We start from the raw sequence: 72,089 nt of genomic DNA, 5'->3' as shown, positions 1-72,089 counted from the left end.
GACTATCCACATGATCAATGCCTTTCATCATCTTATACACCTCTATCAGGCCACCTCTCATCCTCCGTCGCTCCGAGGAGAAAAGGCCAAGTTCAATCAACCTGTTCTCATAAGGCATGCTCCCCAATTCAGGCAACATCCTTGTAAATCTCCTCTGCACCCTTTCTATATTTTCCACATCCTTTCTGTAGTGAAGCAACCAGAACTGAGCACAGTACTCCAAGTGGGGTCTGACCAGGGTCCTACATAGCTGTAATATTACCTCTCAGCTCTTAAGCTCAATCCCACAGTTGATGAAGGCCAATGCACCATATGCCTTTTTAACCACACAGCCAACCTGCACAGCAGCTTTGAGTGTCCTGTGGACTCGGATGCCAAGATCCCGCTGATCTTCCACACTGCCAATAGGCTTACCATTAGTACTGTATTCTGCCAGCATATTTGACCTACCAGAATGAACTACTTCACACTTATCTGGGTTGAACTCCATCTGCCACTTCTCAGCCCAATTTTGCATCCTATCGGTCCTTCTGAAACCTCTGACAGCCCTCCACACTATCCACAACACCCCCAACATCTGTGCCATCAGCAAATTTACTAACCCATCCCTCCACTTCCTCATCCAGGTCATTTATACAAATCACAAAGAGAAGGGGTTCCAGAACAGATCCCTGAGGCACTCCACTGGTCACCAACCTCCATGCAGAATATGACCCGTCTACAATCACTCTTTGCCTTCTGTGGGCAAGCCAATTCTGGATCCACAAAGCAAGGTCCCCTTGGATCCCATGCCTCCTTACTTTCTCAATACGCCTTGCATGGAGTATCTTATGAAATGCCTTGCTGAAATCCATATTCACTACATCTACTGTTCCACCTTCATCAATATGTTTAGTCACATCCTCAAAAAATTTAATTAGGCTCATAAGGCACGACCTGTCTATAGCAAAGCCATGCTGACTATTCCTAATCATACTATGCCTCTCCAAATATTCATAAATCCTGCCTCTCAGGATCTTCTCCATCAACCTACCAACCACTGAAGTAAGACTCACTGGTCTATAATTTCCTGAGCTATCTCTACTCCCTTTCTTGAATTAGGGAACAACATCTGCAACCCTCCAATCCTTCGGAACCTCTCCCACCCCCATTGATGATGCGAAGATCATCGCCAGAGGCAGAGCAATCTCCTCCTTCACCTCCCACAGTAGCCTAGGGTATATCTTATCTGGTCCTGGCAACTTATCCAACTTGATGCTTTCGAAAAGCTGCAGCACATCCTCTCTCTCAATGTCTATATGCTTAAGCTTTCCAATCTGCTTTAAGTCATCCCTAAATTCGCCAAGGTCCTTTTCCATAGAGAATACTGAAGCAAGTATTCATTAAGTACCTCCGCTACCTCCTCCAGTTCCATACACACTTCTCCACTGTCACACTTGATTGGTGTTATTCTCTCACATATTTTCCTCTTGCTCTTTACATACTTGTAGAATGCCTAGGGGTTTTCATTTATCCCGCTCACCAAGGCCTTCTCATAGCCCCTTCTGGCTCTCCTAATTTCATTCTTAAGCTCCCTCCTGCTAGCCTTATAATCTTCTAGATCTCAATCATTATCTAGTTTTTTAAAACCTATTATATTCTACTCTATTCACAACTTTTTGTTCATGTTAATTTTCATCTTTCTTTTTCAACTCTCATACTGCGTATCACATGTGTTTTAAAATTCTTAAACTACATTCTTTTACTTACCTTCTTGCATCTCCTGAGCCCAATCTGTAGGGCATGAGGTCTTTGCCACAGCCGCTTGATAAATTGTTGATCAAACACAGGATGTCTAAATGCTGTTTCGTTTGAGGTACCAGAGCAGAATGGTCCCCTCAAAGGATGAGGTACCTTGCAGCCCAATCGCTCCAGATGAGATTACTTGTTCAAAATGAGATTAGCTCTTTCAGGAATGGTGAAGATTTTCATTCGATTGAGATGGGGAGTAGACTAGGGTGGGATCGCTGAAGTAAAAACTCCAACAATTTAAGATCATTAATTAAGAATAATTTTAAATTCCTCACTGTAATCATTTCTGAGGGCCCTGTGTATAAGTCAAATTACAAAGAAAACATGGCAGCGCCTCTTCTTAGGTGTTGATGACAATTCGATATGACATCTATAACTTTGACAAACTTCTATAGATGTGTGGTGGGGAGTATATTGACTGGCTGTTTCACAGCCTGGTATGGAAACGTTCATGCCCATGTACAGAAAATCTTACAAAAAATAATGGATAGGCCCAGTCCATCATAGGTAAAGCCCTCCCCATCATTGAGCACATCTAAGTGGAGCATTGTTTCAGGAAAGCATCATCCATCATCAGGGAACCCCACCACCCAGGTCATGTTTCTTTCTTGCTGCTGCCATCAGGAAGAAGGTCCAGGGGCCTCAGGACACCATCGGGTTCAGGAAGTTATTACCCCTCAGCCATCAGGCTCCTGAACCATTGGGGATAACTTCACTTGCTCCATCACTGAACTGTTCTCACATACCATAGATTCACTTTCAAGGATTCAGTATCTCATGTTCTCAATATTTAATACTTAACTTTTAGGAAAAGTCCTCAATGATACCTTTAGAAATAAAGGCTTTTATAAACAGTACTTTTCATGTCACTGGCATATCCAAAATACATTTCCAGCATTTCTAGGGTGATGAGGGAATCAGATCATCATAGTGAAGTGGGATCCAGATGAAGGGTTTCGGCCTGAAATATTGACTGTTTTATTAATTTCAGAAGATTGTGTCTGACCTATTGAGTCCCCCCTGCATTTTGTGCGTGTTACTCTGGATTTCCAGCATCTGCAGAATTTCTTGTGTTCATGAACAAAATTTCCTGCCTGCTTTTCCAACATTGTTTGTCCACATTCCAGACAAGCAGGTAGCTGACCCCCTCATAGAACACCAAGTGTTTCTAAATAATGTAAGATTTCAGAATTTCACGATAGGACTAAGTATGAAAAAAGGGAGAAAAAAATTAGAAATAGCATAGAAATCTGTTTGTAAAATCACTCAAGCTGAGAAAAGGAAGCTCGGAATTATACAAGAAAGTCAGGTCTGAACTTATTTGAAATTTTAACTTTAATCTTTAAATGTACTCCGGTGAAATAGAAACCAAAACTTCGTTTCTTTTGGCTCTTCATTAGAGATTCCATGTGCTACTCCAGTCAGTGTCCCATCTGAAAAGGCAGCAATTAATATTCTCTCCAAACAGAGAGGAAGAAATGTCCATGTTAAATGCTGTTTACATTTATTTCATAGAATTTAAAACCAAAGTAAGAGAAGCAAAGTTCCATGTGCTGTAATGGAAATATTAAAGTCACAAAGAGGCTTCACATAAGGACTTGGGGCTAAAAATGAACATTATGTAAATGAGTCCACACATAGTGGTTTTTTTCTCTCACTGTTTACATGCACTGTTACAACAGCAGCGGCCATAAAGGACACAGCGTGAATAGCTGTCAAGCTATTTGACTGAAATGTCTGTTAATTCACAAGCGTTACACACAGGAAATTCAGGTGATTAGATATTTAAGATAATTCACAAAACACAACACATACACTTTAATTTGAATTATCTCTGTTTAGTTTCTCAATAAGTTTAGTAAGCGTTAATGTCAAAGGTATGGGGAATAATGAACCCAGCAAAGCACATACTAAATGTTTTCTTTGTTCTAATATAGTGTTGAACACAGGTTTGAACTCCAGGGTTAAGGCCACCAGTAAATTGTCCTAAGATGTAATCAGATCTTGACCTTTGAGGGGCCCACTTCCAGTAGAAAGACTTCAGAGGAACTAGATGTCCTGTGTTCCGACTGGGAACACGCTGAATAGAAGCTCTGTTTGGGCTCAGATTAGACTTCTGGTTGGCTTTCTACTTAGAGTATTCACAAGGGTTTTCATCTACCTTCTTCCAACCCTGCAGGTGGTCTCAGCAACATCGCTGACTCTCACCAGAACACACAAACAGCTTGGAATTCCCAGCAGGTATAGAGAGCCGGCACAACAGAGGTTATTGCTTTTGAACCATCTGTCCATGATAGCAACCCAATTACTTAACCCTCTTACATTATTCCCAGATTCAAATAGCTTTCATCAGGAGCAGTTACCTCCCTATAATGTAACTGCAGCAGTTCCCCCTCACACTTAAAGTTATTTAGTATCAATGCTTGATTCCATACACTTCCAAAGATGCTATTGCTGGAAACTTGCATTTTACTTTTAAGCCCCCATTAAAACCTTCAAAGCTTCCAATCAAAGAAGACTTTTTTTTTCCTATAGTTCTGCAGAAATTTGGCAACAAGCAAGATTTTGCAGATGTCTCCTAATTACTAATAGTAGCTTGGAGAAGTACATTTTCCAGCTGCAGAATTTTAATGGGGCTCATTCAGTCTAAGACATCATTCAGTTCTGTGAATAAGCAATAATTATGATGCCCATTCTAAAATAAAAAAAATCTCCAAATCTATTCAGAGCCCCTGGCCATTAGATTTGTGGCTTACTGCTCCGTTTGGGTGAAATGTTTTGGCATTTGGTTCTCATTCATTTGATCTACTGCAGTCTGCTTCAACTCATTACGCTTTGACTAAAATCCAAAAAAAAACTTTCTTCAAGCAACTATGTTTATTTCTTTGAATGACCTGTTCACTCTGATTGTGTTGTCCCCAGGATAACTCACAGAGGGAAGAACACCCAGTCAGTAACTCCTGAGGCATCTGAGAGCATCCAATTCCCCACTAGCAGGCTTGTGAATTTCTTTGTGGCATTTAACATCTGAAGCAACTTTGTTCGCTTCGCAAAACAGGTTCAATACATGCCACTAAATAGATTCAAAACTTTCTATATTTAATCTTAGTGCTCAGAAACATCTGCATCAGTGTGATGTATCTGTCAGGGTTTTAATAAATTTTCTGCAATGCAAGCTAAGTTTTACTGAGAAATCCCAGAAGCTACTCATTTCTTTTATACCCAACTCTGTTGGTAATATATTTAAAAATAAATATCTGCAAGACCTTCTATTTGGACGCATGCTACAAATTTTGCAAGAATATTTATTTTACAAATTCCTCCATTTACGTTGATGGAGAAAAGAAAAGACAAACATTTGCAGACACAAGAAAATCTGGAGATGCTGGAAATTTAAAGCAACACACACACACAAAATAGTGGAGTGCCGCAGGTCAGGCAGCACCTATGGAAAAGAGTAAACAGTCAGTGTTTCAGGCAGAGACCTTCCATCAAGCACTTGTAGAGAGCCTTTTAGCTCACTCAAAGGTAACGCACGATCTAATTTTTAATATGTGGTCAGTATTGCAATGCAGCAGCCAATCTATGCTGCTGTTAACAGCATGGGATAACGACAAACATACAGTGTGTATAACACTGAGTTCTTCCCAAATGGCTGGGCATATCTATAGCAGATCGTGGTCATCAGTGAAAATGTCACGTTCATTCAAAATGTGACACTTACAGCATTAATCCACTTTTTGTGCTCAAAACCCTAGACTAACTGGGTGCAAAGCAAAGTCTGCTTTCAAACAGGGCCATCACCATATCCTTAAATGAGAGCACAAAATGCTGGCAGAACTCAGCAGGCCAAACAGCATCTATGGGAGGAGGTAGTGACGACATTTCGGCCCGAAACGTCATTACTACCTCCTCCCATCAATGCTGTCTGGCCTGCTGAGTTCTGCCAGCATTTTGTGTTTCTATTTATTTCAAGCATCTGCAGATTCACTTGTGTTGTCCTTAAATGAGATATGCCTGATAATTCCAAAGGAAATGTTCGTGAAAAGTAGATAAAATCCTGACAGGCAATATATTGGGATTCTAATGAGAATGGATGTGTGCTTGAGGACTGGGAGTGGGAAGTGGTCATTTTGTTTGATAAAAATCTGGAAATTGCTTCTGTAAAGAGTGGTAATGAACAAGTTAGGGTCTTTGCAGCCATCCATGTTATCATCATAGTTACAGATAACAGCTTTTTATTCAAGGTTTTTTTTAACTAATTCAGTTCAAATATCCTGCTGCAATAGGATTCAAGCTCAAATTACATCAATACTCTTGCTTTCTGTTCTACACTTTCCCTACCCCTAGCTTGAGAGAATGTCCGCCAGTGATGTCGTGGAATCAGCCGTACACTGAAAGGCGAACGGCCCTGAGTTTGAATGCGGCCAACCCCCTGCGTGCTTTCTATCCAAGCTGGGTTGAACATCAAGCTAGCAACTTGGCCTTGTAAAAACAGTCAAATGCTACAGAAAATGCAAAAATGTCACCTGATACGTCAATAAGGAGCAACAATAGCAAATTGTGAGAAACAGGACTGATCAAATTCCATCACACATATTGCTTGGGTGTAACTGATAACTATGAAAATGGACAAGGGAGAGCCAGGGGATGTAGTGTACCTGGACTTCCAGAAAGCTTTTGATAAAGTCCACATAGGAGATTAGTAGGCAAAACTAGGGCACATGGTATTGGGGGCAGAGTACTGACATGGATTGAAAATTGGCTGGCTGACAGGAAACAAAGAGTAGCGATTAACGGGTCCCTTTCGGAATGGCAGGCTGTGACCAGTGGGGTACCGCAAGGTTCAGTGCTGGGACCGCAGCTGTTTACAATATACATTAATGATTTAGATGAAAGGATTAAAAGTAACATTAGCAAATTTGCCAATGACACAAAGCTGGGTGGCAGTGTGAAATGTCAGGAGGATGTTATGAGAATGCAGGGTAACTTGGACAGGTTGGGTGAGTGGGCAAATGTATGGCAGATGCAGTTTAATGTGGATAAATATGAGGTTATCCACTTTGGTGGCAAGAACAGGAAGGCAGATTACTATCTAAATGGAGTCAAGTTAGGAAAAGGGGAAGTACAACAAGATCTAGGTGTTCTTGTACATCAGTCAATGAAAGCAAGCATGCAGGTACAGCAGGCAGTGAAGAAAGCTAATGGCATGCTGGCCTTTATAATAAGAGGAATTGAGTATAGGAGTAAAGAGGTCCTTCTGCAGCTGTACAGGGCCCTGGTGAGACCCCACCTGGAGCATTGTGTGCAGTTTTGTTCTCCAAATTTGAGGAAGGACATTCTTGCTATTGAGGGAGTGCAGCGTAGGTTCACAAGGTTAATTCCTGGAATGGCGGAACTGTCATATGTTGAAAGATTGGAGCAACTGGGCTTGTATACACTGGAATTTAGAAGGTTGAGAGGGGATCTGATTGAAACATATAAGATTATTAAGGGATTGGACACGCTGGATGCAGGAAGCATGTTCCCACTGATGGGTGAGTCCAGAACCAGAGGCCACAGTTTAAGAATAAGGGGTAGGCCGTTTAGAACAGAGATGCGGAAAAACTTTTTCACCCAGAGGGTGGTGGATTTGTGGAATGATCTGCCCCAGAAGGCAGTGAAGGCCAAGTCTCTGGATGCATTCAAGAGAGAGTTAGATAGAGCTCTTACAGATAGCGGGGTCAAGGGATATGGGGAGAGGGCAGGAACGGGGTACTGATTGTGTATGATCAGCTGTGATCACAGTGAATGGTGGTGCCAGCTAGAAGGGCTGAATGGCCTACTCCTGCACCTACTGTCTATTGTCTATTGTCTAAAATGGCTCCAACGTCTCTATAGCAAAACAAGTACTGTGCTATAGATGACTCTAAACACTGGCAGGAGAACATAAACTGAGCAGATCGTGACGCTAGTCGGCATGCAACAGTACCCAGAAGCCAATACCTTCAACACCAGTCAATATGTTCTCTTAATCCCACAAAGATGAAAATGCTTTCACTCAGGAGGAAGGACCCATCAATAGCCTTAGTTAAAAGGATTATCGGTTAGTTTTAGATTAATTGCTGATTGATTTATATATAATAGACATTTCTATAATTCTGCAAGTGTCTGGTACTTTTTGCTGTTCTTTAAAATGTGTTTACCTCCACAGGAAGTGGTGTACCAGGGATTTTGTTTGGTTTCAAAGCTTATGCACAGACTAGCCTTCCCAAACCTGGGTACATTGATTGCAGTCTTTCTGTGATGTGGTACGAATGGGAGAATGAGCATTTCCAATGCCTTGTAATAGGCAGGAAACTTTTCAACATCATAGTAGTCTGCTGTACATTGAGCAATCTCACCAATATGAAGGCATTGACCTTGTCTTAGCTATAAGGGGAGTTGCTACACTGCAGGAGGGTGAGAGAGAGAGAGAGAGAGAGAGAGAGAGAGAGGGTGACGGAGAGCTTGGGATGAATGTAATTGACATCTGACTGAGAATTAGTTAAAAACAAACCAAGATTATTGTTCATTGACGGCCTCAAATCATACCTTCCTCCTATTAGAGAAATAGAGCACTACAACACAGAATCAGGCCCTTCAGCCCATTTGGTCTGTGATGAACAATTATTCCACTTAGTCCCATTAACTAACTAACCAACTAGCAGGAGTATTCAAGGACAATTTCAATCTCTCACTGCTGCGGGAGGAAGTTCCCATTTGCTTCAAAAAGGCAACAATTATACCAGTGCCTAAGAAGAATAATGTGAGCTGCCTTAATGACTATCGCCCGGTAGCACTCACATCCAGTGATGAAATGCTTTGAGAGGTTGGTCATGACTAGACTGAACTCCTGTCTCAGCAAGGACCTGGACCCATTGCAATTTGCCTATCGTCACAATAGGTCAAAGGCAGACACAATCTCAATGGCTCTCCACACAGCTTTAGACCACCTGGACAACACAAATACCTACGTCAGGATGCTGTTCATCGACTGTAGCTCAGCATTTAATACCATCATTCCCACAATCCTGATTGAGAAGTTGCAGAACCTGGGCATCTGTACCTCCCTCTGCAATTGGATCCTCGACTTCCTTTCCGGAAGACCACAATCTGTGCGTATTGGTAATAACATATCCTCCTCGCTGATGATCAACAATGGTGTACCTCAGGGGTGTGAGCTTAACCCACTGCTCTACTCTCTCTATACACATGACTGTGTGGCTAGGCATAGCTCAAATACCATTTATAAATCTGCTGACGATACAACCATTGTTGGTAGAATGTCAGGTGGTAACGAGAGGGTGTACAGGAGTGAGATATGCCAAATAGTGGAATGGTGCTGCAGCAACAACCTGGCACTCAACGTCAGTCAGACAGAAGAGCTGATTGTGGAGTTCAGGAAGGGTAAGACAAAGGAACACATACCAATCCTCATAGGGGGGTCAGAAGTTGAGAAAGTGAGCAGCTTCAAGTTCCTGGGTGTCAAGATCTCTGAGAATCTAACCTGGTCCCAACATACTAATGCAGTTATAAAGAAGGGAAGCCAGCGGCTGTACTTTATTAGGAGTTTGAAGAGATTTGGTATGTCAACAAACACACTCAAAAACTTCTATAGTTGTACAGTGGAGAGCATTCTGACAGGCTGCATCACTGTTTGGTATGGGGGAGCTACTGCACAGGACTGAAAGAAGCTGCAGAAGGTTGTAAATCTAGTCAGCTCCATCTTGGGCACTAGCCTACAAAGTATCCAGGACATCTTTAGGGAGCGGTGTCTCAGAAAGGTAGAGTCCATTATTAAGGACCTCCAGCACCCGGAGCATGCCCTTTTCTTACTGTTACCGTCAGGTAGGAGGTACAGAAGCCTGAAGGCACACACTCAGCGATTCAGGAACAGCTTCTTCCCCTCTGCCATCCGATTCCTAAATGGACATTAAAGCTTTGGACGCTACCTCACTTTTTTTAATATACAGTATTCCTGTTTTTGCACACTTAAAAAATCTATTCAATATATGTAATTCATTTATTTGTTTATTTATTATTAAGTTTTTTTTTCTCTCTCTCGGTCTGCTAGATTATTTATTGCATTGAACTGCTACTGCTAAGTTAACAAATTGCACGTCACATGCCGGTGATAATAAAACTGATTCTGATTCTGACCTGCTGCTGGAATATATCTCTCCAAAACTCTCTCATCAATGTACTTATCCAAACATCCCTTAAATTTTGAAATCGAACCTGCTTCCACCACCTCTGCTAGCAGCTCGTCCACATTTGCATCACCATCTGAGTGAAAAAGTTTTCCCTCATGTTCCCCTTAAATATTTCACCTTTCACTCTTAACCCATGACCCATTCTAGAATCACCCAAAGCACACTTTTTTAGATATTTACAAATTAGAGATTTCCTGCATTCTCAACTTCATACATTTTGTAAATGTCCAGATAAGAATCTAATCGATACAATTTTCACTCTGAAACCTTTTCATAATGGATCTTTTTCTAATATTTATAGTATGTTGTTGGCAATGAGAAAGATTCCATTAGACAAAATTAAAAACCTCTGGGAACAAGACCTACAGATTTCAAGTGTGAGATACTTGGAATTAAATTGTTAAAATTGTTCACATCTCTTCATTATGTGCACGTCACTCTCTTTTACAATTTAAAGTGGTTCATAGAGCCTTTATGACTAAAGATAAGCTCCCTCGTTTTTACTCAGATTTTTCTCCATACTGTAATAGGTGTAATGTCGAAGAGGCCTCTCTAATTCATATGTTATGGTCCTGTCCACAGCTTGATAAATTTTGGAAAGAAGTATTTCAAACTTTCTCGGAGCTTTTCAAAGTAAACTTTAAACCCAACCCTCTGACTGCCTTGTTTGGCATTGTTGGAGAAAATGATTGTATTCTTAAGCCGAACTATTTGCATATTTTGGCTTTTATTTCTCTTTTAGCCAGAAGAGTTTTGTTGCTTAAATGGAAAGATGCCACTTCGCCTGCTCATGCTCATTGGTTGATTGATGTTATGTCATGTTTAAATCTAGAGAAGATTAGTTGTTCTATTTCTGTACCTAGACAAGATTTTTTCACATTATGGGGATCTTCTTGGAATTACTTTCATAATCTTTGACTTGTTCAGCAATGATGATGGCTATTATATGTTTGAATTTACGACTATATGTCCAGGATCTTTTTTTCTTTTCTTTTAACCAAACAGCTGTTTTTTATTTTCTCTTTTTTCTTTTTTTTTTGTTATGGGATTTTGATTTTGTTTTAGATTAGAATAAAATATACCATTTCAATATTACATTTAATTTACTATACACAGGGACAGGGCATTTTAACTTTATTTCTGTTTTCATAATATCATAATGTATTTTGTATTCGTCTATGCAAGTAACCAATAAAAATGTTGAAAAAGAAAGGTATCTTTCTTGAAGGTGAGCAGAACTGCACATAATGCTCCATATTTGACTTCACCAATTATACATTCATACATTACACAATCTTATATAGTGTTATTGAAAATTGCAGAGCAATACACAAAACACTGGAGGAACTCAGCAGGTCAAGCAGCATCTATGGAGTTGAATGAACAGTTGACATTTTGGGCCGAGGTCCTTTATCAGGGACTGGAAAGAAAGGGGGCAAAAGCTGAATAAAAGGGTGGGGGTGGAGGGAGGTGCACAAGCTGGCAGATGATAGTTGAATCCAGGTGAGGGAGGGGAGGCAGGAGGGTGGGAGAGGGGGTTTAAAAGGAAAAATTGTGATTAGCTGAGCAGTGATAGATGATACGGGCAGAAAGCTGAGGAAGATTGAATATGATAATGGGGGACAATAGACCATGGAATGAAGGGAAGGATGTGGAGGACCAGAGGCAGAAAGGTGAAGGTGATGGGCAGGTCATCAGAGTGGGGAGGGGGTGGAGAGGGGTTAACAAAGCCACAGGGATAGGGGGAGAGAGAACAGAGGAGAATGTTCATTGATGTTGATGCTAAATTGGGAGATAACCCAGGTGGATTATGTGGTTGGATGAACTCAGTAGGTCGGGTTGCATCCGTTGACTGCTCATTTCCAGGGATACTGCCTGACCTGCTGAGTTCCTCCAGCTTGTTTGTATGTGTTGATTTGATCACAGCATCTGCAGTGTACTTTGTGGACTATGTGGTTGGATGAACTTAGCAGGTCGGGCAGCATCCGTTGAAATGAACAGTCAATGGCCCGAAACAATGACTGCTCATTTCAACGGATGCTGCCCGACCTGCTGAGTTCATCCAGCTTGTTTGTACATGTTGATTTGACCACAGCATCTGCAGTGTCCTTTCTGGATTATGTGATTACTCCTTCAATCTGCATTTGGCTTTACAGTCAAGGATTCCTTGATAAGGCGCTGTGATGACTCTTTGCTGCTTCAACAGAGCTATAAAGTTGAAGTGTATAGTTGGTTCCTTAAGATTGTAGTAGTTGTGTGGGGCTGTGGGGGTGATTAGTAGGGATAAGTTCCCACTACCTATTAAATGGTCCCAAATAGCCTCTGAGAACCAAATCCAGTTCCCAGCCTGCACATGAGACTTACCTCCTAAGCCCGACTGAGCCATTTCTACTGACAGGAGAATGGGCAAAGGTTCAGGCAGATGGGGCTCATCACCCATGGTTGGCAGTTCCTCTGATCTTAAACCTCCGTTGTCTTGTGGTTATACCTAGTTACAGAGAAGGCTTCAGGAGTAAACCCCTAGGAAAACAACAGAGCTGGAGTCCCTAAGGCAGTCCTTCGTTGAGTTCAATGCTGATTGGCAACTCCTGGGACACTGCTGGTGGGAAACTGTATTGGACTTTCCCATTCCTTTGGTTTCAGCCGCGGCGCGTTGAGGGAGAGCATACTGTATGGGCAACAGCTTGCTCTCCAGATCTTACTGCTCCAGCTTGTGTACTGTCTGGTGTATCATGCAGACAACTAGGACACAACATCCATGGTCGGCCTCAACCAATGGAGGGCCTCCAAACAGTTGAAGTTCAAAACTGTGGGTGGAATATGTGGCACCGTGACACATTGATATGGCTGAGAGAGCTGCTACTTTCGAACTCTGGTGACCCCAAGTTCAAAGATAATCTCCGGTACAGTCTGTATGCCTCTTTTCTGTGGGACAACAAGGATTTCCTCTGTCTCTCTATTTTTCTCCAATATCCTCAGCATGAGGATTAATAGGTCAATTTCGTGCTTCTGGAATGTAACCGAATGGTTGGAATTTGGGGAAATGTCAAGAAAATCACAGACTCACTTTCAAGGATACTAAAACTTGTGTTCTCAGAATTATTATTTTTTTTATTTGCACAATTTGTCCTCTTTTGCACATTGGTTGTTTGTCAATTTTTATTTATGTATGATGTATTCATACTTAGATAATATATTTACTATGACTTGGGTAATAAGATGGAACTAGTTTAGAATAGTGTAAATATTTATAATTGGCACAAGCTCGGTGGGTCTCCAACACTCAAAATCCATGCGGTAGCCTTGGAGTCTTTCTCAGCTGATCCTGCTTTCATAATTCACCAATACCGTAGTGGCCGTCAGTGGAGGGAAGGCTCGTGTTTGGTTGAAGAATGCACAAAACAGATGAGCAACACCGGCTGCTGTTGCGAAAGCTGACACTGACAGAATGACAGAGAGATTGGGGATGCACCCATCAGAAGGGACGGTGGGGGCTAGGAAGAACTTGAATGGGAAGAGGACAGTGCACAAGAGTGCCATTATCTTCAATTGTCCCAGTCCCACTGATTTTGACACTCATTAACAATGACACGCACTCTTTCCTTTTCGTATATGTCGACGTAGCTGTTCCAAAAGTAAAGAAGATTATGGTGGATGGGTACTTTTGTAACTTTTGTCAACATTAAGTTAATTCCTGCTGCTGACTGGTTATGCGATGTAATTGTACTGTATATTAGTTGCAGCTTTTATCTACTCGGCTAAGGAAGTAATACACATCTGTCTTCAGGAGATTATTCTGCTTTTATACTGCATTGATTCCCATGTAACTGTGCGTGTTGTTTGTTCTGCTCCAAGTCAATACATTCCACATGAAAGGGAGTTTTGACATGCAGAATTACATTGGAGACAAAGCAACTGCTATTAAGTTAAGTGAAAGGATGTTGCAGGTTTTCAATCTCAAACAGACTAACACTGCATTTATAAAATTTTCAGATGAATGGATTCATTTTGAAGAGCAGGTACATGTACCAACATGATAAGAACCAAAAATGTTGAATTTCAGTAAGATTCTAGGAACAAAGTTGTATAAGTTTTGAAATAAATTCTGTCATTAAATGTTGCAAGTGAACACAGAATTAAAGGGATTAGTAATCACTTCACCCAGGTTTCCAATGGGGAAATGCATGATTGATCAGTGTGGAGACCCATTTCCAATCTGTGCAGTAATTCAGACCACTACTCAACTCATCACATCCCTACTAATTAGACCAGCTGGTGTCTGAAATGAGTCCTTATTCATTGAAATATTCTATTTTACTATGCAGCTCCACTGTTCTCTGCATGTCTGCCTTATTTGGACTGTGTAATGAGTAACTCCTGTTGGCATTCAGAAATTGGCCTGAGAAGCTCTGAGGTTTGGTGGAAGTGGCAAATGTCCTGAAGATAACTTAAACACTTGCCTCTTCTTAAAGTGGCAGAACAGGCTTCAGCAGGCCTACCCCCCACTCCAAATTCATATGCACATATATAAAAGGTCACATGGCATGCTCCAAACTGCAGGCATGCTTACCCTGGCCAAAAATAATCACAAAACCAACATTTAAAACCAATAATTTACTTTGATAGAGCTTGGCTGCCCAACTTAGACCACGAGACCATAAAACATAGGAGCAGAATTAGGCCACTCAGCCCATCACACCTATTCTGCTATCTCATTATGGTTGATTTATCAGTCCTCTCAACCCATTCTCCTGCCTTCTCCCCGTAACCTTTGGCATCCTGACTAACCAAGAACTCATCAACCTCTGCTTTAAGTATACTCAAAGACTTGGATTCCACAGCCATCCGTGACAATGAATTTCACAGATTCACTACTCAGGCTACACAAATCTTTACATCTCTGCTCTAAATGGAACTCCCTCCTTCCTGAGGCTGTGGAAGCATCCTCCTCACATCTATTCCATCTAGGCCTTTCAAAATTAGATAGGTCTCAATGAGATCCACCCCCCACGCCTCATTCTTCTAAACTCCAGTGAGTACAGGCCCTAATCTACCAAGCACTCCACAAATGTTAACCTTTTCATTCTGAAATCATTCTCATGAACCTCCTCTGGACCCACTCCAATGCCAGTACATCCTTTTCTACTGGCCAAAATCTACTCACAATACTCAATATGCTGTCTGACCAATGTCTTATAAAAATTGCTCTTATATTCTAGTCCTCTTGAAATGGATGCTAACATTGCATTTACCTTTCTAACCACTGACTCAACCTGAAAGTTAACCTTTAGGGAATGCACAAGGATTCCCAAGTCCCTTTGCACCTTTGATTTAAGAATTTTCTCTCTGTTTAGAAAATAGTTTACGCCTTTATTCTCTCTACCAAAATGCACAATCGAACACTTCCCTACATTATATTTTTTGCCCATTCTCCCAAACTGTCCAAGTCCTTCTGCAGGCTCCCTGCTACCTGCCCCTCCACCTACCTTTGTACCATCTGCAAACTTGGCCACAAAGCCATTGTATGCCGTCCAAATCATTGCTATATGATGTGAAAAGAAGTGGTCTCAACATTGATCCCTGCAGAACACCACTTGTCACTGGCAGCCAAACAAAATAGACCCTTTCTTCTGACACTTTGTCTCTTGCCAGTCAGCTTCTATCTTTACTGTAATACCAAAGATTCTTGGAATGCTAAGCAGCTTCATGTGTGGGAGCTTGTCAAAGGCCTTCTGAAAATCCATGTAAGCAACGTCCACTGACTCTCCTTTGTCTAACCTGCCTGTTATTTCCTCAAAGAATTTCAACAGATTTGTCAGACAAGATTTCCCCTTAAGGAAACTATGCTGTCTTTGGCCTATTTTATCATGCACCTTCAGAAACTCTTAAAACCTTGTCCTTAATAATATAACATATAACAACTACAGCACGGAAACAGGCCATCTCAGCCTTTCTAGTCCGTGCCGAATGTGCTGAATGGATTCCAACATCTTCCTAACTACTAAAGTCAGGCTAACTGGACTATAATTTCCTTTTTTTCTGCTTCAGTCCCTTCTTAAGTAGTGAAGTGACATTTGCAATTTTTCAGTCCTCTGAAACCATTTCAGATTCTAGTGATCCTTGAAAGATCATTACTAATGCCTCCATATCTCTTTAGCTACCTCTTTCATAACCCTGGGGTGTGGTCCAACTGGTCCAGGTGACCTTCAGGCCTTCAGACCTTTGACAGACAGACAGACAGACATACTTTATTGATCCAGAGGGAAATTGGGTTTTCAGTCTCCCAAACATCTTTTCCATAGTAATAGCAATACATTCACATCTGCCATGACACTTCTGAATTTCTGGCATACTGCTAGTGTCTTCCACAGTGAAGACTGACACAAAGTACTTATTAAGCTTCTCTTCCATTTCTTTGACCCCATTACTACCTCTCCAGCATCATTTCCCAGCATTCCAATACCATCTGTCGCCTGTATTTTTACTATTTTTGATCCGGAAAGAAAGCTTTTAGTAAGCTTATAATGATAATTACCCATAGGAAGAACTTGACTGATGATAACTCTTTTTTCATTTTTCAGAACTTGAGGATTCCTGGCAGGACCAGCACTTATTGCTTTTCCCTCAGTACTTTTGGCGAAGCTATTCTAGAATTTACCCCACAACTTTGAAGAAAAGGGAATGTACTTCCAAGTTAGACTTCTGTATGTCTTGGAGGGGGCCTTACAGGTGGTAGTACTTCATGCATCTCTTGCTCTTGTTTTGTTTTGTCATAAGAGTCATGGGTTTAGGTGTTACTGCTGGAATCATCTGGAAAAATAACCACAAAGTGTTTAATTTTTTAGCTTTATTTTTATTTAGAGGTACGGCATGGTAACAGGCTCTTCAAGCCTAACAAGTCTATGCTACCCTATTACACCCATGTGACCAATTAGTCTACCAACCGGTACGTCTTTGGACGGTGGGAGGAAACCAGAGCATGCAGAGGAAATCCATGCAGTCATGGGAAGAAGTACAGACTCCTTACAGACAGCAGCAAGAACTGAACCCGGGTCTCTGGCACTGTAATAGCTTTATACTAACGGCTATAATACTGTGCCACCCCGTTTGTGGAAGGTACATACTTCAGCCAAGGTGCGCATGGTGGAGGGAGTAAATGTTAAGGGTGGTGCATGGGGTACCAGCCAAACAGCTGGATAGTGTGGAGCACCTCCAGTGTTGTTGAAACTGCACTCATCCAGGAATGTAAAGATTATTCCATCATACATCTGACTTGTAACTTGGAGATGGTGGAAAGCCTTTAAAGTGTCAGGAAGAAGGCTCCTGGCCACAGACGACTCTGATCTGATGTCGTAGTCACAGTATTTACTGCATGTCATTGGTAGGCTAGTCAGTGGAGATCTGCGTTATGTTGATGGTGGGAGACTCAGTGTTGGTAATGCCATTGAATGCCAAGGGAATGTGGTTAAATTTTCCCTTGGAGGTGGTCATTGTCTGGCACCTTGTGTGTAAAGGTTACTTGCTAGCGATCGACCTATAGATAGATTTAGACTACACTTTTCTCCATACAGACAAAGGCCGCTTCATTTGTAGAAGCCTCACAGATAGAATGTCATCCATAAACATTGCCACTCTGACCTTCCTATGGAAGGTACTCTAAGTCATTGATAGAGCAGTGGAAGATTATTGGCACTCATACACTGTTCTGAGGAGCTCCTGTCTTCAGGTTTAGGTGTTTGATCTCCTATAACAGTAGATGTATTTGTTTTATGACAATTCAGTTTCAGCCACTGGAGTGTTTTTCCTTTTAAAACCCATTGGTTTCAGATTTATTATGACCTTTAAGAGCACATTTGGTCAACTGCTGCCTTGATGTCAAGGGCAATTGCCATCACGCTTTCTTTGGTTTGCGCTTGTTTCATGGTTCTAATGAAGCCTTTTCCTTCTGCTTTGCCTGTCCACCTCTGGGTTTGGCAGATTGCAGAGCTTTTAATATCCTCTGCTGCAGCTCCACCTGATTGACACCACATTTCAAGGTACACTTTTCCCAGCATGCCCTGTCACGTTGATAGATGCAAATCTCCCACTTAAGGGGCACTTGCTATTTCCAGTGCCTCTTTCAACTGATTCAAGGGATATCCTGAAGATATGAAAGTTGTGATTATAAATGTAATTCTTCCTTATCTTTTATTACCACGTCATATCTTTGTGAGTCAAAGCATAGTATGATTGTTGGCAGATGGCGCAGAAGAAAAATAGAAGTTGTCAGGTGCCAAGCTGATGATACAGATATCAGGCATTTTTCAAGGTTCAATTACACAGAGAATACTGATCCTGCAATTCTTACTCTATGATTGCTACAATTACCAGACAGAGAACAAAAGGCCATAAGGTTATCTTTGATCAATGGTGTGCACTTAAGCTGAAAACATATGAGTGAAGCTCTCTCTTTACCATATTATTTATATCACTAGAAATTTGTTTTGCTTAACAAGGCAGGTTGTTAGCATTGAGTGACGTAATGCATTTTTGGTGTCTCCCAGCTCAGGTGTAGATCAAGCAGATACTGAATAAGATACTCTTTATTCTGCTTTTGAGCCAAATTTGGAATAAAACTGAGTTCCCCATTCTGTGTTAATGAAACACATAATTACAAATCTGCCTAATTTATTCCGGAATTGTGATCTTAAAAGTCTGCCAGACATTTCTATTGATCGATTTCAATTTACCTTGCCAACCTCAGCTGCCATTGCCAAGGGCAATGCGCAGGAGTCAAACTCAACCTAAAAGGGGGAAATTAGCTATCATAGTGTGAGGTCAACTCAGTCCAGGTTAATGCTGCAGAGATCCCTCGGGACCTTTAGCACCTTTAGCTACTTGACCATTCCTTCTCTATGAGACGGAAGTGGGGATGTCTACTAATGATTCCATTGCACTCATTCCATTCCTGATGTCTCATATGATAAAGCAAGCCAATGATCTACACAGTAAAATGTGGAAAATATTCAGTCTTGGGCTGACAGCTGTCACGTTTTGTAACTCCAAAACATAAATCTAATTGAGAGAAAAACACGGGGAGACCAGAAGAATGTGTATGTTTTGTTTCTTTACTTTAAGCAAAGCGTGCTCTTATGATGTGGTGGCATAGTGATGTATGTCATTCACATACTTTTACATACAACCCATAATGATTTATTCAAATGAAGGAAAAATGCTTAATCAAACAATATCCTATTCAGGTCTAAATGTTTAATCACCGTGGAAGACTTCTTACTCTGTGATAACATCTTTCCTGACAAAAAGGCTCACTCCACTTGGCAGGTGAGACTTGGGGTTTGGGAAACTCTTTGGACCATTCCATCTCCATCTGTAGGTAGGCCTCAGCTGAGTCCACTTTGCTGAAGTGTTTTGCAAAGGTTTCTTCTATCCTGGGCAGAGGGCATTGTTCTACTTTCAGTACTGGGTTGATGGTGACCTTTTGATTTCACTTATGAAACCTAAAATGTTCTGCAATCAACAATGGTTTTGGTTCTAAAAGTTCCTGCATTACTTTCACAATATCAGCAAAGGTGATTTTAGCTGGTTTGGGTTGGAATGGTTAAACCTCTAAGCAAACTGTATGCCTTTAAATCCAATGCACTTAGCAAAAGTGGCACTTGGTTCTCATTAGCTATTTCACTTCAAAATTCAGCTCAAATTGCTCAGCATACAATACCCAGTTATCCCTTATGCAATTGAATGCGTCTATCGTTCTGATGCAACCAGCCATTTTGATTTTTTATATTTATGATTATTGACACCTGATGTGCTGCAGCTGCATGTTTTTCATAACTTGAATATCTCGCTGTATTTTCCCCCCCGAACATCTCGCTGTGCTTCAACAGATAGGTAGGCAACTCGGGTTCATTTAAAACATCCTCATCACCATGATTATGTTTTGTAATTCCAAAACATTAAAATAATTGAAAGAAAAACACCAGGAGATCGGGAGAACATGTGCGTTTCATTTCTTTACTTTAAGCGAGACGTGCTTTTATGCCTTGTTGGTGTAATGCCTTTGTAGGACAAATATGCTGGCAGAATACAGTACTAATGGCAAGACTCTTGGCAGTGTGGAGGATCAGAGGGATCTTGGGGTCCGAGTCCATAGGACGCTCAAAGCTGCTGTGCAGGTTGACTCTGTGGTTAAGAAGGTATTCGGTGTATTGGCCTTCATCAACCGTGGGATTGAGTTTGAGAGCCAAGAGGTAATATTACAGCTATATAGGGCCCTGATCAGACCCCACTTGGAGTACTGTGCTCAGTTCTGGTCACCTCACTACAGGGAGGATGTGGAAACTATAGAAAGCATGCAGAGGAGACTTAAAAGGATTTGCAAGGATTGGGGAGCATGCCTTATGAGAATAGGTTGAGTGAACTCGGCCTTTTCTCCTTGGAGCGACGGAGGATGAGAGATGCCCTGATAGAGGTGTATAAGATGATGAGACGCATTGATTGTGTGGATAGTCAGAGGCTTTTTCCCAGGGCTGAAATGGCTAACACGAGAGGGCACAGTTTTAAGTTGCTTGGAAGTAGGTACAGGGAAGATGTCAGGGGTAAGTTTTTTTATGCAGAGAGTGGTGAGTGCATGGAATAGGCTACCAGTGACAGTGGTGAAGGTGAATACAAAAGGGTCTTTTAAGAAGCTCCTAGACAGGTGCATGGAGCTTAGAAAAATAGAGGGCTATGGGTAACCTGAGGTAATTTCTAAAGTAAGTACATGTTCGGCACAGCATTGTGGGCTGAAGGGCCTGTATTGTGCTGCAGGTTTTCTATGTTTCTATGTAATGGTATATGCCATTCAGGTACTTTTATATATAACCCATAATGAATTATTTAAATACTAAATCAAACAACATATTTACAATATTATTCAATTATTACTGAAATACTAAATACACAACAATAATGGATTAGCAACAGGCAAGATTTGTACAAAGCCATAGTAATCTATCGCAATAATAAAGAATTAAGTCATATTCCCTCAACAATATTATTATTATAGCCTTATTATTACCAAAGCAGCCAAACCCCTGTCCTCAGCATTATGAACAATGTGGCAGACCAGGCAATGGAAGTAAACAAGTCCGTTAACTCACTTTGTAACAGCACAAACCTTCCACCAGCTACTAGGGATGTCGGAAGTGTGGTGGAGTATTCTTCACTTGTCTAGATGAATTCAAATCTAACAACTTTTTAAAGGTTCAATATCGTAGGGTATAAGCAAATCACTTATCTAACTCTCCTAGATCAATGCAAATCTTAACTCTTTCCATCCCAGGCAACCCAAATCAATGAACTATGAAATGCATTACAGCAAGTTGTCAAAAATTCTTCGACAGCACCTCCCAGTCAAGGGATCAGGGGAAACATAAGCATGAACTCTTCTCCAAGTCACAGCCTATTGACTCAAAACCTCCTTCTCAAGGCCACATGGGGATAGGCACTACAGCACTGCTCACAATAGTTCAATAATTAAATTGCAGGAGTGAAGTACCAAAACACAACTGTCATCCATGGAGCACGCCTAGCATGAGGCAACATCTATGGCAGAGAACAGAATGAGTGGATGAAAGCTGACTGTTCCCGGAACACAGAGCTGCTTACATTCCCACACATACTACCATCACTCCAGACATTCCATTGCTCTCCTCAGCAACTGTCTGAAAGTGAACTAGACTGTTTGCAACCTTGATGTCATATTTGACCCTGGGATGTGCTTCAGGCCACACATATTGCATCACTACAGCAGGCTGCTTCCACTATCAAGATATTGCCTGACTCCGCCTTCACCTCGGCTCATTAAGTTGCTCAATCCCTCGTTAGCATTGCTGTTACCGCGACGCGTCTAGAAGTAGCAAAGTTTCCAGCTCTCTCCTGACCCAGTCTTTTGCATTCCATCCTCAATAAATTTGAGTTCAATCATAACTGCCCCTAGTGGGTACTGACTCACACTGGCTTCCAAATAAGAACAACCCAGATTTAAAAAGCTCACCCATTTTTTTTGCAGCTACCTTCATGACATCACTACTCCTAATTGCTATGAAAGCTCAATTGCTACGTTACTGGCTAGTGATCCGAGAAGTCTGAACCAATGATTTGAGGATGTGAGTTCAACTCCCCTAAAGGCTGCTGGGACACTAAGTTCAGTCAAGTTAATTCATCTAAAAAAACAGTAACAGAGACCATAAAATCAACGGACTGCGATATAAATCTGTCTAGTTCACTTAGTTTCTTACCTGGTTCCAGTTTAGGTGTGACTCGAGACTCAAAGTAGTATAGCTACCTCTGAATGGACCAACAAGACAGTCAATTAAGATGGACACCAAATGCTATTCTTACCAACAGTGCCCACAACTTGTAAATGAATATAAAGAAAAACTCCTCCACTCCTACAAACATCAGGGATTGTTGTTTCATTACTGGCACTGTGAACATACCTAAGTTTAATTATTCCACCACTGGCAGTATGCCTCCAGCTAAGGCCTTGAATATTGCTTCCCTCCCTAAATCTCTTTTCCCCTTTATTAGTCACAATTTAAAACCTATAGGTATAAGCTTTATTTATTTATTTGTTTGTTTGTTTATTTATATTTTGAAGTGCAGGCCCTTCAAGATCACAAGCCCACACAGTCCAATTACACCCATGTGATAAAGTAACCAACTAACCCATCCATCTTTGGAGAGTGGGAGGAACCCAGAGCACCTAGAGGAAATCCACACAGTGGAGAGAACATACCAACTCCTTAGAGATAGCAGCGGGAATTGACTCCAGGTCACCATGCGCCCCGTTAGGTTGGGGGTGATGATACGGAACTGAGCTGCGTAGGAGCCCCTCATAGAGGGTGATGAATTCTCTGTGTGGGAGTACTGTGATGACCATCTCAATAGGGTTCAAGAGACTGCAGGAGCCAGACTCTGGAACAAACATTAAGTTGCTGGAGGAATTCAACATTGACCCTGAATCAGGACTGACAGTATAGAGCACTGATTCCCAATGTAGGGTCAGTTAATGATAGGGGCCTGTGGCATAAAAAGGGTCAGGAACCCCCACTCTAGGGGAAAGGGCAGCGGGTATAAAGAGATTAGAGGCTGGAGTGACATCAGGACTGGTAGGTAAGGAGTGAATCAGCTGAGATATGGGGATGATGGGTAGGTGGAGCCAGGTAGGGGAGGGTAGAGTTTAGAGACAGAGGCTGGTGGGTGATAGGTGGAAACAGATAAAGGGAAAAATGAGGCATTTGGAGCCAGGAGGATGGGTGGTAGGGTACAAACACAGGCAAGAAGATGATGCATAACAAGGTAAAGGAGAGATGGAACAGGGCAAGGGTAGGAGGGAATAACAAGGATAAATTCAAGAAGAAACCTAGATGGACATATGTGGGTGATGAACAGGTGGAGGAATGGAAACTATGAACAAAGGGAGAGAGAACCTAGAGGACAGGTCGAGTGGGAAAGACACAAACCAGGAGTGTGCCTGAAATTGTGAAGTTCAAGGTTCATAATATTGTTTGTGGTCTACCCAGGTCGAATATGAGGTAGTAAGGATATTCAAAGAGAAAGAGGATGCATTTTTGAAAGACTGACGAACTAAGAGGGAATTAATTTACTCATCTTTCAAAAAGAAGAGTAAAACCCATATTGAATTATGGGGTCAGATTGAGGGGCTGAACAGCCAATTCCTCTTTTTAGTACATCTTTGGCCAAATATTTGGTCATCTGCTTTAATCTATCCTTTGTGAGTCATTTTCAGATTTTCTTTGCTAACACTCCTTTTAAGTGCAATGCCATGTTTTTTTTGCATTTAAAAATAAAATGTAGATAACAGTCAATAGGATAACAACAGAGAGAAAAAAGTACTTAGCTGTGTTCTGCCAGCTACTCCTCTTAGACCAGAGGGAAGATTGACTGAGATTTTTAACCACACAATACAAACCCTTTTAATTATCAAATTCTCATCAAGGTAGAACATAATTGCTTAAAATAAGCAAAGCACCATTAAAAAGAGAACAAAGGTGAAAAGACCAAATAATTTATGCAACAATATCCTCAGAAAATTCGCAATTAAACGGTGCTGGCTAAATGAGTCATTTCAGACAACATGGAAGAAATGTCAATACAATTTAATGTCTCTGATTTCACATTGTGAAAAAAAGTTACTTTTACTAAAATGTTACATTCAAGCAGTTAGAAAAAGGAAACACTCACAGTAAATTTTGCAATGACATTTTTTTTGTATACACACACATTTACTCTTGTTGGTGCAGACATTATTCATCTTTAATCACACTCATTCAGACAGGTGTCAGCTCTGTTGAAAAGGCCTTTATGCAATTACATTGGAAATAGAAGAGTACGCTTTGTAATGTGTTGCTATGGTGATGAGTGTACAAAATAGGAAGAACCTTCTTGTCTTATGCCAACTTTATGTGTGCACTCTGCTGTGAATTGCATTCTCTTCAAACCATGCGGTGTTTTTGCAGATATGCAATAGGCAAACGGCAAGCAGAATTACCACATCAATTCAAAAAGCAGGACCCCAGAAAGTTCCCTGTAGAGCTTGAGGCCCACCCTGTCTTCAATGCCTTCTCTTAGCTATTATTCAATGAGAAATAGCTTTCATGAAATGTAACTAAAAATAGCTAATATTCCTGCCCCGGTGATTGAAAAGATGCATAACAATTTTTTTTTACATTGGTGGCATTGGTCAGACCTTGAAAGTTGTTTTTTTTCCATTTTTAATTGATTCACAAGGGAATAGGCATTTGCATTTGCCTAGATATTTAAACAATAACATACACCTAAACACTAGCCATCTATACTGCACTACCACTTTACTTCACAAGCAGAACATCTACATTACCTCATTGCCTAATGACAATATCCACTTTACTTACTGCACCATCCACTATTTTTCCCATCTTCCCCTGAAAGCTGTGACTCAGGTCGATAAATATAAGATGGTTTCCCAGTCTGTGGCCACAAACACCTATTATTCACATCATGCAATGCATCATGACTTGACACCACCCAGTGACCACAGTTAAACCCGCCAGCAGGGATTGCTGGCCAATGACTACTTCAAGAACCTAGGGTGATTGTTCATTCCCTTGCCGTTCCCCCCCCCTTTGATACTTTCCTACATCACCCTACCATTCCCTCTCTTCTCCTCCCACCCTCTAAGACAAACTAACTCCATACACGCCAGAAATCTAAACTAAAATTCCTATTGTTTGTACGGCTCAGTTCCCAAAATGGGCAGTGCATTTCCAACGGATGGAACCATCACTCACGTAAAATTTACATGCAGTGTGCACAGTCTCAAAAAAAAGCTCCATTTTTGATGATGTAGCAATGGATATATATTAGGTTTTCAAATTTCAGTGCTTATGTGGATTGACCATTACCACACATATTTGTGTGTTACCTAAATTGCCCTCAAGTGATCAACTAACACTTATGCTTTGATCTCACTGGCCTGATATTGTAACACATAAATAACAAGAATGGAGGATGCTTTAAAAAAATGGACTAGAAATTCTGATTAAGTAATTAATTCCATGTTGACGAGCTTGCACTGCATTCTACTGTGCTCTAATTTTAGACGTGTGTTGACCTGTTTATTTTAAATGGATTAGCATCTGCCTAAAAGTAATACATGCAGGAATGCAGTATAGCATATTAATCCTTCATTTGCAAAGAGTGCCAATCAGAATCAATGCCCTACAATATATAATATCTGAATGCTCCTATCTGAAGCTTGCTTCTCTCCCTTTCATCTATCTTCCTACTATACAGCAGGAAAGGTTGCTGACCCGTGAATCACAATGAGAACTATAGTTCCAATCATTTTTGTTCATTATGATTCATATAATTGAAGAAATCACATAGGCTGGATTAACTAGAGGAAGAAAAACATGTTCGGAGATTGATTAGCAAGCATTAAGCAATGCCCCCACCAAAGCACTGGAAATACCGAGTGAAATGCGGCCATGTGCTGGAATGTGCAACATGCAACCTGGTGAGCTGTAGGCTTGAGAAAGCAACCTCACTGCTTTCTTCCAGTGCTGGTGTAACTTATCAACTAGGTTCTGGTCCCTTCCCATTTCCGATTGGAAACGTCCCCACTCCTTCATTGCAGGTTTGCACTGTTTGCCTAACATGAGAATGGGTATGCCTTTAAAGTGTGTGATCGGCTCTTCCCAACATCCCCATTCCTGCTAAACAAGTGTGCAAATATTCCTCGACAGACCCTCCTTAATACAGAGCAGACATTTATGAATACTTGTCCATTTCAATGTGCAAATCATCATTGAACAATAAATATTCTTTAATCATTAAAAAAACATAAATAACAGATTCATATAAAAGCCATTTTCTGACCCACAGGTCAATTTTTCTCCTCCCTCTGTTAATAAAGATTGATCTTTAATGATTAAGTTGTATTTTGGCAGCTGACCTCCCTCTCCACAGTGTGCAGGGTTTTCCTGCCCTGACAACATGGACTCTCAAAGCAGAGTTGTTACTGCCACAAGACAGAGCCATCAACATTGTCCATCGTGCTGGCCCCAGTAGCAAAAATTTAGTGGAGTACGTCAAAGTTGCCTCAGCCCAAATCTGTACTCCTTATAACCTCCCCTCTCCCTCATGGTTGGCACTGGCATTTCAAATGTCCTGCTACCTGATTTAAAATATTACGTACAAATGTTCAAAGTCAATAAAAACAGAGAACAGTGTGGCTGCATGGTGATAAGTTATACTTCATGGAGGAGCCAATTAATGCCACTTATGATTCATTAGCAATTGTCATTGGTAACCATTGCTCAGAAATAGGCTCACAATCACAACATATGGATGTATATGAAAAAGATTGTTCTCTTCATATCACTGTAAGTACGTTATATGTAGACTGCAAAAGCCAAGTCATTTTAGCTTAGTTAAAAAAAAAGCTTTATATTCTTCAAGTTGAGTTTCTTCACAGTTTAAAAAATTCTTCATGTCAGGAATCGTGGAAACTGTTCTGTTCAAAGAGAAAAAAAAAAACAAGTTAAGCTATAAATCCTGTACTAATATTACAATATCAATTCACCCAAATTCAATCACACAACATTCCATACAAACCAAAGTAGTGATTTGTAATTTTGTTTCATTAAGTTATTACTTTCAATGCCAATTTTTATTAGTGTTTTTTGCTTTATCTATGAATGGACCTATATTGTTGATTATATCAGATCACTGTTGTTGTGTTCCATTCCTGTGTCTCTTTTTGTCCTTGCCACCAAAACACAATCATCTGCCATCATTGCACTGAACTAGGTCAGGTACATTTTCACCAAACTGAATAATGCTGAATTCATTTGCAAAGCAATCCTTGTGCAGTCTGATTATGGTAATGGTCGAGGTTTTAAAAAATAAAATAAATAATTTATTACTATCTTATTCAATAATCCTGAGCGTATAGTTGTGCACATCTCAAGGAATTTTATATAAGAGTAGCACAAGCAATAAAAGAAATAAGCACTGTATTCATGTTAAAAGGGGAATCTTTTTCTGTGGCAAACTCATTTACTTTCTGTAGATCAATGGAAGGAAGGCAAATGCCACAGAAATGCTCCATTGTGTTTAGCTTCTGCAATTATCTTGGTGCCCCACAGGGCAATGAACACTATTTGTTATTATAAGGGCATCAAAGGTTATGGGGAGAAGGTAGGAGAATGGGATTGTGAGAGATAATAAGTCAGCCATGATGGAATGACAGAGCAGTCGATGGGCTGAATGGCCTAATTCTGTTCTTATGTCTCATGGTCTTTATGTGAGTGTTGGCCATTAAATATAAAAGATGAGACACTGAAATGTAATTGTTGAGGGATTCTCCATCTCTATACCATCCTCAGAAATGTGTTGGTTAAACATTTCTGCATCACTTTAGCTAACTACTAGCTAACCCTTTCTTACTTTAGTAGCTCAACATACAATGGATAACCAAACTGTAAACTGTTTAATGATGTTTACAAAAAACCCAGCATTTTAAATGAAAATGCTGATTGCAAATATAATTAAATGTTCACCCTGTTGGGAATAAACCGTTTATTTTTTGAGTTTGGAAGCAGTGACCACGTGGGTGTTTCAGTGCTGGGGCTCCAGAATTTTTCAGTCTGCATCAATGATGTGGATAAAGGCAAACATTTGCTTGGTGGCAATGTGGCTTGTGGGGAAAATGCAGAGAGGGAGACATGGTCAGGCAAAGTCAATATGGTGTTAGAGATATAATGTTGGGGACTATGAGTCACCCAGTTTGGGAGAAACGTTAGAAAGTCAGAGGGTTTCATTTTAATGTTGTGAGGTTGAAATGTATTGGTTTCAAGCAGACACAAATCACTGATAATATGCAGGCTCAGTTATTGATCATAAACAGCCCATTGTCCTTCACTGCAAGGGGAAACTTTCTCTTGAAGAGCTGCTGCCTCATGAGTCCAGTGGCTTAGTTTTGTGCTGCTTGCTGCTAGTTGCACACTTACTGTGCGCGTTCCTCCTGGTGTTCCAGTTTCCTCTACAACCCAAAGATCAGTGTGTTGATAAATGATTTGACCGCTGTAAATTGCCCCTGATGTGCAGGTATGTATCTGGGAGGAACTTATGGGAATGTAGGGAAAATGAGATCAGAGTATTAATGTAAATGGATACTCCGTGTCTGATGTAGACACAGTGGAGAGAACATCCTGTTTCTATGTTGTATGAATCTATGATGGTGACTTTGAAATATATGCACAATTAACTGTTTCACATATTTGTTACTATCAGCTGCCTTTGCCTGAAATGAACGTACTTAAACAACAATGGTAAACCAATATAAGGGGAAAAGTTTTTACTTCAAGAATATAGAAGACTTTAAGATCCAGAACAACAGCATCATTTAGAATAAAACTCAGTAAGAGAAGCTCTGCAGTGACTATTTTAGCAAAGTGTTAAAAAAGCATTGTTCTACTACAAAGAACATTTTAATTTGACCTACAAGGTAAAACAGTTTATTTCAATATAACTTAGTAACGTCACAAATGCAGATTTGTTTCAGAACATGTGCTGTTCCAACCTTGAACTGTAACCAGTGGGATCCCTAATGTTCTAGGATAGCTGATGGGTGAATGGCAGTTATTTTTCCAGGAAGGTTCACTCGGGCAATAACAGGAAACACGCATCTTTTAATCACGGTTGTGTAAATCTCCATTTGCTATTTTCTCCTCCACACCCCCAACTCTCACCAGCACCAAGGATAATTGACAGTTAATATTACTTTAAAATTAGCCAGTTACTGATCCCCTCTACCTCAGCCTGTCATTAAAAACCTGCCAGCATGCCATTTCCAGAAAGAACTAGGTCGTAAAATCAGGAATGGAGGATTAATATCGTATTAACCTTCTAAGATTCTCCCTGCTCCAGCCAATGAAAAGAATACTGCAAATTTGATGCAGGAAATGTTATGCTTTTTATTGCTTCATCATTGTTTCTCTTCATAACTCACTGGCTGCCTGCCAACTTCATGACAGGACATTACCCCGAGAGTAAGTAAATCACTACAGAATGGCTGGTTCTGAGATTAATTTAAACCATTTGTTTATAATGCACAGCATAATCCAGCTTGTTTTCTCAGGATTACCTAAACTCACAGTGATGCCATTTCTAGTATAAATCACCAGTTATTTTGTTTTCAAATTATATCACTCTTGTCATAGCATTTGCAAATTGGAAATTCTGGTATTCAAGCACAAAGATACGTATTGTGACTATACTTTCTTCTACCCTGCAGTTCTGACTGAGGGTCTTGGACCTGAAGTATTAACTCTGTTTCCCTTTCCACTGATCTGCTGAGTGTTTCTAGTATTTGCTGTTTTTTTTTTAAATTTCAGATGTCAAGCAGATGCAGTCTTTTTTGTGTGTATAAAGTCACATATACTGGAATGTGAATTGCCATTACCCCTGAAAGCTTACAGTCCAGAAATGACAAGGATCGTATAGGTCATGTCTTAACCTGGGACTGGTGCTGGGCAGGGACTAAGGAGAGCTGCCAACCATCCCTGACTCTGCAGCGAGTTACAACCGCTGTAAAACATCTAAACTTCAGGAATAGGCCATTCAGCCCATTGTGCAAGCTCTACCATTCAATATGATCCCTTACTGCAGTACCACTATCTAGTACCAAAGTACTGAAAGGGTGGCACAGTACTGTAGAAGGTGGCATGGTGGTTGGTGTAACGCCTCACAGTACCAGCCACTGTGACTCAATTTTCACTATAAGGAGTTTGTCCATTCTCCCCGCGACAGCAAGGGTTTCATCTGGGTCCCCGGTTTCTCCCATATTGCAAAGGCATACGGGTTAGGATGAGTAAATTGTGGATTAGTCTGCGAAGAGCCCTCAAATTTCACCATGCTCCTGACAGCAACAGAGGTATGCCGGCCCTTGCAGGCTGCCCCCAGCACAATCCTCAGATTGTATTGGTCACTGGCGCAAATGACGTACTTGAATGCAGGTTTCGACATACAGGCGGACACGTAGCTAAAGCTGATCTTTAGAACTAACTCCGTTTCCCTTAAAGGCCAGAGGGAATACCAATCAGACGGTGAATTGCAGAGAAATAGCGGGCATCTGGAGACCACTATTGAGGGCTGGAGAAGAGATGCCCTCACTCAGGTTGATCCCAACACGACAGTTTCCTAAAGCCAACTAAAGAGCAGAGAAGTCCCAAACTTCCCTTAGGGAGATGAAATTTGGATATTCTGACTCCTCTTTGCCCCAACAGGTCAAAGAAATAAAATGAAAGTAACATATTTCTTCGGCCTCCTCTGACTGCCTGCTCCACCCGCTAAGTTGGAAGGCAGGAGCAGTTCAAATGCTTCCCAGCCTACCCCTCTGGCTAAAATAGTGATTAGGTCCAATGACAGCATCATCTATAAAAAAAGGGCCCCATCATTTAGGCCTCCTTCTCAATAGCTTAGGCAGGCAGGCAGGTTAAACGTGAAGCCTGTGGAACTGGTGGGGAATGTTGGCGGTTGAGTTTCACAAGGAGCTTTCATGGTTGACACACCTTGATAGGCAGGTTGTAAATTTTCTCCTGTAAATTTACTCTTTATACAGGTTTGAATTTTCAACTATGCACTCCGGTTTGTGAGAGCCTGCATTTTTTAAGCGAGGAGCATTGTCTGAAATATCCCCTGCAGTGATTTCAATGGGATTGCCGCTTTGCAGTGGGGTTTCTACCCAAAGTCAGTCAGAGGTGAGCAACACGCACACACTCAAAGTGCTAGAGAGGAACTCAGCAGGTCAGGCAGCATCAATGGAGAAGTTGATATTTTGGGCTGAGACCCTTCATCAGGACTGGAAAGGAAGGGGGAAGAAGCCAGAATAAGAAGGTTGGGGTGGGGGGGGGGGGGGAAGGACACTCAGAATTGAATGCTGCTAATAGTGTTGCACTAACCTCTACAGAGCCAATATTAAGATCAAATTAATTACCTAAACAGACCTTTTTTAAAAAAACTTTTTTTGATTACAGATCAGATGTTCATCTTTAGACAGTACTTAATGAAGACAATATATATAATATATATCCTCATTAAAGAAGATCTGTCCGGAAGTCAAGGCCTGAAGGCCAGGGCCCCAAGACTATGACTCTCCACGAGTCTGCTGGGGAAGTTGAAAGCCTAATGATTGCAAGTCCACAAACCTGCTAGAGGCTGGTGGCCGAAGGCGGCCTGTCCTGTGGTTAGAGGGCTGCCTATGCGTGTGGGTGGGAGGGAGGGGCTGTCCCACAGGAGCGGTTTTGCTGTCGTTGCTTTGTCGGTTGGTACATTGTGTTCTGTTGTCCTCTATGTGGTTCTGCCCAGCATGGTGGGCAAGCTCTGTTGCCACTGGAATGTGCAGTGACACTTGGTGGTATCCTGGGGGTATTGGTTATTAATGCAAATGAAGTATTTCACTGTATACTTGGATATTCCTGTGATAAATAAATCTAAATATGAATCTGTTTTAACATCATACTGATAGCACAAGGGACATGTAATGTGCCTTCGCTAATAGCTTCCCATATATATCAGATGGCAATGAAACCCCTGTACCTCAGAAAACACAAGAAAGCCCTTTTCCTTTGCTAGTGAGGGTGCAGAGCACCTGGTACCTTTCATCCTGCCCCTCAGCTTCCTGGAACACTAAAGTTCACTTCTTCCACAGATTCAACTTAAAAAGGGCAAATTGGTCAATTGGACAGCAAATTGAGAGTGTGTCTTTTAATGCCCTGCTTCCAGTCATTTAATTCTGTTGGTTTATTTCACCGATTCATTTCTTGGCAATGATTTTAACAACTCCTTACCTGTAAAATATGTCTTCTAGGTAGGAAGATGCTTCCACGTGCTAACAAATGCAGTGGGAATTAATGAATATGGTACTGTAGTGATGCTATTCCACGTGTCCAAAGTGGGATCATAGCAGTCCAGTGTCTTACACCTCTGAGTGCCAAAATAGCCCCCAACTACATAGAGTTTATTTCCAGAGGCCACGGCATGGCAGCTCATTCGCTTAGCAGTTACGTCGCCGACTTTCGTCCACTGATAGGTCTCACTGTTAAATCTGTACGCAGAACAGGCGGAGAATTCGGTGTCCCCACCCATGATGAAAATCTGGTTCCCCAGCACAGCAGCGGCTGTGTACCTCCACGGCTGCGGGCAGGTGGCCGGCACAGTCCACCTGTTTTCAACCGGGTCATAACACTGTACTTTGGGCAGTTTGTCATGGCTTACGCTGGTACCGCCAAAGGCAAACAGCCTGAGCTTGGCACTGACCACCGCAGCATTGCTGACACCTTCTCGGAGAGGCGCCACCATTGTCCACTTGTTGGTCACTGGGTCGTACTGCTCCACCTGCTTGAGTGAAACGGAGGGTGAAGCTGGCTGGCGTCCCGTGGCTGCCGTGTGACCTCCCACCACGTACAGGGAATGCTTCAGCTCAGCAGATCCATGGCCGAACCTCGCAACGAGCATCGGGGCCGACTTTGACCACTCTTCATGAAGAGTATCGTACACCCAAACATCCTTAGAGACTCCATTTTCTGACCCTCGGCCTCCGGTCACATATACTTTGCAGCCAATCGCACATGCACTGAACTCTTTGCGTGGGCTGGGGATGTCTGCTTTTGGAATGATCTCCTTTGCTTTATGGTCTATTAGATAAACTTTATCACACATAAAAGTCTGTCCCCCAAGGAGGAGCAAGGCATGCCCAGTTTTTCGAGGCCTGGCACAAAGACTGGTCACAACTCCATCGTTCTGTAAAATCTTTAATTTACAATGTATTGCTTCCTCAATTAACTCCTTACTCTTCAGCTGCCTGGTAATAAGCTCTTCCGTGGCCACATTCTCCATCAGGTAAACAGCTGGAAGGAGGGCCAGTCGAACAGTCTGCAACAGTTCCGGCAAACAACAGTGGCGCCTGTTCACATCGTACTTCACCCACTTTATGGTGGTCTCATACACAAGCTTCTCGTCCTCCGTCTCCAGCTCTTCGCTCGAGAGAAGCTGCACCAGCGTATCCTTTGGCAGCTGCAGAAAGTCTTCGCTCTTGCTGATGGTTGGGAAGTTACTGAGGCACATCCGCCAGGACAGCTCATAAAGTTTAGTGCAATGGTGGGCGTCGGAGAGCAGCAGCATTCCCAGACAGTTGGTCGGGTGTAGGTTTTTCTCCAAGAACTCTGCGCAAGCGTCACGAATATCTTGGAACTGCAGCATGTCACCTGCCTCCAGAAGCGACTCTGCATTTTCTTCATTGATAAGGACACGCGACGAGTAAGCATAGTCTAAAAGAAGCTCGAGAACCTCTGGGTGTATGGAGTTATGGAAATTAACTTCGTTGTCCTTGCTCTCGCGCAATCCTCCGCTGAACATGGCCTCAAAGTAGCGGCTACAGGCAGCCAGCACAGCCCTGTGACAAGGAAAGGTCTTCTCCCCTGCATGAAGGAGGACATCTGTGAAGAGCCTCTGTTGACGCAGAAGATTCAGGTGGGTGAGGACACTGTCAGCATAGGTGGTCTTGTGGAAGAGATAGATATTCATTGAGCCATTGCTGGCTCTTGATTTCCGGTTTTCATGCATCCTTACTGACATTCTCATCAAGCACTGTGGAGAAAAAGAAATTCAGAATTCAAGCTCACTCACAACTTGTGCGGTTCAAAGTCTCTTATCTTAATTTTTGTTGGGAATAAAACCCATAATTTTACATTTGCATTTTGTAAAAATAACTTTTGGAAACAGCAAACTAAACTACCACCAAATACCAGCCGCCCATTACAGCCCAAAGGCAGAGGGCTGTTTTACTGTAACCGAATAAGTCAAATTCCAGTTCAATTATTTGGAATTCTAAATAGCCACCGTCATGGAAGATTGCATTCCACAATTTTTATTTTTCTGTCAAAGCCAGAACCCTGTCTTTAACATTCTCAGAGAATGTTATTTCCAAATAATCAATATCTTGAACATCCAATTCTGTTTTATTACATTCCAGTGTTATTTGGTATTTTAATGATTTGCATTTTGAATTATTTATACATTTTGTAGGGCAGAAACCTGTCCTGGCCCGTTTCTACAGTGCTCCATCTAGTGGTGCATTTTAATAACGATGTAAGGCAATTGAAATCTCCTGTTTTGTAACCTAATGCTAACACCATAATTACATAGTGCTGAATGTTGTCACGAGGATTCCCATATAAAGCAGCAGTGAATATGTAATTTGTGCATTATATCTATTTGAACTGTACACACAGCAACACAATTATAGATGTAACCCTTCTACTCTTTGGAGAGATCATATTAACAACAGTGAACAATATTGATGAGGAGAGACCTGTCACTGGTGGTACTGGTAGGAGCAATTAGAGGTGATAAATTGACAGTATTTGCACAGGAGTATTGTACATTACAGTATATTAAAGTGGCATGTTTTCCCTGTTACGTGATGACAGCAAAGGCAGATAAAGCCAGTTGAAACATAAGTGAAATTAACAGGTACTTAATATTGTTATACTATATAAATGACTGCCAGTGTATAAAATGGTTCTCTAACCATTCTAAAGATAAGCTATGTCTTCAATAGATACTTATATGTAATCAGTTTAAGTTTGTTAGCATGAAGTTCCTTACCGGCACTGAAGGTATGGGTGTAAGTCTTGTTCCTGCATTATTACATATAAATTAACCTGACACAACAGTAGAATAGTAGTAAAAATCTACCGATGATTGGAATAAAGCAGGGCATTGTTTCATAATTCGAGAAAAATAATTAAAGATCCCAAGGTACTGATCAGAATATCTTTAGATTCTTTAACCAAAACATTGCCCTCACCAAACATAAATTCAGAAAATCATTCACTTCACATTTATATGCAGTGTATTGCTTAATAAAAAATGACTCTTAAAACTGCCAACAAAAAAATTGTTTTCAGATTTCAGTTTTTCCATTTATCACATTATACACAAACTAATTTTCCTTTAAGGCATCTGGTCAAAAGAGAGCTAAAACAGTACTCTATACCATTTTTTTTTACTCTAAGCACTACTGGTGTCCATACAGAAGCACATTTTACACAGCAAATTTCTGGAATAGTTCAAACCTGCTTATTTAAACCATTAGATAAATTTATTTTAAATTTGACTGTCTTATGTTCTAAAAAAATTTGCAAAATAGTAAATGAAGTGAAAGTCAGTGTAGACAGTACCACCAAAATGCCTAATAAACCTCACAAATAATCTTTACAACAACACACACAATATGCTGGTGGAACACAGCAGTCCAGGCAGCATCTATAGATGCTTTGTCGAAGGGTCTCGGCCCGAAACATCGATGGCGCTTCTCCCTATAGATGCTGCCTGGCCTGCTGTGTTCCACCAGAACTTAATGTGTGTGTTGTTTGAATTTCCAGCATCTGCAGATTTCCTTGTGTTTGCAAATAATCTTGAAGTCAGTTGCAGAATATAACTAACATAAGTTTATCTACAAATAAACAAATTTGTAGATAAACTGTTACCAATTGCCAGAGCAACTTTTTAAAACTTTTAATGTTCCATAAAACCTCTAAGCAAAATTAGCTTGCATGCCACACCTTTGAAAATGACAGATAAAAACTGTAACTGCAATGAAGATAGATATAGTCCTCATGCTTGCAGTGCAGTAGCATTAAGCAAAGCCAATAACTAGAAAACCAACTAGCACCTGGAGTGCAGGAACCCACTGCCCACTTGTCTCATTTGAAACTGCACAGGGCCTCCGCAACCACACCATTTACACCGGTGATGCCCACGTAGCTAGCCCCATCACTAATAGCTCTAGTCCATGTATCCAAGGTGACTTTGACATTGACCATTAGCACCATGGCGCTCACACCTCATTATCATCGTCACTAGACTGCCACTGCATATTGATTGATGCTCGGGACAGGACAAACTCTGTAATTTGCTGACTATTTAACTTGCACAAAGAGGCAGTGTCCTTTAAAAAACGTCCATGTGTTTGCCCTTTGTTTTAATTTGCCCATGAAAGAAAGGTTTTGTTATCTGCGGCCGTCTGCTCTGTAGTGTGATAAACATTATATCTGACTGCATCCCACCCCCACAAAAGCAAAGCGCGAACAAAGCGTTATAACTCTACAGCAATACAGAGTTGTACTGTATGGTAAAGAGACCCTTGGGCCCAACACGTCCGTGCTGACCACTGCTAGCCCCGTTTGCCTGCTTTCGGCCATAAAGTACAGCTGCTGTGTAATGTACCTGCCCAAACAGTTTTTGAATGTTATAACTGCACCTCTCTACCAGCTCCTTCCACGTACACAATACTCTCTTTCCACACAAACTGCCCGACGCTGGAAGAGTTTCCCAGTACTTTTTTGTTCATCCCCACAAAATAAATACCTGACATGGGTTTATGTGTGACGGCGGCGAAATACTGGAAGGGAATTGCTCGCCTGCCCCTTTAAATGATATAGAACCCCGTTATTTTGTTGAATGCCCCGGGGCGCGCAGCGTTTGGTGTCGTGGGCAGGTGTACAGATGGCTAACTGCCCCAGTTACCCGATTTACCGCCACTGAAAAGCGCGGTATTTCCAAACAAAAGTGAGACCCGGTGACAGCAGCCTGCGCTCCTTCTGGCAGGGCTTTACGCCTCCAACGATGACTTTGAAGTGAATAAGGATAATCGTTGCTGTTAAGTTTTTAACTGTACCTTAGAGCGCTAACTCCTCGAGCTGAAGGCAATCAGCCGTGCGATTTACCGGCCCTTCTTGTGTGAAAGACCAGTGCCCCTGCAATTTGCAGTCTTGGCACAAGTCAAAGAAACGCCCGGGTCTCATTGTCAGTTGAGAGACATTCTTTTCATTCTACGGAAGTGGTGATTCCTCAGAACTAACGTAACATTGGCCACTAACCAGCGCAACAACCCGGAGTGATCATTTACACGTGTGAGGTAGTACGTTTCAACTTTGAATAGCCTGAATTTCAACTCTGCCGCATGTTGAAAAGAATTCCTCGAGATTAGGTGCATGTTTGGAAGATGCAATAGTTATTGGGTTTAAAAAAGCATAAAGAATACATCTCGTGGAAAGCCAGCAATAACGTAATCTCGATAGGGAAAAAAAGAAATCGGCAATCGATACTCTATCCCAGAGATTTCATTGCCACGGCCGATTAAAATCTCATTCATGTCCATGGGTCAATTTTCCCATTATTACCGAGTCAACCACCGCCCTGATACAAGGTAACATACATATACACACACACACACACACACACATATATATATATATATATATATATAGAAATCGCATCTTAGCCATCTACGCTATTGTTCATTTCAGTCCCTCAGTTCCACTCACTGTCTTGCTACTGTGTTGACCGGGACAGGAGCCGAGAAAGTGCGCGGCGGTTTGGTTTAACCGCTAACGGTTTTCCGCTCGTTCTGAGGAACCGCTTGGAACTGACTCTCAGGTTCCCTTTCGCCCAGCGGCTAGGAGATAGAGCGATGTCCGGTACTCCCAGCACATCGTGGCAAAGCGAAACGGGATTCGAATACACAAAGGCACCCGAGTTTGAAACTGACATTAAATTGTGAATTACTCGTTTACTGTACCACTATATTCAAATATTTGATAAATTGAGCTCAGTAATTGAGCTTGTCCGCTCAGTTCTTACTCACATTGCAAACAAATCGATTCACAAAGGGTCAAAGAATAAAGTTTGTTTAAGTTTTTCCGCGTGCGTCCTCTCGCCGGCTCCCGCGTTGAAAGATGGTAGAATACAAACAGCTGCTGGCTTCTCCGTCAAGGCAAACAGCGTCGCCTTTCAAAGGCAGGGAGCAAATGGGCAGCCTAACACAGGCCACAGAAAGAGCCAGAACAGACAGAGAGAGAGGGTGAGAGGGAATGGGGGGAGGGAGGGAGTGTGGGCTGCGGTTAGTTACCCTCGGCCATCAGCAGCGGAGCGAAGTTATGTGTCTACTGTGGTCAGAGCCCGCGTGTGCAGCAGGCAGCCAGTGACACACTGCACACTGAACCAATGTCATCCTAGCCAACTACAGTTTCCACACGCTCTCGCTTCAGCCCGACCCCCTTACCCTGCCCAATACCGTTACCCACAAAGTTATCCCGGCCCCACGTTGTAAACCTATCAACTGACCCACGTTGTCATACCAGTGAGCCCTGTTTCTTATTGTTACCCCTTCAACTCAACGTTGACCCCTGACTTCACCGCGACACCTGCCCTACTCCGCTCAAATAGGTGGCAACTGCTCCCACGCCCTTCCCAAGCCGGTATACCAGCCCCTAGGTCATCCTTTGCCCGAAACTCCAGATCCATTCTTCCCCTACCTCCCCTCTGTCCCCCAGCTCCGCACAATAATTGCCCCCTCCCACCTCACGCTCTGACTCCGGCCAAGCACTGTGGCCTCCGCTGCTCTCTTCTCGAAACTCACCCGTGCTCTACACCAGCCCCTGGACCGCACCGTGACCCCAGCCACACAGAGACGCCAGCCCATATCGGGCCCCTAGCCCGAAAGGTTCGTGCGCTGACTGTGCCCATGTTGTGCTTGTGCTGCAGACAGTGGCTCCTGCCACGGCCCATTCTATATCCCTCGCCCGCACTGTAACTCCTTCCCTCCCTCCCTGTAGCCGCACAAATGACAGCGTGGTTCCCTGTCTCTGACAGCAATGTGACTTCTGTCCCGCACCAGTTCCCAGTCCTTTTGTGTTCTCCCCAACTCCTGCCCGGTGGAACACCAGCCAGTCCCGCTTGGGAACACCGGCACTGCAACGTTGCACGTCTCGATGCGCCCATCGACACTGCCCGCTGCAACGTCAAATAAAACGAGGACTTACGGAAACTTGTCAGCAGTTGGTCCGGCGAGTGAAAGCATGGTCCGGGGTGTGGGCTCGCCTGACTTCGGGCTGTGGTGTCTCGGGGCTAGGCAGACCAGTTGAACCGGGAACTGGCTTGGACGCAGATTGACTGCTCAAGGAGAGCGATTCACACCAGTGAGCCAATGTCACCTTCTGCAGTTAGTGTGGGCACGACACATGGCGCTTGGTACCCAGGCGACCGAGAGCAAGCAGCGCACTGTTCGGTGACTGAGCGGAGGACGATCTGATCACAATGACACTGCGCCACAGCTCATTTATACCCGTGCCGTCTCTTCCACACAAACAGCACAGTGGCAGCGACTGTGAGACAGATCACACTGTGAGTGCAGCCGAGCCGCTGAAACGGAGCGGCGCTCTGCCTTCCGGGCAACTTGCTGCAATCACTGTTGCTTGGGCGCGATTTCGCTGCCTTTATAAGCAAGCCGTTCAGCACTGGGCTACAATTATAGCAAGTTCCCGGCTCGAAGCCAGAACAGGAAACGTCTTGAGTACCAGAGCTACTATTAGGGAGCTGAGGCGCGGGCTTCTCATAGGCTGCTTTTGCGAAATGTTGAATGCTCCCTTGTTATCTCTTTTTTTTCCTTTCACGGAAAATGCTGACAGTGAACAGTCTGTAAGGAAAGCATCTGCTGTATTCGCCCACCAGAGAGTTACGCTGACAGGTTTCATCCCCCAAGCTTCTACCATTTCAATTTGTGCTTGGGTTTAATTTTTAAATAAAACTTTCCCTCTCACCCACAATAGGCTTATCTTTATCACTGTAACACGCTGCACACCCTCAGACACTGAACAATCGTCGGCTACATTTCTTCAGGACCAGATGTTTCTCTCCACTGTTGTTGCAGAGCTATGTGCGGGCACTGAAGTCAAAGCGTATCAGTCAACACGAAAATATAATTTTGATATAATTGCTTTTTATTTCAAAAGTAAACTTTATTCATAACTATATATATTCACACACACAAAATAAAATAATTGGTTAATTTAAACGATTTGTCTATATCACTAACAGATATACTTTATACACGAACAAAAAAAACTATGTTCACAATCAAAGAGTGTAATTCCTCTCTAAGCAATTTGTGCAAATTACAGTCGGTAAACGAATCTTTGAAGTGTTAGATATGAGTCAGTCCGAACCGGAATGCCAGTACTTGTCAGTGTGATTGTGTTGGGCAGGCTTACTCGACCCAAGTCTGAATCTCCTGGTTTTCGTCACCATTCTGGATATTCAATCTCTCGTGCCCATTCCTGTAAATTCTTTAACTCTGATATTTTTGCATATTTACCAAAGGCGATTTCTTTCGCCCTGAATCCCAGCTTTCCTCTCTACACCACATGTTAGCTCCTATTTATTTATTTATTTATCTATCTATTTATTTATTTATTTATTTGTTTGTTTGTTTGTTTGTTTGTTTGTTTGTTTATTTATTTATTTATATCTATTGTCTAGACTCTAGAAGACAGACATCCGTAAGCGATTTTATTGCAGGTTCTTTCCAATGCTTTTTCTGAAAAGTGAAGGATTTTTTTTCAACCAGTCCCAATAATCTCAGCTTCGTTAAATATAAGGATTGGGTTTATACTCTGAATGCAAAGGGTGATTCAATGCGCATTACCTTGGATTTCTAAATCACCAAGCAACTTTGACAACTATATTTAAATCAAAAACCCCTCAGCAGGAGGACCAAGAGAATTTAAAACCATAGTGATTATTTTGTACACATATTAATTCATAACCTGTGTAGACTCAATGACTCAATGGGCAGAATGGCCTCCTCCTTTGCCACAATAATTCTATAATTCCATGAGATGTATTGATTCAAAACAACGTCTTGGAAGACAGCTGCTGGGGATGGTGGTAGAGGCAGATACATTTGGGACATTTTAAGAGACTCTTAGGCAAATGGATGAAAGGAAAAGGAGGGCTATGTGGGAAGGTAGGGTTAGATAGATCTTGGAGTATGTTAAAAGGTCAGCACAACATTGTGGGCTGAATGGCCTGCACTGTGCTGTACTGTTTCAGTAGCTCTAGCTGTTATTCTACCAGCTTCAATATAATTCAAATGGAAATTTCTAGCAATTACATCACATGTTCGAGCGGTTGAGTTGGGGTGGAGGTAGTTACTGATGGAGATACACAAAAACATGAGGGGCATAGATCGGGTAGATGATAGGAAACTTTTACCGTGTCAGAGGCATCTAAATCTAAGAGGACACAGGATTAGGGGAAGGGAGAAGACATTGAGAAACATTTTGAAGCTGAGCTTTTGCCCCAGAGGGGAAGTGGAATCTGAAATGTACTGACTGAGAAGGTGCTAGAGGTAGGCATTCTGACAACATTTAAAGAGCTATCTAGATAGGCACTTAAACTGCCATAGAAGGCATACAGACCTAGGGCTGTTAAGTGAGATGGGTATGGCTGTTAAAGTTGAATCAGAATAAAACTCAGGAGACCAGCTTCTTATAGTTACAACAGTTTATTGCACACCCTCCTGCAGGTGTTTGAGGCCCAGTTGTCAAAGGAAAGGCACGTAAGTACTGCCACCATCTAACAAGTGGACTACATCTCTCTGCCATATATTTATACATAGCAAGTCCTTTTCGTTACTGTTGCAAGATGCCATTAGAACTGATATGCCCACCAAGTCTGTTGGTGCAAAACTTAGTTACAGATAAGAGAGTCTGCTAAATCAAGGTTTAATTACAGATGGATGTGCTGTCCAGTCCTTAGCAGTTATTCCCTTTGCTAGGCCCTGACTTAATTACAGCTGGATATTCATTCCTGTCCTTATTGATGAGCCCTCCTCCCCCCTACTCAAATGAGGGTACAATGTACAATTTATCAATTTTGTCAATGTCTCTCTGCAAGTTAAGAGACAGCTATTATAAGCCAGTTATTTTACCAACTGCTGAAGACAGAGTTTACTTTAATTCAAAAATTCCTGTTCAGTCCCAATTATTCTTTTAGCTATAGGTTACATAGGTTCAAAATGATTTTTTATATCCCCAATTCTTCATGCCTAGGTACTTAATAATCCACAGGGAGGGCCAAAAGTCCAGTTTCGGTGCTGTATGGCTCTATGACTTTATTATTAAATTAACTTAGATTGCAGGTACATCATTGTAGACTACATCATACTAAAACAAATCATGCAGAATTATATTGTCTTGCATGGATCTCAGTTATGCCTAAGTTTGTTCTAGAAATGATCACATGAAAGAATGAAACTAAACTACACTAAAGACTTCAGATATCCATTAAATTCTAATCTTCTACCTAGAAATGGAAAATTTAGCCTAGGACTGTGAGCTAAAAAATTCCCTTTCTTCGACCTATAGTAAGAAATCAGGATCAGTTTTGTAACAATATTCTGTGGAGTGGATGAATGATTTACATGCAATCATTTACATTCTTAGAGTGAATCATTTTTGTTTAATATCAGTAAAGTCAAATATTATCAAATTACATATGATGTAGCAACATGTGAATTCATTGTTCCTCTGAAATGTCTTCCAGAAAGTAGGGCAGGCAAAGCTTAAAATAAACTAAACAGTTAAAAAAAACTGAAACGGTTCATCTTCTTCCTCAGATTCAAGGATGACTTGCTTTAAACCCAGTTCTGAACTGACGGATGGGTCATATGTAGGGTCCTCAAATTCTGCCAGAGGGGCTGCTTGGTGAGCTTGAAGGGAGATATTTTTTGTTTGTAGTTCAAATATTCCTTCCACTGGAGCTAGGTAGCCTCCTATTGATGACAGGAACATTGATTTCTCTAACTTACAGCAATTTCTCCCCTCTTCCTTCTTTCTTTTCCATTCCGCATCCTGCCCCCCCCCCCTTACCCCCTTCTCATCACCTCCTCTGGTGTCCCTCTTCCTTCCCTTTCTCCCATGGTCCACTGTCATCCCATTAGGATTCTTTCTTCATCAACCTATTACCTTTTCCACTTACTACCTCCTTGCTTCTCACTTCACACACCCAGCTTTCCCCTCACCTGACTTCACCCACACTTGCCAGCATCTATTCCTCCACCTCCCCCTCCCCGCTTTTGTATCCTAAATCTCCCCCCTTCCTTTCCAGTCCTGATGAGGAGTTTCAGTGCAAAACATCGACTGCTGATTTGCCTTCATTGATGTTGCCTGATCTGTAGAGTTCCTCTAGCATTTTGTGAATTTTTCTTGATTTCCAGCATCTACAGAATCTCTTGTATTTATTTCTTCCATGGTTTGCAATTAAACTGAGTTTGCTTCTATTGTTGAAACGTAAGGTGAACGGGACCTCCTTAATGCAGATACAGATACATGTCAATAATAGTTCGCCCAACTAGAGCTAATTTCCTACCTCCACCTCACATCCCACTAAGCTCTTCTCTTACGTGTACCTATCAAAGTTCTTCTTAAATGATACCATTGTACCCACTACACAGATGTTCTTCCATTTTAAACAGTAACAAGTCAGGGTTTTCTTTGAGGCAGTGAGGATGCTACACTGGCTCCTGGAGGCTTTGCGAACATCCTTGAAAATTTTTCTCTGTCCTCCTAAATATTGCTTGTTAAGGTCGAATTTGAGATGAAGTGCTGGCTTCTGGAGGCTTGTGCCCAGGAGGTGGATGATGTGAACTACTTGCCATGGCTGGCTGAGCTTCAGTGCTGAAGAAGTTGGTCTGGGAAAACTTGCAGGAATGGGTTTGTTTATTCCACCAACTGAGTTACCTAGTTTGGTATCTTTCCAGCATTTTGAGATGCCTGCTATAAATAGACCATGACTCTGGAACATACAAGGATGAGGTCATCGTGGACGAATGTGCGTGATCTTCAGAATGTATCAGACAAGTGTTGCGCTGGTGCGCTGAAGATGGTGGTAAATTTTATTAATGATATGAGGTGGATTCCACGATTTGGTAAACTTCTTGAAAGATAAATCTTGATTAGAAGGATGGTGAAGTTAACACAATGACAAAGATAAAGATGGAAGCAACGAGTCTGACAAGAGCTAAATTATTTTATAAAATTGATTGAAAGGCATGAAGCTTTGTTGTATAATACTTCAGGCCGAAAGGTATGAATGAAACTTCAACAAAAACAATATGTGAATTACGATTTATGCAATAGTTTTCTCTAATATACAATACATTCTCTAAACTGCTGAGCTAAGTTTGCTAAGTACGTAATTACTTAATGGCCAAGGTTACTACAGGATCTAGATGAACTGGAGATGTTGGCCAAGAGATGGCAGATGGAACTTAAATCAGACAAGTATGAGGTGTTGGATTTACAAGGTAAGTAGTAAGGCTCAGGAAAGTGTTGTAGAAGTATAAGTACAAGTTTCCTGATAATAACTACAAAAGTCAGCAGAGTGACAAAGAAGGCATTTGGCATGCTTTCCTTAGTCAGAGCACTGAGTACAGGAGGTGGGACATCATATTGCAACTGTACATGTCATTAGTGAGACCACACTCGGAGTATTGCACACAACTCTGGTTGCCCAACATTTTTTAAAGGATATCATTAAGCTGGAAAGGATGTAGAAAGGCTGAGGATGGTACTGAGACTAGAGGGTTTGAGTTATAAGGAGTTATAAGGAGAGGCTGGAGTGTAGAAGCTGATGTGTTATCTTCCAGAGGAAACTACATGAGGAGCATAGATAAGGTGGATGGCCACGGACTTTGTCCCAGGGTAAAGGAATCTAAGGATACATATATTTTAAGGTGAGAAGGGAAGCATTTAAAAGGGACCTGAAGGGAAATGTTTCCCACAGTGGGTCGTGGGTACATGACACAAATTACTAAGGAGTAAAGATAAAGGTGTTGTGACTGTGAACAAAGTCACCAGAGAGACATTAAAGCTAGTGGATATAGAAGTGTTTATTCAGCAAAAGCAAGCACCAGGCATCATATTCGAAAAACTTTTGGGAACAGGGACCTGCCTGACCCAATAATGCATGACATTTATATATGCTAAAGATCAAAAGTAACGGCAGGACAATTCTATAGTTACAATGTATCAACAATGCTTAAATTACATTTAATTTTCAAACACCTTCTTCTTCACACCCATACCCCAGACACCCAAAATGAATGTTTAATCAGCATTGTCTCTTTCAAGCTGGATTCATGCATATGCAGACATCATGTGAATGCGTGTTTTCTGTTTGCAGTCAAACTCAATCTGCAGCTCCAGAAAGACAATTTGATCTACAATCCACATTTAAATCAGTAGATTGGTTGTTGTTGAAATTAATATTTGCCACCTCCCCTAACTCCAGAATGCGACTTAACAAAGTTTAAAATGTTTTAGACAGGTACATGAATAAAAAGGAAGTCAGCTAAATGCAGGTAAATGATACTAGTCTGGATAGATATCTTGAATTGCATAGACAATTTGGGAAAAAGGTTGTATTTCCACACTGTATAATCAGAAAGGTTGTATTTCCACACTGTATAACTATATGGCTCCATGACTCTAATGTATAAAAACATAACATCCAAAAGCAAAACCAGAAAAAGATGGAAAGTCTCTTCAGGCATTACTTGTGGAAAGACAGTGCGTGTGGAAAGTGAAACAATATTAACTTTATTCCTCTCTCTACAGCTGCTGCCTGACTAGCTGAATATTTCCAGCCTTTTCTTACTTCAGGTTTACATCTTCTACAGTCCATTTTGCTTTTTAATATCCAGATGCCTATCTTTGTCTAATTCTATATACCTTTTCTAAATAGCTTCTGCTTTGCAAGCTAATGCACTGGAATATTTTGCCAAGTTGATCAAGGCTCTTTTAAAATCATATCTTTGCTTTCCGTATGATTTATAAGTTTAATGTTCCAATTATTAATCAGCTAAGAACAAATTATTCTATGCAGAATAACACACTTGTCATTTAGCATTACTGGCATCTTGTAGGTTCATTAAGATTAAAGAAGCTGTTTAGAAAGTCTGAAGACAGTATACAATATTAATGTGAGTCATAAGCATAAATCTCAAGTCCCTATGTAATGTACTTTGCATCTTCAGTAAAGAAATTGACTGATTTATCCTACGTTTGAAAATCTATTTTGCAATTGCTTAAGTGAAAAAGGCAGTTTGGATCACAAGCAAATAATAGAATCTACATTTTAAAAAATAAATTCATTATAATGTATTTTCTGATTTAGCACTAAAATCATTTTCCATGGATCTTAATTGTGGATTTGCTAATGTAATACAGAACATAAATGCTCAAATAGTCTTCAGTTCATATAATCTGTCAATGCCGTAGCAGACGTAGAAATGCAAATAGTGACCTTTCCTGAATATTTGAGAATAGGATAAAAGCATTCAATATTATCAATATTTAGCATATTTTTATTATTTTCTTCACCCCTTCATTTTTCACCTGACAGTCTACTCACATCATTTTCCTTCTTTTAATTGGGGAGGCAAACGGTTAGAGCAACAGAATCTCCCATTTCATTTATCGATATAATCTAATGATGCCCAAGATAGAAATTTAATCCACATGGAAACCATTAGTATTTTTTACCATTTAGTTCTGCTGCTTCCCCAAGATGGTCATCTTGCTTTGATTGAGGATCCTTCCAATTACTTGGCTAAGAATGATAAGACATTCAATTGACAGACGAGGATTTTGAAACCTGCTTTTTTTCCTGACCCATGGTTGGTAGCCAGTTGTAAATCTAGTTAAGTTCCCTGACAGCCATATGATATGTTTTTATTAAAATTAATCTATTATTTTCAATAGGAAATACTATTTGGCAATGAACATTGGTAAATGTACCGTTTGTAATACAACACACTATTTTTGTTGCCCAGTTCCTTTGAAAATGTATTTTCCTTTATATGTACTTGCTTTGAACTTTCAATTGCTATTCTTGATGCAAACTAAGAGGAAAAGAATGTGATTTATATCAAATACAGAATTTAAAACTAGAATTCTTCTGCTGGTTGCTACTTTTATATTACAAAACAATCAGTGTCACGTTCTCCTTCGGGTGTAACGAAACGCCGAATTTAACGTCCGGATAAACCACAGCCAATGCAAACCAGATCGCAGTAAGATTAACCATTTACTGTTCACTCTTCACATTAACATATGGTGAAAACTGTTGATAAAACAATACAAGATTGATACAGTATTTGTTCCTTCCTTAATATCACATTTCAAGTGTAAATACTTGCAAAGGTGACTATAACTACATTACACTAAGGTGCAGTATACAGGGAGAGTTTACCTGCTCCATTGACTACTTTAAATACACTTCCATGCAAACTATCCGCGACTCTTTAACTAACGAAAGCATAAACATTATCTACCGTCGTTACCTCTAACAGGATCAGCATTAACATCTTAGTTCAATATATCGATTATCTATTAACTTACAGCGTTGCTCTCACTGTGATTTCTCATGCCTGCAAAACTGCTTGTGCTCAGGTGAGCCTCGTGGAAAGCCCCCACCCTCGCGCTAATTTCAAACCGGTGTTTTCCCACAAGACGCGGCGAAACCGGATGTGACATCATCGCATGCCGATATATTTTACATGCAATGAATATACTTTAAACACTTCTAATTCTAACTAGAAAATACTATTGAATGAATTACTAAGCGAAAATATTATAAACTAAATAACTGTCGTAAAGACAGCACAATCAGAAACACTAGAATTTATATAAATCATTCTCAAACTCAAAACGTTTTATACTCAGAGCAGTGCAGACATTGTTGAAATATGACAGTTCGCATACAGCAAGATATCATATTTAGCAATGTGATGAGGGACAGATAATAAGGCCATAAGACATAGGAGCAGAGTTAGGCCATCTGGCCCATCGAGTCTGCTCTGCCATTCAAACATGGCTGATCCTTTTTTTGCTCCTCCTTAACCCCATTTCCTGGCCTTCTGCCCATAACCTTTGATGCCATGTCCAATCAAGAACTTATCAATCTCTGCCTTAAATATGCCCAATGACCTGATCTGCACACCTGCATCTGGCAACAAATTCTACAAACTCATCACCCTTCAGCTAAAGAAATGTCTCTGCATCTCTGGTTTGAAAGGGTGCCCCTCTATCCTGAGGCTATGCCCTCGTCCTAGACTCTCCCATCATGGGAAACATCCTTTCCACATCTACTCTGTCTAGGCTTTTCCATATTCAAAAGGTTTCAATGAGATCCCCCTTCATTCTTCTGAATTCCAGCAAGTACAGACCCAGAAAAGGTTCCTCATATGATGTCCATTTCATTCCTGGAATTTCCTTGTGACCCTCCTCTGGACCCTCTCCAATGCCAGTGCATCTTTTCTGAGATGAGGGGCCCAAAACTGTTCACAATACTCAAGGTGAGGCCTCACTTGTGCCTTATAAAGCCTCAGCATCACATCCTTGCTCTTGTATTCGAGACCTCCTGTAATGAATGCTAACATGGCATTTGCCTTCCTCACCACCAAATCAACCTTCAGGGTGTTCTGCACAAGGACTCCCAAATACCTCTGCATCTTAGATTCCTGAATTTTCTCCCAGATTAGAAAATTGTCCACACATTTATTTCTACTACCCAAGTGCATGACCATGCATTTTCCGACATTGTATTTCATTTGCCACTTTCTTACCCATTCTGCTTATCTGTCTAAGTCCTTCTGCATCCTACCTGTTTCCTCAATACTACCTGCCCGTCCACCAATCCCTGGATGTTCTTCAAACTTGGCAATAAAGCCATCTATTCCATCATCTAAATCATTTATATACAGCAGAAAAACAAGTGGTCCTAACACCGACCCCTGCGGAACACCACTAGTCACTGGCAGCCAAGTGGAATAGGGTCCTTTTATTCCCACTCACTGCCTTCTACAAATCAGCCAATGCTCTAACCATGTTAGTAACTTTCTTGTAACACATTGGCTCTTAACTTGCTAAGCAGCCTCATGTGTGGCACCTTGTCAATGGCTTTCTGAAAGTTCAAATATACAACATCGACTACATCCCCTTTATCTATCCTACTTATAATTTCCTCAAATAATTCCAACGGGTATGTCAGGCAGGATTTTCCCTGAAGGAAACCATGCTGACTTTGTACTGTCTTGTCCTGTGTCACCAAGTACTCCATCACCTCATCCTTAACAATTGACTCCCAACATCTTCCCAACCACTGAGGTCAGGTTAATTGGTCTATAATTTCCTTTCTGCTGCTCTCCTCTTTTCTTAAAGTTTGGAGTAACATCTGCAATTTTCCAGTCCTCTGGCACCATGCCAGAGTCCAATGATTTTTGAAAGATCATTTCAAATGCTACCGCAATCTCTAACACTACCTCTTTCTCTTTCTAGGATGCAGTTCCTCTGGTCTGGGTGACTTATATACCTTTAGGTCTTTGAGCTTTTTGAGCACCTTCTCTCTTGTAATAGTAACTGCACCCACTTCTCTTCCTTCACACACTACAACATCAGGCATACTGCTAGTGTCTTCCACAGTGAAGATTGACACAAAATACTTATTTAGTTCATCAGTCATCTCCTTGTCCCCCATTATTATTTCTCCTGCCTCATTTTCTAGCGGTCCTATATCCACTCTCATTTCTCTTTTATTTTTAACATATTTTAAAAAACTTTTACTATCCACTTTGATATTATTTGCTAGCGTGGTTTCGCATTTCATCTTGTCCCTTCTAATGATCTTTTTAGTTGCTTTCTATAGGTTTTAAAAAACTTCCCAATCCTCTATCCTCCCACTAATTTTTGCTTTGTTGTATGCCCTTTCTTTTGCTTTTATAATAGCTTTGACTTCCCTTGTCAGCCACAGTTGTACTATTATACCATTTGAGTATTTCTTCGTTTTTGGAATACAAGTGTCCTGCACCTTCCTCTTTTTCCCCGGAAACACACACCATTGCTGCTCTGCTGACGTCCCTGCCAGAAGCTCCTTCCAATTTACTTTGGCCAACTCCTCTCTCATACACTGTAATTTCCCTTACTCCACTGAAATACTGCCACATCAGACTTTACTCTCTCCCTATCAAATTTCAAATCAAACACAATCATATAGGATCACTGGTTCCTAAGGGTTCTTTTACCTTAAGCTCCCCAATGGCCTGTGGTTCATTACATAACACACAATCCTGTATAGCAGATCCCTTAGTAAGCTCAACAACAAACTGCTCTAAAAAGCTATCACCTAGGCATTCAGCAAACTCACTCTCTTGAAATCCATTTCCAGCCTGATTTTCCCAATCGACCTGCATGTTATAATCTCCCATGGCTACCATAACATTGCCCTTTTGCCTTTTCTATTTCCTGTTGTAGCCAGTGGTCCACCTCCCAGCCACTGCTGGGAGGCCTGTATATAACTGCCATCAACGTCCTACTTCTACCTCTGTCATTTTTATGTTTGTATATAACAAGTTTTACAGTACAACCAACCAAGGTTCAATTCCCACCGCTACCTGTATGGAATCTGTATGTTCTCCCCGTGACTTTGTGGGTTTCCTCCCACAGTCCAAAGACCCACTGGTTGGTAAGTTAATTGATCATTTTAAGTTGTCCCGTGATTGTTGGCCAGCGTGGCTAGAAGGGCCAGTAGTATCTCAATAAATAACCAAACTGTTACAAAGCCTATCGACGGAGTGAAACGTTGGACCCAGTGTGGCCAGCTGCAATGTGATTCCTTACACTTTGTAAGAAAACAAAATATTTCCATTTAGTAGAGCCTTTGATCCAATGTCTTTAAAGTGAACATTCTAACAGCAGAAGGCAAGGCAGCCGGTTGTGTATAGTAAACTCCTACATAATCAGATAATTTGTTTCAGAGATTTTGGTTGGATAGTTGGGATGATTTCCTTGTTCTTTCTTAAAAAATGTGGAATTTTCATTATTTAATTGAAAGAACAGATGAGATCATTGTGTAATATCTGATCTAAAATACACTTGTGACAATTCAGTTCTCCCCCAGTACCACACTGGCCTGACACCAAATGTATTTGTGCTCAAGCCTATGAAGTGAGACTTGAACCCAAAAATATTTGTGTATTGATTTTTAGTTACATTGAGGCATGGCCGTGGAATTTAAAATGAATTGGAGAGTTTTATCTGAAGTCATAATCGCAAAGTGTAAATCTGAATTTTGTTATCACTATTGCTTGCCAATCTAATAGGCTTAATGAAACCAAAGTAAGTTTGCTTCCATTGCAATCGATGATAGAGTTTTACAAATGCTCGTTTCCAATGGCTGTTCCAGTATTTAAAGAACATATCAAATTGCAAATATTTTAGCATTTACATTCTATATTTCATTATTGAATTCTGGGAGATTAAAAATCACAGAAAATAATTTTGCTTCCAAATCCAGATTTTAACAATCTTATTGATCAAAGTTTTCATAAATTTTATACTTTCTTTTTGCTTTGCACTCACAACCCAGATTACAAACCTGTAAGAGGAAATGAAGAACTACTTCAGCATAATTTTAGTGAAGGAAATCTCTTTTTGAATAGAATGATGTTCCACTTGTAACAACTGCAATAATACCGCACAAGGCCAGGCTAAGTGCATTGTATCCCTCTAGCATTTATGTTTAACATTAATCTTTCACTTCCACTTAGAAGGGTGTAGTTTGCAACGTTGGCTGGCGTGGTCTGCTGTTTTATTAATTAGGACCAAAAACAATCAATAAAGCATATGTCTGCTAATTTGCTTTGTTACAGTCCAAAGTCTAAGGTGATAACTGAAAGATAAGAATTCCAAGTAGTCTTTGAGAAAAGAAATGATCAAGTACATTTCTTTCTTTGGAATTACTTTAAAAATTCATGTGTTGAGGATGTATTTCAGATGTGTTGATTTGATAAAGTGGTATGGTAGTTTATTCCTTTGAATATTTGCCAAAGAATTCTCAAACACTTCGTACTTTACAATATTGTCACACTTAGTTTGAATTCTGTTCATGTTCCAGTGAGTAATGTTTGAATGCTTATTTAAGCATTAAGTAGCTGAATGGTGCAAACAGCTACAGTATGTGTAGCACCAATTGGGCAAGGATTTTAAAATCAGAATTAATCAAGCCATATTTGTCAGCCGTACTTCTAGGTGGTGAACACATCGAACCTTGAAGTGGATGGAGTATAGCTGCAGAAGACCACAAACATAAACTCAATGGCCACTAACCTAATAAAGTGGCCACCGAGTGTATGGCTGTGGTTTTTTGCTGCTGTTGCCAGTCGACTTCAAGGTTCGACATGTTGTGCATTCAGAGATGCTCTCCTGTACACTGCAGTTGTAACACATGGCTATTTGAGTTACTGTTGCTTTCCTGTCAGCTTGAACCGGTCTGGCCATTCTCTTACCACTCCATTAACAAGGCATTTTGCCAACAGAATCAATGTTCAGTGGATGTTTTTTTTGCAACTTTCTCTGCAATAGTCTATAGACTATTGTATATGAAAATCCTAGGAGATCAGGAGATTCTGAGATACTCAAACCACCCCATCTGGCACCATTAATCATTCCTCAACCAAAGTCACTTCAATCGCATTTCTTCCCCATTCTGATGCTCGGTCTGAACAATAAATGAACCTTTTGACAAAATCTGCATGTTTTATGCATTGAGTTGCTGCAACATGATTAGCTGATTAGATATTTGCATTAACAAGCAGGTGTACAGCTGTACCTAATAAAGTGTCCACTGTGTGTACTTTTAACTCTGCCCTATCCTTACAATCTCATCTTGACTCCGTCAGTCTTGGAACATCGCTCCATGCAGGATTTTAACATTTCCACATGGAGCACATTTTAATCTCCATGTGATCGTGGAATTTAATGCCAATTTGTTTTTATGTTGGGTCATCATTGCTATCACTAGAATTGAGACTACCTGAACTCAATTAATGTGGGATCAGAGAGAAAACACTGTTGATAAGAATCTTTGTGCCAGAGGAAGGTTGTGCACATTGGCTTAGGATCAAACAGATCAAAGATCTGAATACTTGGCTCGAAGTGTAGGATGGGATGCAAGGAGTACAGTTCATGGGCCACTGGCACTAGCACTGCAGAAAGAGAGGGCTGCTTCATTGGGATAGGCCCTGCTTAAACTATGCAGGAACAACTTTCCAGACAGACTGAATAACCATTGCTCTAAATTAGGGCTTTAAACTATAATTTTGACAAGGTTTAAGGTTCTGAGTAAGGGAAATTAAGCTGAGGGAAAACTCTAATCAATGGCTCAATCAAGTTATTTTGGAAAGGGGGCAGTAGGGAGGAATGATCTGGACTCAGAAGATTAAAAAGCATCAAGGATCTGGAATCAACTTTATTTGTCATATATACTTACATGTATTAGGGATCCACATGAATTGAGTTTCCCATATACATTTGCATGCATTAGGATTCCATAGAAATAATATTAATTGAGAGGACAATAGGGAAACTAAAAACACTGCTGAAACTAATGAATGGGTCCTCTCAAGCCCATACAGCATCTGATAAATTACCTTCTCATGAGATGGACAAATTGAATTGAAAAATGTACTTGTAGAATGTTCATAGAATGTATGAATATATTCATAAAATACATTCAGGTCAATTTCCTCAAGAGTTATATCAGACTTCCAGTCGGGGAATAACCTACATATGTGTTTTAACAGGATCAATTAGAAAGTGTATAGCAAAAATTGATCATAATATAAAGGAATTTTATAATAAATCTGAAAGTGATGTCTATAAATTTAAAGTCTAAAATTCTTAAAATTATGAGATGTCAACATCTGAATTAAAAGATATGGTAGTTACAAACAATATCAAACATTCAAATAAATATTTCATACTTCACAATGACTATACAATACTTATCCATATCTGATAGGGAGGTGAAGAGTAGTTCTGAATTTAAAGAATCGTCATAAAATGGTGCTGAAAAGAATGATGTTGTTCAGGAGAGTTTAAAGGAGTGAAAGTAGAGGAGAAAATATGAAAGAAGTAAACTAAAATAAAATCAAACATTTAGACTTCCTTTTTAAGCACAATATCTTAGGTCCTAATGGCCAACAACTGTTACAACGAGGCCCAATTCCTGCTTGAGAAACAGCATCTCAATTTCTCTCTGGGCCCATTTTAGCCTTTGGAACTCAATATCGAATCTTCCAGCTTTGGGTGACTCACTCTTTCACTAGTATGTGAAGTAACCAGAGTCACAGAGTCATAGAGTACAGCACATGAACAATGTCCACCAGGTCAATGCCAACCATCGAGCACCCATTATCGACTTTTATGCTCCCTACACCCATAGGACCATCAGACAGAGGACCAGAGTTGAGTCTGCTCTGCCATTCCATTGTGGGTGACCTATTATCCTCTCAACATCACTCTTCTGCCTTCTCTCCAAAATCTTTGATGCCCTGACTAATCATGAACCTATCAAGCTCGGCATGAAGATACCTGATAACTTGGCCTCCATGGCCATCCACGGCAAGGAATTCCGCACAGTCACCACCACCTGGCTGAAGAAATCCCTCCTTATCTCTGTTCTAAAAGGATGTCCTCATATTCTGGAGGCTGTGCCCTCTGGTCCTAGACTCCCCCACTCCCCCATCCTCCCCATATCCACTCTATCTAGGCCAAGGGTCGGCAACCCGCGGCTCTTTGGTCTCTGTGCTGTGGCTCCCCGTAGTTTGTTAGTTTTTGAAATGTAATTCGAAATTTGAAGATTATGGTGATCTTGTACAATCTAAAAACGTTGTGGAGACCCCATTTCCTGGCACATCCGAACCGGCTCACAATTAGCCACCGTTCCGGCTAAGGGAGATAGCCTACGGGGGTTTGTGAGTACGTGTCTTTTGGAGCATCCGCGCCCACGGGGACAGGTTGAGGGAGGCTTTAAATCAAGTCTGTTTAGTTCGAATAAAGTTACCTTTGACTGCAGTGTCTTTATTTTAGCGCTGCGTGTAGCGCTACACCGCTACAACGTGTTTTTTATCGCTATTAATATACATCACCACTGCCAATGCCTGACACCCGCCAGTGCGCGCTTTCTTTTAATTCTTCGATCCAAGGTAGGCTACCTATGGAGTAACCTTCAACCCAACGTCTTTTTTTCGGAGTTCAAAATGTTTTTGTTGCATGCAGAAATGTAATTTCGTTTTCTCTGCAGGAGTTCATCAATTTCATAAATGCAACACATTATAGTTTGTTTAAACATAGCATAAAGGCAAAAAAAACCGTTGTATGCAGTGTTATTTCATTTTAAATGTCAAACGGGTTTTGTGGCTCCCAGTGTTTTCTTTTCTGTGGGAAATGGGTCCATATTGGCTCTTTCAGTGGTAAACGTTGCCGACCCCTGATCTAGGCCTTTCAATATTCAATACAGTGGGTTTCAATAAGATAACCCCCCCCTTCTTCTAAACTCCAACATCAAATGCTCCTTATACATTAACCCTTCCATTCCCAGGATCATCTCATGAACCTCCCCTGGTCCCTCTCCGATGCCAGCACATACCTTTTTTGATAAGAAGCGCAAATCTCATAATACTCCAAGTGCTATCTGTCCAATGCTTTATAAAGCGTCAGCATTATTTCTTTCCCTTCCCCTGGCTTCTAGTTTATTTTGATGATTTTATTTTTATTTAGAGCTACAGTGCAGAACAGACCCTTCCAGCCCAACGAGGCCCACCATCTGGTAACCCGCCTACTTAGCACTATCCTAAGCACAGACCAATGTACAATAGCTAACTAACTTACTAACTGGTGCGCCTTTGGACTGTGGGAGGAAAGCAAGGCACCCGAAGCAAACCCACATGGTCACAGGGAGAACATACAAACTCCTTCCAGGTGGCATCAGAATTGAACTCTCAATCATCCCTGGCTGTAACCTACACACTAACAACAACTTACAGTGGCCAATTCATCTACCAGCCCTCACTTGGGAGAAAACTGGAGAATGCATTCACAGTAAGAATGTGTAAGTACAGCACAGACTGTGCCGGTGACCAGGACGGAGCCCAGGCTGTTGGAACTGATGCTGCTAGTGTGCCTCTGTGCTATAGGTCTGTGGATATCTGTGGATTCGAGGCTATAATCTTGCTGATCAAGGTTCAGCTGTGATCTTACTGAATGACAATGCAAACCATCTCCTGGTCCTATTTCTTATGTTCATTTTTTTCTTCTGACAGTATTCAAACTCATTCTGCTTATCAGCGCATATCAATGGTATTTTGGTAACCCGTATATACTGGATTGGGGAGCACGCCTTAGGAGAATAGGTTGAGTGAACTCGGCCTTTTCTCCTCGGAGCAAAGGAGGATGAGGTGGCCTGATAGAGGTGTATAAGATGATGAGAGGCACTGATCATGTGGATAGTTAGAGGCTTTTTCCCAGGGCTGAAATGACTAGCATGAGAGGGCATAGTTTTAAAGTGCTTAGTAGTAGGTGTGGAGGAGATGTTTTTTACGCAGACAGTGGTGAGTGTGTGGAATGGGCTGCCGGTGACAATGGTAGAGGCAGATACGATAGGGTCTTTTAAGAGACTCGTGGACAGGTACATGGAGCTCAGTAAAATAGAGGGCTGTGGGGAACCCTAGGTAATTTCTCAGGTAAGGGCATGTATGGCACACCTTTGTGGGCTGAAAGGCCTGTATTGTGCTGTAGGTTTTCTATGTTCTATGTTTCTATATATCCTGTATAATACAAGTTTTTATTTTGTAAAGTTGGAAAGAGAAAAAAAAGAATGAAGGTAAGAAAACCAACTTTCAACTTACATAGCAGCTTAATATGTCGGACAAAATCCAAAATTACTTTGCATGCAATGGAATATTGCTGTATTATTGCTGTAATATAAACAAATATTTACTCTGGGGAAGAAAATAGATCTATTATACACTTACCATTCACACTTTTCCTTACAATGGAGCCATAAATTAATTCCCTGGAAGTGTAAAAAATGAAGAGTTTTCATTTTGTTTGCAAGCCTTATATTATTGCCACCATATAAAATCATTTAGCTGGCATAAAACAGGTGGAATAAGAAGAATCATTTAAGGAAAGGAAAATGTCTGGGTAGGCCCTCACTTGTCTCTGCCTACTCCTGCCCAACTGAACTCGCGCCCGCATACCTTGACTCCATTCTGTCCCCCTTGGTTCAGTCTCTACCTACCTGCATCTGCGACACTTCTCATTCTCTCGATCTCCTCACTAACTGTCAATTCCTTGGCCCTGATGGCCTCATTTTCACCATGGACGTCCAGTCCCTAGACACTTCTATCCTCCATTGATTAGACCGGGGGTCGGCAACCCGCGGCTCCGGAGCCGCATGTGGCTCTTTTACGTCTGTGCTGCGGCTCCCTGTTGCTTTGGGAAATAATTGGTTGTGGCGACCCTTTTCCTGGCACATCCGAACCGACTCACAATTAGATAGCCTACGGGGGTTTGCGAGCACAGAGCTTTGGAGCCTCTGCGCCATGGGGGGCAGGTTGAGGGAGGCTTAAAAGTGAGGCTGAAGATTTCGAATAAAGTTTTTTCCTTCGACTGCAGTTACCGACTCCGTGTCGTAATTTTAGCGCTGCGTGTAGCACACCGCTACATGGTCAGTATTTAATTAAAATGTATTTTATGTTAGTTTGTTAGTTTTTGAAATGTAAATCTAAATTTGAAGATTATGGTGATCTTGTACAATCTAAATAAGACTTTGTGGCGACCCATTTCCTGACACATCCGAACCGGCTCACAATTAGCCAGCGTTCAGGCTAAGGGAGATAGCCTACGGGGGTTTGTGAGTACGTGTCTTTTGCAGCATCCGCGCCCATGGGGGGGCGGGTTGAGGGAGGCTTAAAAGCAAGGCTGTTTAGTTCAAATAAAGCTATCTTTGACTGCAGTTTACTGACTGCTTGTAGCACACCGCTACAACGTGTTTTTATCGCTGGCTGTCCAGAGGGGAGGTGCTGAAACGCTTTGTCGCGTGTCTGGAAGAAGTGAAAACTTTCCTGGGCAGCAAAGGGCTCACCTTTCCTGAGCTGGAACAGCCAGAGTGGCTGGAAAAGCTACACTTCATGGTAGACATGACAGCGCACCTGAACACGCTGAACACAGCTCTTCAGGGGTAAGGACGTACAGCCCTGCACATGTTGGAGGATGTTTTGGCATTCAAGCGCAAGTTGACAGTGCTTGCCAGAGATTTACAGAAAGGCACATTGTCTCACTTCCCCAATTTGAGAGAGTTCAAAAAAGGTCACGACATGATAAATTCGGAGTATTTACATTCTGCAATCATCGCAATGCAAACATCGTTTGGGAAACGCTTCTGCGAGTTCAGAGAGGAAAAAAAACACATTATCCTTCCCCGTCACTCCCCTAAGCATCGATCCATCCCTACTGAATACGACTGCATTGTCAGGTGTGAGTCAACCTGACCAAGTATGATAAATATTTTAATTGCCTATTATTTTACGTATATTCATATGTTTTCATTGTTCAGTGAAATAGTCCTTTTATTTTTCAGGTTGACAGCTGGCTGACGTTATTTTTGGTTTGCTGCTGGCGGCAAATTTAAGTTTGGCGTTTTTCATAAATACAAGAAGGACTCAAATAGACGTTGAGTATTTTACTTCAAAGTAACCTTCAACCCAACGTCTTTTTTTTCGGAGGTCAAAATGTTTTTGTTGCATGCAGAAATGTAATTTCGTTTTCTCTGCAGGAGTTCATCAATTTCATAAATGCAACACATTATAGTTTGTTTATTCATAGCATAAAGGCAAAACAAAACGTTGTATGCAGTGTTATTTCATTTTAAATGTCAAACGGGTTTTGCGGCTCCCAGTGTTTTCTTTTCTGTGGGAAACGGGTCCAAGTGGCTCTTTCAGTGGTAAAGGTTGCTGACCCCTGGATTAGACCTTAAAGCTCTCCACTTCTTTCTTAATAAACAAACCAACTGGACCCCCCCCCCCCCCACCACCACCATCCTCCTCCACAGAGCAGAACTACACCGTTCACTGTAGGGGATAACTCATTTGAGGTTTCTTTTACTTTGTTAGTTCATGCTTGTTATGTATTGCTATTTATTCATTATCTGCACTTGTGGATTTCGTTCACAGTTCACAGCTCTGATGTTACCAATTTACAGGTCCTGTTTACGGTTACCGTTCTATAGATTTGCTAAGTACGCCCCAGGAAAAGAATCTCAGATTTGTATGTGGTGACATGTATTTTCTCTGATAATAAATTTTACTTTGAAATTAGAACTGGTCCTCACCCTCAACAATTTCTCCATCAGCTTTTCCCAGTTTCTCCAGACTCGAGGTGTAGCCATGGGCACCCACATGTGCCCAGTAATGCCTGCCTTTCATTGGCTACGTAGAGCAGACAATATTCCAAGCCTTCCCTGGTAATGCCCCTTAGCTTCTCCTCCACTACATTGATGACTGCATTGGTGCTGCTTCATGCACCCATGCTGAACTCATCAATTTCATCAACTTTGCCTCCAATTTCCACCCTGCCCTTAAATTCACTTGGTCCATTTCTAACACCTCCCTCCCCTTTCTTGATCTCTCTGTAAATATCACTGGAGCCAGACTGTCAACTGACATCTTTTATAAACCTACTGATTCCCATGGCTATCTTGGCTATACCTCTTCCTACCCTGTCTCAGTTCCTTCATCTCTGCCACATCCATTCCCAGGCATTCCTTTCCTGGACATCAGAGATGTCCTCCTTCTTCAACGAATGGGGTTTCCCTTCCTCTGCCATTGATAATGTCTTCAGCTGCATCTCCTCCATTTCCCAAACATTCATGTTCACCCCATTTTCCCGCCACCATAACAGATAGCATTCCTCTTGTCCTTACCTACTACACCATGAGCTTCCACATCCAACATACCACTCTCCACAACTTCCACCACCTCCAAAGGGATCCCACCACCAAGCACATCTTTACCTCTCGCCCTCTCTCAGTTTTCTGTAGGGATCACTCCTTCCATGATTCTCTTGTCCATTCATCCCTCCCCACTAATCTCCTCCCTCAACACTTACCTCTGCAAGTGACAGAAATGCCACACCTGCCCATTCACCTCCTCCCTCACCCCCATTCAGGACCCCAAGCAGTCCTTCTAGGTGAGGCAACACTTCCCATGCAAATCTGCTGGGGTCGTTATTGTGCCCTGAGCTTCCAGGTGGCCTCCTCTACAATGTGAGACCTGTGGTAAACTGAGGGACCACTTCGTCCTGCTCTTCGACTCCAAGTGTCAAAAGCAGAACTTTCCGGTGACCAAACACTTTAATTCCCAATCCCATTCCCATTCCAACATGTCAGTCCATGGCCTCCTCTTGTGGCACAATGAGACCACCCTCAAGGTGGAGGAGAAACACCTTATATTCCGTCTCAGTAGCCTCCACTCCGATGGCATGAATATCAATTTCTCCTTCCAGTAAAAAAAATTCCCTTCCCGTCCCCTCTTCTTCTATTCTCCACTCAGGCCTCTTACCTTTTCTCACCTGCCTATCACATCCCCTTGGGTCCCCTCCTCCTTCCCTTTCTCCTATGGTCCACTCTCCTCTCCTATCAGATTCTTTCCTCTCCAGCCCTTTACCTTTCCTACCCACAGGCTTCACTTATCACCTTCCAGCTATCCGTCTCTCCTCCCCCCACCTCAGCCTGAAACACTGACTGTTTATTCATTTCCACAGATGCTGTCTGACCTGCTGAGTTCCTCCAGCATTATGTGTGTTGCTTTGGATTTCCAGCATCTGCTGAATTTCTCACTTTATGGGGCTGCACATTGCCAATTCGCTCAGATATTGATCTTTCTGTCAATTTTTTTCACAAGCACAATTATTTGAAGAAAGTTATAGTGCGAACTTTGTGAGACAATACTAACATCACTTTTCTCCTTTGTGAACATTATACAAGAGTGTGAGAAAGCTTCTATAGATGGCTATGAGGGAGAGTTCTGGAGATAGTTTATATAGGAAAATATTAATTTCAGCAACCAATTGTTAGTCCTAAACCTGGATTATAGATTGAATTTAAAATGCAACCCTGGAGCTGAGGACAGCAGTTAGCTGAAAAGCCAGGCAATGCTGATTAATATTCATTTTGGATGTTTGGAGCGTGGGTGCAAAGAAGGAGGTGGGAAATTACATGTAATTCAAAGGAAGCATTATAGATAAATTGTAAGTATAGAGTTGTCCTTTGATCTTTAGCATATAAAATGTCATATAGTATTGGGACAAACAAGCCTCTTCACCAAGATGGTCTCAATGTGACGCCTGCTGCTTATTTTTGTTGAGTAAAGCACTTCTGTATCTATTAGTTTCAGTCTGTCTCTGGCGACTTTGTTCATGTTATAACAGCTATGATCACCAAAATCTATATCACTTCTTCATGGAGATCAGTCTGTCATGTTTTTGCATTACAGAATCCCCATGCATGGGCAATTAACTTAGGCTTTTATTAACACTTGAACTTTATGTTTTACATTTTTGGCTCAGTTTGATAGTGTTTTCAGGTCTTTATTCAGGTCTTTTTCAGGTTTTCAGTCTCTCTCAGTAACTCAGAATCAATGTCACAACTTACTTTGATATGATGTTATGAAAATCAATGCTTTAATAATTACTATATACTGCTATATGAGCAGTTATTATAGAATTATCATCATATCATTAGATGCATTATATAAAAATATAGTCCTTATAATGCTATAATAATAAAAATGATTTATTTAGTGAGCTCTTTTCATACCAATGATGTAGTTCAAACTGCTTTACAGTCAGATAAAGTGCAAAAATGAAAATAAAAGACAAAATAAAAAACAAAAAGACAAAAGCAAGGTTGAATAAAAAGTTTGTAAGCTGCTGTTTAAAAGTGTCACTGAGTATGCATCCCGTATAGCTTTAGGTATTGAGTTTCACAAGTTAGGAGCATTGTTCAAAAAAGCTGACCTGCCAATTTTTCTTTTGAGGGCAATTATTTAAATTTAAGAGACTGGAGGAAAAAGAGCTCAAGCTGGATTATTACAGGAAAGCAATTTTGTCCTGGCATCAAAATTTATGAACGATAATAATAGTTTGCCATAATGAGTGGCAAAATTTCAATCTTAAATGAAGCCAGCCTTTGTCATAGGACACATAATCTTTTAAAGTTATTGTGAGCCTGATAGGACAGTGGAACTGTTAGTAAACAGCTATTCACAGCTCCAGTGATCTGGGTTCATCATACCTCTGGTGGGAGGGACATGCGCTCTTCTTGTTACTATCACAGTAACAAGAGGAGGTGCTGGAGCCTGAAGACCCACAGTCAGCAATTTAGGAATAGGTACATCCCCTCCCCCATAAGATTTCTGAACAAACCATGAACGACCTTGTTATTCTTAATTGTGCATGATTTATTTATCTTGTAATTTATAGTAATTTTACGTCTTGCACATAGGAGGCACAGTTTAGGAGGATTAATGGTACCTAACAGTGACTCCTTTGCTTGCATCTTCAGACTCTACTTCCATCTTTAATATCTTTATTTTTCCCTTTCAGGGTTCTTTTGAAGACCCTGACCTGGAGTTACACACAGGGTTCAGTTCTTTGTGGGAATGGGACCCACTCTCGGGGTTCCACAACTGGCCGTTATTCAACATGCCAAGGCTTTGGCCTAAGAGTCTCGCTCATGTTCGGAAGCCTAAGATCTCGGGACTCTGGAGGCGGGCAGATTGAGGGTCGGTGTCACAGCAGGAGACTCGTGTGTTGTCAGGAAGGCCGGAAAATCTTTCGCTGTGGGCCTGAAGACCTGAGGTCTTTGCGATCTTTGGACACAGAGCTTGAAAAAAGCAACAAAATGGACTTTTAACATCGTAAACCAGTGGGTTGTTGTTATGTCTCCCGCTCGCGTGAAAGTGGGGGACTTGCCAGGGAGAGAGAGAACCTGTGGTAGGTCGAGTGTCAGATGAAATGGAAAGTCTTTGGGGTAACTTTGGTCTGTGTATTTGCTACAGCTTAGCACACGCTTGGGCTCAGTGACGGTACCGATGCGCTTTTATTTTGCTGGTGGGGGGAGAGAGAATTGTTACTTGCTGCAGCTTATGCATGGGAGGGGGGAGCTAGGGGGGCTTTGGGGTTCCTACATTTAATTGTCGTTCATTCTTTGGGGCATTTCTCTGTTTTTCATGGATGTTTGTGAAGAAAAAGCATTTCAGAATGTATATTGTATACATTTTTCTGACATTAAATTGGACCTTTAAACCTTTGAACCTACTGCTGTTGCAAAGCAACAAACTCCACATCATATAAAATGGTGATAATACACCTGATTCTGATTTCTGTGTGGAGTTAGCAGGTTCTTCATGTATTCTCCCATGCATTTCCTATGGTCCTCCAGTTTCCTCACACATCCCAAAAACTGTGCAAATTACTAGATTAATTGGCCTCTGTAATTTGCCACTATACTTGTTTTGAGAATAACATTTTGAGAATTAATGTATCTAGAAATTCTCCAGATTATGTTGTATGTGAGGAAGAATCGTATATTTGAATTTCCACACTAACCATGACAACATTCAGCCCAGATTTCATTTTCACCAAACGGAGAATGTGAACAGGATATTTTACAACGTGATCTCTACGTATCTGAATTTTCTCCAAGAGTCATAGCTATTTTATATTACTTACAAAACATGTAATTTACAAACCATTCAACACAAATTACAACCCTATTGTCTCTACAGGCTTTCCCTTGAAAAATCTTAATTTCGGTAAATTAGTAAATTGAATTACTATTGTCATCCATACAGATCAGTTCATTAGAACAGTACATTCAGGTGGCACAGGGGAACACAATAACAGAATGCAAAATAAAGCATTACATTTACAGGGAGAGTGCAGTGTAGACAGACGTAACAAATTAAATTGTGAAGTCAAGAGTTCACCGTATCATACTGAGAGACCATTCAATAACAGGGTAGAAGTTGTCTTTGAACTGGCGGTACATTACTGCACATGCTTTCAGTCCAGTGGGAGAGGAGTGAAGAGAAGGGTGGGTGAGGTCTTTGCTGGCTGCTTTCCCAAGGCAGCAAGAAGTGTAGCTGAGCCCATGGAGAAGAGGTTGGTTTCCATGATATTCTGAGATGTGTCCACAACTCACTGCAATTTCCTGTGGTCTCTGGGCAGAGCGTTTGCCTCACTAATCCGTGATGCATCCAGACAGGAGGCTTTCTCTGGTGCATCGACAAAAACTAATGGAGGTTAAAGGGGAGATGCCAAATTTCTTTAGTCCCCGAAGGAATTAGATGAGCTGGCGAGCTATGTCTGGCATCTATGTATCATTTGATTTTGCACATCCATGATTTTCAACATATTTCTGCCCAGGTTATCACTTTTAATTTTACTTCACCAATGTCACACCTCTGACCAGCACTTTTCATGGACCAGTAATACTGATCAGAAAAAAATCTGTTGTTATTGGTAGAAAAGCATGTGATCTTTCTGACTAGTCCTGTGGATATTCCTTTTCATTTATAACCAGTTAGAGTAAAATAAAACACACCAGACCTAAATATATTTATACAAAGGTTCTTTTATCTGCTCTACTGATCTCCCTCCTTTTGATCCAGATGGGGGCCCCTGCACAATGCTTAGCCCTGCATAGAGCTCACTGAACTAGAGGGAGCTTCAGGCTCTTTTGTCAATTTCAATCATTCTGGTGCCTAACAAGAACATGGTAGCCTGCCTCAATGACTATCATTCAGTAGTACTTACATCCACAGTGGTGAAACATATCAACACAACTCCTACCTGAGAAGCGACTTGGATCCACTCCAGTTTGCCTATCACCACAGCAGATGGCATCTCATTGGCTCTTCATTCAACCCTGGAACATCTGGACAGCAAATATTCACACATCAGGATGCTCTTTATTAACTACAGTTCGGGCAATCATCCCCTCAAAGCTAATCAATAGGCTTCAAGACCTTGGCCTCAATACCTGCTTGTGCAATTGGATCCTCGATTTCTTTACTTGCAGACCCCAGTCAGTTCAGATTGGCAACAGAATCTCCTCCACAATCTCCATCAGCACGGGTGCACCAGTAGGCTGTGTGCTTAGCCCCTGTTCTTCTCACTTTACACTTACAATTGTGCAGCTAAGCACAGATCCAACACCACACTCAAATTTACTGTTGTAGGCTGACTCAGAAGTTGTAACTGAATCAGCGTATGGGAGGGAGATAGGTACCATAACAACAACCTCCTACGCAATGTCAGCAAGACGAAAGAGCTGATTATTGATTTCAAGAGGAGGAAACCAGAGGTCCATGAGCCAGTCCTCACTGGGGGAGAGTATTAGCAACTTTTTAAATTCCTCGGTGTTGTCATTTCAAAGGACCTGTTCTGGGCCCAGCATGTAAATGCAATTTACCAAGAAAGCATGGCAGCACCTCACCTTAGGAGCTTGTGAAGATTTGGCATGATATCTATAACTTTAACAAACTTCTAAAGATGTGTGGTGGAGAGTATATTGACTGACTTATCACAGCCTGATATGAAAACACCAATGCCCTTGAATGGAAAGTACTACAAAAAGGAGTGGATATCGTCCAGTCCACGATGGGTAAAGCCCTCCCCACCATTGAGCACATCTACATGGAGCATTGTTGCAGCAAAGCAGCGTCCATCATCTGGGACCCCCACCACCCAGGACATGCTCTCTTCTCACTGTTGCCTTTAGGAAGAGGTCCAAGAGCCTTAGAACCCACACCACCAGGTTCAGGAAAAGTTATTACCCCCTCATTTATCAGGCTCCTGAATCAGAGGGGGTAACTTCACTCAACTTAATTTATCCGATCACTGAGCCATTCCCACAGTCCATGGATTCACTTTCAAGGACTCTTCAACTCACGTTCTTGATATTTATTGTTCGTTAGCTTGTTTATTATTTCTTTTTTCTCTTTCTTTTTGTATTTACACAGTTTGTTGTCCTTTGCACACTTGGTTATCCGCCCTGTTGGTCATGATCCTATTATGGTTATTGGATTTATTGAATAAGAAGATGAATCTCAGGATTGTGTATGGTGACGTTCTACCTATGTACTTCGATAATAAATTTACTTTTGAACTTCGAACTTTGAAGCCTGGGCCACCTACAATGCTGGCAGTGTTGACTTATTTTTGTACATCAGGAAGATTGGGTTGTCAGCACATTTTTCTTTATCCCTGCACTTAGCGTAGATTGGCTTAGCCCAAAGTGAACAAAGTTGTGACTTTGAGAATTGCTTTGACAGTTATACAAGAGTGCTGTTTTGGCCACTGACAAGGAACATGGAGATCAATAAAATGATTGCAGTTAAAGCTCCATTGTTTAGAAGGAGGGAGTGAGACAGCCCTGGGGTGCCGGGGATCGGGTCATCATGGAAAATTGCGCACTGCCAAATTCAGTGGGAGAACTCCACAGTGGTGGGAGAGGCCTGGGCAGGAATGAGCTGTCAAAGCCATTCGGGGACAGGACAATCTAGTTACAATTTGAAGGTTTGTTCTGTATAGGTCTTTGGAAGATTGTCCCTATTCAATTCGATGGTTTGAATGTCATTGCATGCCTTGATTAGCACTAGAACATTTTTCATAATTGGTGTTGATAGTCCCAGTTTCTTTACTTCCCTGGGTATTGCTGAATACATACAGTTCAGATGAAGTTTTCAACCGCAACACAGACTGACGGTTCAGAGGAATCAGCAAAGGTAACAAATTCTATTTTAAATATATTTCCAAAATAGAAATTTACCAAATGTTCATATCACCAAATAAAAAAAAATTGTAATGTAGCTGTAATTCCTGACGTTCTGATATCTACCATCTGGGAAAAAGCACAAAATGCAATTTGCAGCAAGTCTTTAAACCACAGTGCCACTGAATCTTCTAGCACAGAAGGTGTAAAGAGGATTAAGTCAATTTAATCTGTAAGGTCCTTGCCAGAACCATCTAGTCATTGAGTCAGAAAGTCTTACAGCATAGAAACTGTCCCTTTGGCTCAGCTAGCCTGTGCTAAACTGTTTCCTGCCTGGTCTTATCAACCCGCAATGCTTGATGGTTTTGAGCATTAATATTCTCAGGACAGATACTCGGGGCAAATGTAACACGAGTATTGCAGCATTTAGAGTCAGAGAGCTTTACAGCACAGAATCATGCCCTTCAGCCCATCTGGGCCACACTGAACTGTTATTTTGTCTAGACCCATTGACCATTGTCCTCCATAGCCCTCCCATCCATGCATTTAACCAAAATTCTCTTAAACGTTGCAATAGAACCCGCATCTGCCACTTCTACTGGCAGCTTGTTCCACACTCACACCACCCTCTGAGTGAAGGAGTACCCCCTCAGGATCTCCTTAAATATTTCATCTCTCACCCATAATCTATGACCTCCATTTCTAGTCTCCAACCTCAGTGGAAATAGCATGCTTGCATTTTCCCTGTCTCTTCCCCTCATAATTTTGTACACCTCTACCAAATCTCTCCTCATTCTCCTGCACTCCAGGGAATAAAGTCCTATCCTACTCAACCTTTCCTTATAACTCAGGTCCTCAAATCCCAGCAACATCCTTGTAAAATTTCTCTGTACTCTTTCAGTCTTATTGATATCTTTCCTGTAGGTAGGTGACCAGAACTACACACAACCTAAAACGAATCAACTTCCTTGCATGCTCCTATATCACCTCTATTATTCCAAAGACATATCCAAATTTAATGATGTGAAACCCTATCAAGAGATGCTCTGTTATCAAATTATAATTCATTTCCAATCTGCTGGATGCTCCAACGTAGCTTAATGCTGCTAGGACTGCCGGTGGCCCAGGTTTGATGCTGTTATGAGGGCATCTGGAGCATTGGCTTCTACAGAGACTGAGTAGAATTCTCTGGTGGATTTGCTGGTGGGGAGAGGGGGATCATTGCTCGCTGCCATTTATGCACAGGGGGAGTTTGGGGAGTACTTTGGGGTTCTCAAGTTTAAACAATCATTCATTCTTTGGGGCACTTCTCTGTTTTCATGGATGTTTGCGAAGAAAAAGCACTTCCGGATGTATATTGTATACATTCCTTTGACATTAAATTTGACCTTTGAACCTTTGAAGATGAGCGGAACACAAAAAGCCAGCATTCTTTAGGAATACTTAAGACTTCAATTTTTTGTTTGTTCTGATAAAGCAAAATTATGAATCACAAATGCACACTCAGTGGCTGCTTTATTGGGTACATCTACTCATCAATTCAGATATCTAATCAGCCAATCATGTGGCAGCAACTTAATGCATAAAAGTTTGCAGACATGGTCAAGAGGTTCAGTTGTTGTTTTTACCAAAAATCAGAAAGGGAAACAAATGTGATCTAAGTGACTTTGACCGCAGAATGTTCAATGGTGCCTGATGGGGTGACTTGAGTATCTCAGAAACTGCTGATCTCCTGGCATTTTCATGCACGTCTGTAGAACTTGCAGAGAATGGTGCAGAAAACAAAAAGCATCCAGTGAGTAGCAGTTCTGTGGGTGAAGTGTCTTGTCAATGAGAGAGGTCAGAGGAGAATGGCCAGACTGGTTCAAGCTGACAGGAAAGCAACAGTAACACAAATAACCACACATTACAGCAGTGGTGTGCCAAAAAGTATGCCTGAGCGCACATGTCAAACCTTGAAGTGGATGGACTCCAGCAGCAAAAGACTACAAAGGTGCACAGTGGCCACTTTATTAGGTACAGGAGGTTTTTTTGCACCTAATCAAGAGGCCAGAGAGTGTACGGTTCGAAGCACTATATAAGCTCACCTACCATTTCAAGGTTGGTAATGTAATTCACAGTTTTCAATAACACAAATAATTAATAAACTAAACTTCCTCAGAATTGAGTAGTCATTATCCCATTTTCATTTGCACATCTCTGTAACAATAACAATTTAAAACAATGTAATTAACACTGAATAGCACAATGTGTTTTAGAATTACACTAATTCAGCAGATCTGGCATCTGCTGTACCCTTGCAACTTTCTGACATTAAGTTCCATTTTTAACAATGAACTTTTCAGCTTCAACATTCCCAGAAATCAGAACTTACAAATCATAGCACTGTTTATCTGACTAAATTAATAAACTCTACTGTTTCCATTCTATCATTTCAATACATTTCAAACTGCAAGCATTATATCTAGTTCATAGTTTAGATATGTGTGCACGAAGAAGATTCAAGTTTACTTTTAGTATTGTGGCATATTGAATGAGTAATTACTGTGCACAAGCCCCGTCATATAACTTCTGGCACCTTTACCAACCACCACTGCTGATAGTTCATCTTCAATAACCCATATTTGGTTAGAAGCTCCAGACTTGTGTTTTTTTATTTACTACCAGCAGGAAGGAAGAATCTGCCAGTGAAACACACACAAAATGCTGGTCAGGCAACACCTACAGAAAAGAGTGAACAGTCGACATTTCGGGCCGAAGCCCTTCGGCAGGAGGTGAGCTATGTGTTCTGCTTATGGAATAGTTGGAGATATTTCTTAAAGCAAATTACATCATCAAGGTATCAGGAGAGAATGCAGAACAGAGTAATGTGGCCACATGTGAAAATTGGAAAACTATACCATCAGAATCAGAATCAGGCTTATTATATGTCGTCAAATTTGTTAACTTATCAGCAGCAGATCAATACTGTACATAATATAGAAGAAAATAATAATATACATTTAAAAATTGAGATAGTGTTCAAGGGTTCAATGTCCATTTAGGAATCAGATGACGGAGGGGAAGAAACTGTTCCTGAATTGCTGAGTGTGTGCCTTCAGGCTTCTGTACCTCCTACCTGATGGTAACAGTGAGAAAAGGGCATGCCCTGAGTGCTGGAGGTCCTTAATAATGGACGCTGCCTTTCTGAGACACCACTCCTTGAAGATGTCCTGGGTACTTTGTAGGCTAGTACCCAAATGGAGTCAACTAAATTTACAATTCTCTGCAGTTTCTTTCAGTCCTGTGCAGTAGCTCCCCCATACCAGACAGTGATTCAGCCTGTCAGAACGCTCTCCACGGTACATCTGTAGAAGTTTTTGAGTGTATTTGTTGACATGCAAAATCTCTTCAAACTCCTAATGAAGTATAGTCGGTGTCTTGCCTTCTTTATAACTACATCGATATGTTGGGACCAGGTTAGATCCTCGGAGATTTTGATGCTCAAGAACTTGAAGCTGCTCAGTCTCTCCACTTCTGATCCTTCTATGAGGGTTGGTATGTGTTCCTTCGTCTTACCCTTCCTGAAGACCATTATTGGAGACATACAACACACGTAATAGTGCCACAAATTGCAGATGAGATCTCCTGCAAATAACCTACTCCAGCTTTGAAGTTTTAATCTAGCACATTCAGAGATGTTTGAGAATTAGACACTTCAAATGTGAAACCAGAGACCAGAGTTACGGTTGATGAACATGCCATGAGATTAAAGAACAATGGCTGTAAAATGCAACTTTCAGATTCAAGAGCTAATGAGAAAATGTCAGTATTGAACAGAGAATGATGGAACACTCAGCAGGTCAGGTATTACCTGTGGAAATGGTAGTCAGTGCTGAGGATCTGACGAAGGATTTCAGATCTGAAATGTTAACTTCCTCTTTCCACAGATACAGCTTGGACTACTGAATGTTTCCAGCATCTTCTGTTTTTGACATTCAAGGATAATTGCTGAAGAATCACAAATATGGAAAGAGCATTGAAGAATGAGAAGCGTTTTTGCTCAAGCCATGACCCCATGGCAGGCAAGGCATGAATCCACAGAAACAACAATGGTGGCATGTAGTCAATAGGTTTTATAATGGAGAAAAGATTTGATTTAGGTGGCTGAAGAAGACTAGAAACCAAGCTGTGTCTGTTATTGAATCAACAGGGCCTTCAAATATCCATTTATAATGGCCTGATGCTTTCATTGCCACCAAATATTGTATGGGTATGCAAGCCCTTGATGATGTTCTAGTTACAGTTGATGCAAAGGGCCAAGGATGTAGAACAGTTTTGTTGGGATAGTTTCCATGCACTGGACCTGGAGAGTGAAACAATCCATGTTAAATAAAGTTTACTGAACACTTACTGTGGGGCAGAACAAGAAAGTGGTAGCCTCTATTCCATTATATACAGAGGCAAAAGAAAGACTGAGAAACACAATATAGCAAACTCTTTGAGAAGGAAGTATGTGATCCTGGTGTGGGGAACTGTGCACCCAGCACCGGGACTGATGGAGTCTGAGTAGAGCCTCTCTGAAAAGGAACGCCAGGCTTGGGCTATAAAACAGTGAAAAATATAAAACAAATAAATGCAAGGCTTGCCCAAGGGCAGGAAACCCAGGAGCCTGGCTAGAACAGGCAAAGTCTACATGCACTGTTAGACCTAACAGTGTGGCTGTGGTGAACTACATATACGCCCCCTGCTGACTGCTCCTGTGGCTCCTCCCACAGACCCCCGTATAAAGGCGATTGAGGTCTGAGCCCGGCCTCTCAGTCTCCAGGATGTAGTATGGTGGTCAACCACTGCTTGTTCCTTCTTCCAATTAATAAAAGCCGATATCTCGCCTTTCCATCTCAGAGAGAGTTATTGATGGTGCATCAGTGGCGCTGGGACATCAGTGGCACT

The 72,089-nt window shown here is 41.3% G+C and overlaps 1 protein-coding gene across 4 annotated transcripts; it reads right to left on the bottom strand.

The window, feature by feature from the left end:
* Positions 1-24,172: 24,172 nt before the first annotated feature.
* Positions 24,173-39,894, bottom strand: enc1 (ectodermal-neural cortex 1). 4 transcript variants are annotated; one of them, XM_059974553.1, is made up of 4 exons: positions 39,058-39,425; positions 38,284-38,455; positions 32,423-34,220; positions 24,173-27,084 (listed from the first exon to the last, which is right to left on the bottom strand). In XM_059974553.1, the coding sequence occupies exon 3, from the start codon at positions 34,212-34,214 to the stop codon at positions 32,439-32,441; it is 1,776 nt and encodes a 591-aa protein (XP_059830536.1). In that variant the 5' UTR covers positions 34,215-34,220; positions 38,284-38,455; positions 39,058-39,425; the 3' UTR covers positions 24,173-27,084; positions 32,423-32,438. The 4 variants fall into 4 exon arrangements, with proteins under 4 accessions (XP_059830536.1, XP_059830534.1, XP_059830535.1 ...); XM_059974551.1 differs by lacking the exons at positions 38,284-38,455; positions 39,058-39,425 and adding an exon at positions 39,461-39,894; XM_059974552.1 differs by lacking the exon at positions 39,058-39,425 and having other exon boundaries at positions 38,284-38,981.
* Positions 39,895-72,089: the final 32,195 nt, after the last annotated feature.

This window comes from Hypanus sabinus, chromosome 7 (assembly GCF_030144855.1).
Source record: "Hypanus sabinus isolate sHypSab1 chromosome 7, sHypSab1.hap1, whole genome shotgun sequence".
Taxonomy (NCBI): Eukaryota; Metazoa; Chordata; class Chondrichthyes; order Myliobatiformes; family Dasyatidae; genus Hypanus; species Hypanus sabinus.
The sequence above is the reverse complement of the archived record's forward strand: the minus strand, read 5'-3'. Positions and strand labels throughout refer to the sequence as shown.

Bases quoted from the DNA above. Each gene is read 5' to 3' on its own strand.
- enc1 (XM_059974551.1), bottom strand. From the start codon at position 34,214: ATGAGAATGTCAGTAAGGATGCATGAAAACCGGAAATCAAGAGCCAGC.